This window comes from Teleopsis dalmanni, chromosome 1, assembly GCF_002237135.1.
Source record: "Teleopsis dalmanni isolate 2A chromosome 1, ASM223713v2, whole genome shotgun sequence".
Lineage (NCBI taxonomy): Eukaryota > Metazoa > Arthropoda > Insecta > Diptera > Diopsidae > Teleopsis > Teleopsis dalmanni.
In genome coordinates this window covers 82,895,702-82,967,790 of record NC_051846.1, presented here as the reverse complement: position 1 = coordinate 82,967,790, position 72,089 = coordinate 82,895,702, and the positions used below count along the sequence as shown (strand labels likewise).

Here is a 72,089-nt window from a genome sequence, read left to right as displayed (position 1 = left end):
GCTAGACTAATATCAATCATAAACTTTTGTTTTATTGGTTTTAATAATTGCAACTCAAATGCAAATCAAAAAATTAACAAATTTTGGAATTTTAATCGCGCAATTTGAACTTTCTGTCTTGGAACATAAGTCTGAATGTTTGCTTTTAACGACTATTTAAAGTTGATTTCTAAATGTACACAACAGTGCTGTATAAATTGAGATTCTCGAAACTCACAACTAAAAACTAAAAAGTATTCACAACAGCAAATCCATGCTAATCCTTTTAACATGCCACCAAAATTGGCTTTTATTAAATTTCGTTCGAAAATGCAGACAATAAAACTGTCAACGCACTGCAATGCACAATCTCATAGTCGCACTGCACTTCCTTGCTCCTCTTGCTCCTCTGCGTGCACAATCTGTCCAATATTGTTGCTGCAATTGTCATTTTCGCATTGCCAACTTAACATATTTTTTTGCTGCATGAATTTCGCATTTAAATCTCACCGCACGAAATGCATAAAATGCAAATTTAAACGAAATTCAATCATTTTCCAATTGCTGCGGAGGCAACTTAAAAGTGTCAGTGCAGCGGAAGTGTGAGTTGCCATCTCCCACCCAAAAACCTCGACTGCACCATGTGCGACGTATAAGGGGGAGGCTCAAAAAGTTGCGCTTTAACTTCACTGCTCTGCTCTGCTCTGCTCGAGGATCTGTGCTATTGTCTGAAATGTGTGTAAAATTGTGCAAATGTGCAATGAAAAAGTAATTAAATTTTATCGGCTCTGAATGTGCTTGGACACAAGTGTCAAAATTATATGTAAAAAAATATCGTTTAACATCGACAGCATTTGTCATTACAAAAACTATCACCTTCCTGCTAATCCCAGTGTGGTGAGCGGAGGCTAGTCATGTGGAGTAGTGATGGAAATGGAGTTGAGAATTTAAAACTTCTGTGTAAAAAAAGTGTCATTATTAACGCATTGCAGGGTGACAGCTGCATGGAGCAGCTCATAATGGATTTTGTAACCAGGCGAGAGTATTGATGACAAACTATTTTCTTTTTTCTTTTTCCATGTTAATGTTCATTTTCGGATACAATATACAATCAAAGACCCAAATGTGCGTTAACATGTTTGTTTATTGACACTTTGCAGAAAAATCCCTGACATTTATTAAAATTGTTTTATAAAATTTTTAAAATATTTTTTCTTCGTTTACTAATTATTAATTCTGACCAGATTGACTTTTATAGAGATTTACATATTCATTAATTCCACTCACATCAAATTTCTATATTTGATGTAAAAAATGCTTTGTCCTCTGAGACAAAGACTTCCTCTGAGAGGAAGTCTATTAAACAATACAAAAATAAATGTTGGTTGAATAAGAAAGCAAAAGTATATTAATAAGTTTAAAATTTTTCACAATTAAAATCATTTCATTAATACAACAATTTTACTTTAGTTTTAACACCTTAAGTTGTTCAATAATTACCATGAATAAAGGATCAATATTAGTTTTATTCACCTCAGACCACAGCGCATAAGTCTATTTAAATTCAAATAGAAATATTAGAATACTGCAAACATTCAAACAATATTCTTTATTTTTATTTTAACAGCATTTTTTCTCTATGGCTATTCGTTCTAGTACCCCTAGAAGATTTACATAACTACAAGAATTTTATATCTAAATAACACTTTGATCTACCTTAGTCAGACCTTTAATATCGTCGCATGGACGAATATTAAAAATTGTATTGGAAAATGAATTTCTTGAGGTAATACTACGCCACACTTAAGTAAAAATTAGGATTGTAATATAGTTTTTATAACAGTTTTCACACAGTTTTAATCTACTAAATGGATTGAAATTTTACTCGTACTTTAATGGTGTTGAAAAGGTGATAAAACCAAGACCTTTTTAAAATTTTTCTGTGCCATTTCTTAACACTTTTTATTTTAAATTTGCATGGTCATTCGGTTTATAGTAATTCGAAAATATCGAAATATAATAAATGTTTAATTATTTGTCAAAATGATTCTTTTCCTTTTCTATATAACAAACATAACTAAGCAGAATTCATGTGTACGAATGTTTGATATTTAGAATTCATCAAGTGTAGCAAGCATCAAAAGTTAATGCATCAAAATTAATCTTGGAAAATTACTCAAGTGTGGCAATGTGATTAATCAATGCATTCTTATTTATACAGAAATAATAGATCAGTATTATTTGAGATGAAATTATATACATAAGGTGCGCAAGACAACTACAAAAATTTAGTTAATTTATTAAGATCTTTGTTGTTGTCTTTTAATTTCTATTCGAAAGCTACTAAATCTTAAAACTTTCCAAATATTGTTTTCAATTTTTATTTATTTTAGGATTTAGTTTGAAGGATTCTAGGACTCTATTACAAAGAGACTATTACCATTTTGCCGGTATTGGAACTTTGAAAATTTGAGACACATAGGCGATTGTTATTGTTGTTTGCAGTTAACTACACTGTTTGGGGTAAATTGTCCGTTCTTGATCACGTGATATTGCACTTAACAATTTGTAGATTTTTTTAAAATGTTACTAAGATAACTAACAAAAACTCATCTAACGTTTTTTATATGGTAGACATATGTACGTATGAGTGTCTATCGGTAATGCTATCGGTATTTCAAATATCCAAAGAGGTTCTAGAATTTGATTATCCCTCATGCTTTAATATTAAGTTGACTTTAATATTAACTTTTATAAATTTTTTACCTTAAATTAACTTTTATATTGAAGTGAAAGACATTTTTATTCTTAAGTCAACGTGGACTAAATTGTGAACTATTTAGGTTGTGTAGTTACAGAGTTTTAGTTAATTTAGTTACCATTTTTTTATTCCAATTGGACCTCTTGTCACAGAACAAAAAATTCTTAATTAAAAATTTAACTAAGAGATTGAAGAAATGCTCCTTCTGTCTCCGTCTCATAAACGTGAGCGTACAACTCGACAAAGCATACTCTTTATATATGTTTGGTGAAAACAATCGATCTGACGTAAGTAGGAATAATTTCTTACGTTAAGCAATAGTGTTACATTATAAAATATCAATCATTTACAATAATTCAATTAAGTTAATATATGTAGCTGTAGTTTATGCGTCCATTCGAATGTCGCTTCTTTGTGGTACATCGGATGTCTTATCTCTAAACTTCAAGTAGCAGTCTTTTCTTTTCCACTTCTCTTGTCCATATTTTACGGTTAAAAGAAGTACTTGTCTGTACTTCTCCGTATTTGTCCGTATTTTACTTGAAAGTAGTAGTTCGTTATGTTTTCTTTAAGTAAAAAGGGAATGACAGATATTTGTGTCTTATTATTATTATTATTGTTAGGGGGTGTGTCACTCCGACCGTCGAGTCTATTGCATCCCCTTCTGGGTTTAGAGTAGGTCTCTAAGCCCTATTCCGTCAATAAAAAGTCATATAGGACCTTCTTTACAAACTTCTATTGCCTCTTCCGTAAGAATATACATGCCCAGGTGCCTATTCCGTAAGTGCGTTAGCGCAGGGCATTCTAACAGCACATGTGTGGCTGACTCCTCATTCTCTTCTCAGAATCCACAGTTTTCATTCGTATACCCAGTCTTGTTTTTCTTTTGATAGGTTCATACAATCCTGGTTTCTCTAATTGTTATAAATACCAATAAGTGATTTAAATTGTGTTAATCCTTTTTATTCTGGTTGTCCTTTATTTTTATTATTATTTGTGGCCTCAAAATATATGGTGAGACGTTGGGCAGCGCACTGTCCAACAAGTGGCTCCACTGAGTTGAAGGATTAGTCGAAGTAGACCACGAAACTACTTGGGTCGTTTTTCGTCCTTCGATTCTCGGATGTTGTTATTGAGTTAAAGCAGGAGTGACTTCCGTTCGCATAACTACATCTTTTGTTAATGCAAGCAGCTCATTTAGCTTGTGGTTTCCTATCAAGTCATCACCAAACCAATGGTGTCCCAAGACAGTCTTCCTCCTACTTGCCAGTGCTGGACATTTGCACAATATATGCCCCGCTGTCTCCTTTTCTTCTAGACATAGTCTGCAAGTGTCTTCCTTAGCAAGAGATATCTTTTTGAGGTGATACTTGAAGTTGCCATGTCCGGTAATTAGTGAGGTCAACCAGCTTAGAGTGCTCCGCGAATAGTTAAGCACTTTTATCGCTTCCCTGGCCCACGGTTTCGGCTACATGACTTTGATCTGTCTACAAGTGCTCAACTCTTTCCATCTATTAAGATGAACTGAGGTTATCCACTTATGGACATAGACTGCCGTCATGTTGTAACTCAATGAATTTGTGGCCTAACTTATCAGAGATTTAAAAGTTTGTTATTATGAAGCAACTCTAAAAAAATCTGTAATACTAATTAGAGGTTAGTAGTTTTAATACTAAAACGATTTAAATTTCAAATCATAATGCAATTATGGTTTTCTAATTTAGACCATCAAACGCGAAGTGCGATATTAAAGTCGATAAAATTTTTAATGGAACCAACACTTCTGCATCAACAAATTGGACACGTGTCGTTATAATAACAAGTATCAGAATCCCATTTTCGGTGGAAGTAGAAATATTTAACCCTCGGTTTTGTGGAAATACGTGGAACATCAATGATTAAATCAAAAACCTACAATTTTTTCCAAAACTTATTAAACTGCAATTCACTGAACAGTGAAATTTAAATTTTTGCATAATTTTACACAAACGGGAATGTGGCTTGACTATTGTCAAAGCAAAATTTGAGCTCCGTCAAATTTATGCGTATTTGAAAAGGAATTGTTGAATTCAGTGACAATATTTTCTTCCGACTTTAATACGAGTATAGAAAGTGGAAATAACCCTTTAAAATAACATTGGAGACCCTTTGTTTGCTTGCCAATATGTGACGTGTTGTGTGACAATTGACTTCAGTTTTTGCATGAAACTTGCAATATTGCTGGGTGCTTTGGCATTTTCTAAGGAAATGTCAAAATTCATAATAGCAAAATAATAACAACAAAAACAGTTACAAAACTTATAACAATGGAGGTCCTTAACATTGTGGAACGCCCTTCATTGACGCCTTGTTTATTACGGATGAAGGAAGAGTATTGAAAATTGAAAAAATTGAAAAAATCGAAGAAGTTTCAAGTGCTCGCATTTGCCACTTACAAAGAACAATTAACGGCGGAAGAGCGGAAGAGAGTGGGTGTACGGGACGCCCCGAAAAGATGTCAAATTATCGTCTGCAATGGCTAGGAAATGTCACTGCGATGGCTGTGCCTTTAAGGTATTTCCCCCAAATTTTTACATGTAACTTTCAAAAAAATTTTCTTCTCTCTTATATTTAATTTAGGTGTGAGTTTGGGTTAAGCTCAGGTCTTATCAAATATGCAATGTTTGGCTTATTTAAGCGGAAATGAGTATATTGCGTCGCTTTTGCACTTATTTCGGAATTTGTTGTGGTTTTGTTATTGTTGTTGTTAGATTCCTCATGTTGTTGTTTTGAGGGACTCCAAACTGTAAAAATGGCACTGAGGTTAATGAAACGTCACTGATGACATTGCAGATTGTGTGTTATACGCAAAAAGTGACAATTTGATGGATAGGGTGTTAAAATATTTTTCTAAGGGTGTAAGCCTTTTTACACAGCGAAAAAAAATGATTATGTGAAAGATTGATCCTAGATTAGATTTTTGCGATTTTCAAAATATATTGGAATTAATCCAAAAGAAGATCATAAATTAATATAATTTTTTATATATATATTTCATAAATTTTTGTAAAGAACCATAACAACTATATATATCAATGCTTTTAGTTAGTATATATATAATATTATTTGTACATTCAGAAACAATAACAAATCTGCAGTAGTTCCCTTCAAAGCTAAATTCTGCAAATTCTTTATATTGGATTTGGTACTAATAAAATTATTAATTCAAATAAAAACGACGATTTTTAAAGAGAACTAGCAATTCTTAAAATAAATTATGAAAGATAATTTTAATGAGGAATTATAATTTGAGTGATATGATTCAATTCCAAAAAAAAAAGAATATAAAGAGTGTATACATATATTATAAAAATAATATGGTACTAAATTATGAGATATCTATATTATCCGAACGATCACAATTATACAAAATGTCGGTCGTTGAGGACCTCCTAATATCAGAAGGAGAGAGTGGTTCTCGACCCAGTGATGTCCTCCTGGCTCAGATTGAGGCTGGGCAGAGAATGTGACTGGAAGTCTCGTCTGCTTCTAAGCAGAGTCGACAATCTATCTCTTAGGAATCATCGTGGCGGCATTAGACACACAGCACCCAAACCATATGTCGAGATTCTGAATGCAGCGTTGACATCGCATGCTTAGAGTGGTAGATAACGTAACCGATCAAAAATATTTCACACGAAATGAAAAACTCATATACATACAAAATATAAATAAAATCGCCATATAGGAGTGGAATGTGGATTAAATAATTATATATTAATAATATTAATTAATAATAAATAATAATAATTTAATGTTTATTGCAAAAATGTAATTTTTATATTAAAATGATGCTGTCTTATTTAGAAGTAATTATGACAGATTTTACTGAAAAGTGAAGGTTGCATGGATAATGTGCTTAATAGACAATGTATTTTTGCTCATCAAAAAATATTCAGCGTCGGAATTAGTTATCAAGACGACAAATATCTCCAATATCTCAAATTTTTTTTTTTTTAATTCACTATAGCATAATTGACGATTTTTTTTCCAATTTTTCCAATTTTAAAAACGTATAGTTTCTAAATGGGCATCTGGAGATAAACGTACTATTATAAAATCAAAATAAGGGGACAATTTTTATAATAACGTGTTATGAATGAATTTAAAACCAGTCAAATATTTGTACATATTTTGATAAAAAAGTAACAATAAAAAAATATTCAGATACATATAATGTCTTACTCCCTGTTCAAATATTTTTTGCAGTGTAGATAATGTATGAAAATTTCGTTAATAAATCAACCCTCTCATCATTTATTCGTTTCCAAAATTTACGCATAAATTTTGTCAATTTTTTTCTTATTTCTGGCCACAGTATCACAATGGACCTTACCACCTTACCTTACACTTCCATATCAACACCACATTTATGCCACTCGGCACTTCATCTCACTCAGTGTTTTCATTTCCGCCTGTCTATCAATTTGACAGTTACAATAGCTGTGGATTGAAGGAAGGATCTTAGTTTTAGCTGAAATGAGTGGAAATTCCAACCTTTACGGTAAAGCAAAGGAAATTCAATTTCGTAGTGAAGAAATGAAAATTATTTTTGTTAAATATTAAAAATATTAATATAAATATTGTTAGTTTTTAATGTAACTTCTAGATTCTACATTAGTTTCTTAAATAACTTTACACTCATTGAGAGAAAAAATGTCAATAATTTTGATATATGGTATATAATCTAATAATCTATAAAATAATCTATGTTGCAGCTATTTGAGTCAGTGCACTTGAGCACTTTTACTCTCCATTAACTGCGAGGTTTCTTCAAAACCTTTCTTTACGCCTTGACTGGATTAGTGTTTATCCTTTCATCAGACTAAGCAATAATTGACCTTAGATCTGCATACCTCCCCGAGGAGCCTGTAAACATTCTGAGATTCGATAACGCGGCGTTGGTATTAATATTATTTGAAGAATACCTATATATTTTAGTTATATTCCATTTTATTTATTATGTATAATATAGTTTACATAACTATTAAATATAAAATTTAAACGTCCGCAAAATTTTATAAAAAATTAAATTTATTATTGCGAAATAAATTTATTTAGTAATTATATAAAATGAAGGTAACACGTTAGATATATAGCAATAATAAGACTCGATCAGCTATATTCTAATTTTGATTTTATTGATCTCTTACTCCCAATGACATCAAAAAGTAAAAAGCTGCGTTGCTGCTTCTTCAAAGCACATTAATAGATAGAGTTATTAAAGTGAGGGTTGCCAGTTGGGTTGCCCCATACATTGCATACTATAGCTTTGTTTGAAATGCATATTGAGCACTTTTTATATTTACATACATATTTAGTGTATCAGAACAGGAAATTCTGCGAAGTCGAATACTAGATGGCAGTAGAAACACAAAAATACAAAAATTGTTGAGTGGCATGGATCGCTGTTTTAGATTATCAAATATCGTTTTTAGTTTGGTTTATTTATCATTTTGAAGCAGATCGAATAACGGACTTAGTCAGTAGAACTGTTTTCAGAAAGAAGAATTGAGAAAAATTAAAATTTGCTTAAAAGAATATAAATAATATAATATTATTTAGATTTGAAGCTCAAAATTGATTTATTTAAAAAAAATAAATTTGTAAACAAAAGACTATTATGTTAAACTGTTTGGTGGAACTTATTTGTTGAGGACATCATCGTTTACATATCTTTCTCTCCAACGATGTGAAACCTCGCAACAAAAATCCGTCCTACTATTTGGGCCTTCATCCTCATATCATAGACACACATCAGTAATAAATAAAAGGATTGGGCAGTAAATCCCAAAATGAAAACGGCGGATACCCGGCAGATGGACCAGCCCTGAATGCCAAGTAAATAAGTAACGGCATGTAACCAATATGAAAAATTCTTCGCAAAATTGATAAAGCAAGCTTCAGACGTTTTTTTGCTTCGCTGTTGAAAACCATTATCCACTTGCAGCTCTAATTCGAAGTCTTCACAAAAACTTACTAAAATAAATAACAATTGACCAAGTTTTTAAATCGAAATGAATTTTAGTTTCTTATTCTGATTATCAGAAATTTTAAACCGACCCATGACTATTTGATTAAATTTCTTTTAATTCAAAGTTTTTCGTAAGAGTGGAAAGTTAAAATGTACTCTTGAAACTTCTGGAGGGTTTTCATAATTTACTTCATATATTGGGTTCTTCAGAAAGTAAAATCGTTTTTTTCCAACAGAGGACTTAATTGTATTCTGTCAAAGCCCACTTCTTACTTAAACTGTATTATTACTATATATTTTGACAGCTGATATAGCAAACTCTACTTATGTAAAAATTCAATTGATTCTAGGCAGTACTTTTTGGTTGGTGCATTTTTGTATATGAAAGATTGTTATACTATCGAAGCAAGAAAAAATATTATCAGAAGTCTATGAAGTAGAAGAGATCATTTTGAAAGACCAATTGAAGATGCTGGTAAAAGTGTAGTAAAAGCCTTCTGAAGTACACTGTCATCAGTTGGACAAAGTGAGTAATTTGTTTAAGCAGAAAAGTCCAGAATTTATCAACAGGAATGATGTAGTGTTGCATCAAGATAATGCGAGGTCCTATAAAAGATTGGTAATTTCCTAAAATCTTTTAAAGCTTGTATGACATAAATTGTCTCTCTCATCTATCTCCAGATCTAAGACCTACTGACTACTATTTATTCCTGTCCCTACAAAATTTCATAGGAGGTAAGATCTCTACTAAAAATGAGGAGGGCTTCACAAACACATGAATGAGATTTTTGTCAGTACAGAATAAGCCTTCTTTTCATGCTTAAGCCTTCAACTTATAGTTACCTCATAGTTTATTAATTTACCGTATTTAAGCAGATAAGATTATGTACTAGGTATAGCAGCATACGCAGCAAAAACGTGGAGAAGAACGGTCGGAAGTGAGCTAACTGATGCACGATATACATATATTGAACCACATCTATAGAGCAGCGCCAAATAGAGTCAGATTTAGAAGAATTATTGAGATCCTATGCCTCACTGAAGAAAGTTGACCATAGTAGTAGTATAGTAGCATAAATAAGTTTAGATAGCCTTAGGAAAGAGAATACAAAATCAAAATAATAAACTTTAACCCCAAAATCTGTGATGAACTTAGTTCACAATTTGAACAGAAATATTTGACAAATTGATTTTTTATACCAGCATTCTAAAAATATTTTGGTGGTCAAATCGGGTTAGATGGCCTGATTAGCCAGTTTCTTCAAAACTAAAAATAATACATGTGTCACTGCATGAAATTTAGCTACGCTGAATTGTAGTTATTTCTTCTGTTCAAACTTGTAAGGACATACTCTGAAAGGTCTTTGGTTTCAACAGAATGGTATAAAATATTTTATTTACTTGTATATCTGCCCCTTTGGCACAGTTCTGGTTATGACACTGGTCATATGTTATATATCTAGGGCAACGATAGCCATATTAAAACAAGAATTTGATACTTATATAATCTTTAGAAATAGATTCCTAGATCTTGTGACCTGACATCGAAGGAGTGCTTTAAGTGGGAGTACTTAAAGCCTTTGGTCTATTATAACTATCTATCATCAAGTTTTTTCTTGGAATTCAGTATGAAATGCACAACTTGTGCGATTCGACCTTAAAATTGTGATTTCTCAGACATTCCCCTTTGAATTGATGAAAATTGGACCTCATAAATGTATTTTCTCAGACATTTCACTCTGCATTGTTGAAAATTGGTCCTCAAGGATGTGATTTCTCAAGCATGGCTCCGATGGTAATCATATAGCTGAAATATATTTTTTTTATCAAAAATTGACTCATTTCTTTTATTTATATATGTATGTATTTTATTTCCATTTAAAATTCTTCTTTACTGCAAATAGTTTATATAGTAACCGATTTTATTTTCTCTTCATTTCTAATGTAAAGGGCATAATAAAGTAAAGAAACCCCTGACAAATATTATTATTTCAACTATTGGCGTTTAGCCAAATTTAATCATTTATAGTTTAAGATTTTTTTGAATTATTTTTTTTTCTCTAGTCCATTTCATAAAATCCCATTTTAGCCAATTTAAGTTTAAAAACTTGTCTTATAGGAAACCGTTTTATCATAGCACTAAGTTAGAAACTTAAGCGCTTACCACAAGAGGTGAAAACAGCGTCTGTCAGGAGGTAATTGCCAAAATTTCGTACTGCGTACAGCCGCTGATTATGACAACACTTTGTTAACTTTGAAGATATTTTGTTGTTGGTTAAGTGCACTTCCGCCGGATATTACACAAATACACAGCAACCACAGAAATTTGCCAACAGAATGCAGTGCCACTCAGCTATGTCAAAACGATTCGCTTGGAATGTAAAGCCAGGAAGAGCCAGGAAGAGCGCAAATTTTTATTTGTGCACGAGTCCTGTGTGGAGGCGATGAGGTGGGATGGGATGGGATGGGATGGGATGGGATGAAAATTGTGATGTCTTGGGTAAAGAGAAGTGCAACATTTCAGGTGTTTGGAAAAATATTGTGATTGGTTTTGTCAACAATTTGAAAATGTGATTTTATGCAGCTGTTAATGACATAGCAAATGATCATTAGGAGAAAATAATTTTCCGCATTACACGATGAGGTCCTGTTAAGCGGTTATCGATTCGTTGACGCGTTTTAAATGCGTTTAGGTTTATTTTTAAATAACTTTGTGATTCTGTGTGATTTTATTATTAAAATGCGTTTTCTAAAATGTAATTAAAATCTGTGTTTATTTTCCCCCCTAAATGTTAAGCTTTTAACCCATTTATTGTTATCGTTTTGCAGACTCATTTGCCTTTTCCTACTTTAACTGACTCGCTGACATGTCCTTTGCCATTCTTCATTACGGAGGTGCTGCGACATTGTATACAGCACCACCACCTACTCCAACCAACCGAGATCACGTAGAAAAAAATAATGAAAAAACTAAGTAAAAATGATGAAAAATCGCTTTTATAACGTTTAAAATTAAAATATGAAAAAATTGTGAAAAAATCCTCACAAAAGGCAAAAGAGTGAAAGCAAATACGAGGCAAGTCTTCTATCGCTGATAAAGAAAGGGAAAAGAAAAGCATTCAAAATGAGGCAAGTACAAGTAGTATTTAATGAAAGATGACAACACTGGCGCTGAAAGGCGATGAAAAGCTGCCATTAAAAGTATGACAGCGAACTAGGCCACCATCTATAATAGGTACATAGAGGAAATCTATAGGAAGTGTTGTGTTTTTGTGGAGGTATTGGTGTAATTATAAATATGTACAGAGTACATATGCCCTGAGAACAGTCCTTAGTGCATATGTAAATCTGAACAAATATTACAAACTGATAAATAATGGAAGTATTTTTTTTTTTGGTAAAGAACTTAAGTTATACGATATATACTACAGTCAGATAAAATCATTTATTTATACAAATTTTATAATATATTTTATTCTTTTTATTTAAATCACTTAAGCTTCCATTAAATAATATATAAAAATAAAATAAATGTCGTATAAAACCTGACGTCACACAAAAGGATTGGAAAGTAAACTCATATCCCAAGTTATTATGTGAATCATATCTGATTTACACGATAACTTTTATTGTAAGTCATTAATGTAAAAATTTAAACTGGATTACAATATTATGTTAATTTTATTATTATGTTGGGGCTAGTTGAGTCAGTGCAGTTGAGCACTTTTACTCTGGATTATTGTTTATCCCTTCTTTAGAGTAAACAATAACTGATGTCAGATTTGCATACCTCCCCGAGGAGCCTGATACCATTCTGAAGCCTGTCAGTTTCTGTAAATAATTTCACGACTCTATCCTCAATGTATTTTTTGAACGGATCAATCTTAAGCTTCCTGAGGATGTTATTTGTCGTAATGTACCATGGTACCATGAAAAGTCTTCTTAGAGCCTAGCTTTGTGCAATATCTAGCTCTAGTAAGCCTGTCAGTTTCTGTAAATAATTTCAGGACTCTATCCTCAATGTATTTTTTGAACGGATCAATTTTAAGGTTCCTGAGGACGTCTTTTGTCGTAATGTACCATGGTGTCATGAAAACTCTTCTTAGAGCCTGGCTTTGTGCAATATCTAGCTGACGAACAGTAGTGTTTGAGGCCTTGCTAAACACTACAAAACCATATAGCAGTGACGGTCGAATTATTTGGTTATCAATTATTGTTTTGTTATATTTTACCAAACTTTTGTCGGGTTGTTAAGCATTTGTAGGAAGAATTTATATTAAATATTGAAGACATTGTCTTAAAAATAATAGCATTGATATTGCAAAATGTATAAACTAAACAATTATATCCTTTCAATCGCTAAAAATATAATTGCTTTACCTCACTCAGAGAGGTGAAAATGAAAGTCAGTCACACTCTGTAAAAAACCTAAATGCCGTTCTCAAAATGTAGTTAAAGATTAATATAAAATGTTTATTTTGCAAAAAGATGAAAGTGCGACTAAACTTTAAACATTTTCCCAAACTGCCGTTCTTTTATTTAGACTTTAAGATAAAAACTGAAATTGAGTGGGGTCAACCTATTTAAAAAAATCCTTATAGTTAGTAATAAAATTAAAATATTTGTTCTTTGCGGTGAATTAAGAAAAAAGCAATTATGAAAGTTTAAATAAATATTATAAAATTATGTGAAGCTGCAAATAAAATTGAGGGTGAGGATAATTAGAGCTACATATATATATTATGTATAAATTTAATTTTTACATAAAGGAATCGGTTATTAAAATAATTAAAATCGTTTGTTCATGTCACTTTCATTTAAATATTTAATTCATTAAATAATTATTTAATAAATTAAATAACGTCTCTGTATTTATGTTAATAGTTCTATACTTCAATAATAGTTTTTGTCATTTTTTTTCATATTCAGTCAAACTTCCATAACACAAACTCCTATAAATCGACTTTTCTATAACTCGAACTAAAAATAATACAACAGGGTTTTAGAGAGCAAATTAAATGCAATTCTGCTTCCATAAATCGAATTCCTATAACTTGATTTTCTTTATAACTCGAATAAAAATATTGTCACGTGCTAATAAGAATATAGGAAAGTGTATTCTATAATTCGAATTTTTGTTTTAAGTATGAATCCATTTTGGTGTTAGGGAAAGTTCCTTTTTCCAAACCAAATCTTTAATTTTTTCTTTTTTATGTTGCTTTCTGATGCAAATGTCAGTCGCTGTCATTTGTGCAAATGTATGGAACCACTAGATTAGGGAGTAATTCAAAATTTAAAGTGTACTTTCCCATTGTCCCATATTCCTATTGGAACGTGACAATATTTTTATTCGAGTTATAGAAGTTCAAGTTATGGAAGTTTAACTGTATTATCATAACAGCGCTATGAGTTTTAAATATAGAAATAAAATATAGGAATTACTAGATTTTTGCTTGAAAGCTTTCCCGTACTGCTGTGTAAAATGGTTTTTTCAAAAAGAAATCACGATTTTCTAATTTTTTGACTGGAATTTTTTATTAAATTTGTAGGAACAAACTTAATATTTTCACTATATGATTATTGCTTAATAACGTGTAATATATATGCATATATATGTAATATGTAATATATGTAATATAGGTATATGTAATATATAAGATAATAGATTTCCATTAAACTAGATATACCTGTGTGTTCTCTGCTGCAGACATTGTTACTATAATTTAATGGTTATTGTAGAATGCAGAGCTATGAGTTGTTAGTATTTTTTGTAACAAATATATGTAATCTGTAACACAGTTTTAGTTATAGGACCTACACTGAGAGATCCGCTTTTACAATTTTAAGTTTGATTTTATGGGAACCTTTGTCCTAATGACTATTGTTGTATGAAATAATAAAATAAAAATTTGGATAAAAATACGCAATTTCACCGAATAAAGCTTATTTTTTATGATTTCTTAGAATTTAATAAATTATTAAAAATTTTAAAATCAAAGAATTTCGCAGCTATCACTGTAAAGTGAAATTTGTTTTTTGGAGCCTGAAAGTATGTTTCGAAATAATTTAATTTGAAATAATTTTTTATAAAATTATTTTTACTTACATCACTGAATAAAATATCTAATAAATTAAATTTATTTGTTCATAATTAAATAATAAATAAAAATAATTAAATAATAAATGAAAGCAATGATCGTAAACTATTTATTTATTTATTTAACTATCGATCGTTTAGTTTAATGAATTTCGAGTGTTGGTAACTCAGCTATAAACAAAATCTTTTCTCAGCCGTTCTTGCTTACCTGAAGACGGACCACAAATTCACGTCAAAGAAACCAAAGCAGCGCCAGTATTGACGAGCTCACAAGAGAAGAAGCAGCAGAGGTTTGGCAGTGGAGTTTGTTTGTTGTTTGTGTTGTGATTTAATTGCTTTTCTTGCGAGTCAAATTTATGAATAATAAATTAAAAATGTTGAAATATTACTAAAGAAATAAGTTTCAATGTAAAGAGAAATTAATTTTTATATAATAAAACGGAGTTCTTTGTGATTTAATTGTGGCTTTTTAATTGGTTTTCTTTTCGTTTCTTTATTGTTTTGCCATCGTCGCTTGGTTTTTTTGAAACCAGTTTGAGGATGATCGAGATTTTCTCATGCCTCGCTCTTTGCGGTTGTGAAAATTTGAGTCTTGCATAAACGAGCGGAGCAAAACAAAAACAATAACACGTGCATTGATCACAAAAACAAAAAACAGAAAAAACACAAACAAAGACAAAAACAAAAACATTGAAGCTGAACTTGACAGTGAATTTAATGCAGAAGAAACTTCCTATATTAAAATATAAAATTATAAAAAAAAATAAAAAAATAATATTTATATTTATAAAAATAAATAAAAAAAAATATAATGAGTTCAAGAGTGCCGCCACCGCCTTGCCCAGCTCCGCTTACAACACAACTTATTGAAGACCTGCAACGTCTATCCGAAGATCAAGAAAGCGCCGACATTGTTTTTATTTGCGGACGCGAAGAAGAAAGAATTTACGCCCATAGAATTCTGTTAATGACTCGGTAAGACTAGAGATTATAATTGAAATTTTTTATATTTTGTATGTATTACAGTAAACACTGTCTTAAGCAAGCACTTGTCGCACGGTATATGGCTTAAAGGGACATTTTAGAAAAAATTTCCCTTTAGAAAAATTGTTAACCAAATAAAGGATTTCCTTGAACGGGGATGTTCATTAGGTAGTTTCTTGTTATTATATTATTAAACACATGCAATTAGAAACTGATTGCATATCTAAGAACTTAGTCTGTCTACAAAAAGTTTCCAGTTGTCTCTATTCCGTGCCATGTATCTAACCTCGTTAAACTGTTTGATGTTTCAGTGCTTATTATTTGCCTTCATGTTGTCTTTGAATGTCCTCTTCTTTTTGATCCAACGCGGTTCCATTCTAAGGCTAAAGGAGCTATGTTGCGCGTATCTTTTCTTAGGGTATGACCGAGCCCATCCATATTTTCACTTTTTGATGGCATTTGGTATACCACTTTGCTTGTAATCTTCATTTAATTCTCCTCTTCATTATATTCACTATAAAATATGTTATTTTGGTATTAAGTGTTTTTAATCCGCTAAGGAAATAATTAATAATTTATTATTAAAAAAAACAAGTTGGTTAAAGAGCGGTGACTCTGAGCTTCAAATTCGGCAGGGCGCACGAGTTCGATTCCTGGGACTTGCAGTCTCAAAAAATTGTTTACGAATAATTAAGTACAATAATTATTTCCAAGATCACTGATAATGGGTATTGGGCAATACTCGAAGCAGCTTTATCAAACTATTCTATATAATTTTTGAAAATGTTAGTTTTTTATAAGTAAATATTATATACAAAATATTTTGCCATTTCTACGTTTTCCATGCTTAATTAGTTAATTTCTACTAACAGAACGAAACTAAATATTATCTACTAATAATTCAAATGTAAACAAATAAACGCTCCTGCAACTTTTACGCAACTTTCTGACACTTAAAAGCTCTTTCACATGCAATAATCAACTTATGCCAAAGGAAACGACCAAATCTTGACTTGATTAACAAAAGCTATTTTAGCTGCAGTGGAAACATGGTGCAATGCTGATGTATTATTAACCCATTTAATAAAACGTATGTATTTAGGTGACGAATTGCTTTTATAAATTACAGAAATTATTATTATTACGAATAAAGTGCTTTACTGAGTCTCATGGTGTTATTCAGTTGCACTTTTTATATACCTATAGTCACATATTATATAAATGAAACAACATAATTCATATGTTGTCAATGAATATAATCGTTAATACATGCCTATAAATTTGTCTTCATTTCGACTTCCAATATTTTTGGCCTTATCATTTGAAGCAAAAGTTTTTACACATGAAAAATTTTGTAGATATTGGCAAAAATAATAATTAGAAAGTGTTGGGAACACGGTTGCCACTTGAAAATTTTTTTCTGTACCAAAATTGGTTTAAAAAGGTACCATTTCTGTAAAAAAGGTCCAAAATTTTTTTGGACCTTTTTGTTTTTTCGTTCTGTGTTTTTCATAGTGTTATAAATGAACAAAATATAAAATAGTGCAAAGTTGCATTTATAAAAAAAATTAATTGGAAATATCCACAATAAAGTTGGGTCGTCAAAAATGTACCATTTTTTGAAAGTGAGTACCAAACGAAAAAAAAAAAAGTACCAATTTTGGTACTAAAGTACCATAAGTGGCAACCGTGGTTGGGAATATAGTGGATGTGGTATTATTTTCCATCAAGCTGTGGAAGATTTTGTCAAGTTATCAAACATATATGAACTCATATTATATGGATAGAAAGCTGCCCCTTTTTTATTGATCCAATCTGACGTATTCTGTTTAAGCGAATCGTTCAGTTTGTCGATACAATTTGCTGATGCTAGTTTACTTCAGATTTGAGCGATGTCCTGTGATATAGCCTCAAACAAAACCGCTTCCTTTAAATTCATCCAAACAGATAGCATCATATTTCTTTAGATTAATATCGGTTTTCGAAGTGATTCATCAGTATGAGCCGGTGCATCAGTATGAGCCATTTTTATTCCAGACTAATGATACGTTTCAAAAATGGAACATCTTCTTGACGTTACAGAAAAGTGATTTGTTTTCCTAAGAAGATGTGTAACCCATATGTTAAAGTTTGAGAATAAATGAAAGCGTTTCAAAAGCTCATGAACGGTCGAATGCAGTAAACTTAATATCTCTCCGATCTCTGTTGTCCAATACCAAGAAATCTATTTTAAAGAGAAAAGAATAATTAATTAATTATTATTTTAATTAATTAAACAATAATTAATAAATAGTTATTTCGAAAGCCTACTGATGATGGGCATCTGGTGGTTTCCGCACAGAACTATATCAATCCTAGAATTTACTTGAATAAAAATCTAAAAAAACTTTTGAAAATTACATTTGACTATTATCCCTTTTTCTATGCAATTATTACTTAAAATTATACGTAATTATATTTTATGTCATCTTTCTGCGTAAGTTATAATATATATAAATTAAAGAAAAGTGTATAATATAGAAATAAGATGAACTAAAGGCAAATGTTAATAATATGAGAAGAGAGTGCTGTCCGTAGTCAAAACAGCCCATAATAATTTTATTCCTAAATAACTAGTTCCCTTTAAGAATGACTTTGAGATACTGCCAGTTTTCACTAGTCAGATAAATGTAACATTCGTGTGAATGTAGTTCACTTAACACTAGAAGTACTTTCTGATTTCTTGGAGTTTTGGGCAATGTCTAATAAAATGGATATGTTATATATTATTTCTCTCATATAGTGCCTAGAGTATACTTGCAGTCGTTGCGTGTGATGCATGATGCGATTTCAGTGCTTAGTTTTTTTGGAACTTCACAATATTATCGATATAGCCGCTGTATCCAGTGATAATTCCTAACATTTCAGCATATGGGAATGTACATTATTCATAATTAATTTTTATATTTTAATAAAAAAATATTAATATTATTATAAATTGCAGTTGTAAAAGTTTCAAAAGTGGCAAACGTGGTGAAATCAGTATGCCAGGCTGTACAGTTTCTCCTGCTCCCGCACCCGGAGCTCCTATTCCAGTGCGCTTACCTTCTCATGTCAACCCGGAAGTATTTCGACAATTCATCTTATATATTTACACAGCAAAAGTGAGTAAAAATTCTATTTACGACTTCTTTTAATTTTATTATTCACTATTGAATTTCAGATTTTATTACAAGATTCTCGGGTTTTTGAAATGATGACCTTAGCACAGGATATGGGAGTAGAGGAACTGCGAGCAGCTTGCGAGGATCATGTGATCTCTACACTTTCAGTAGATAATGCCTGCACATTTTTGACAGCTGTTATGGAAATACACGACAAAGCAGGTAAGATCAAAGCTCAGATATTGGTTAAGACAATTTGATAATCACTTATGATACCAATAGATATTAGATATTTTCCGCTCTATTTTATAAAGTAAGTTCCGTCTTATTTTTCTTTTGTTTAAGACAATAATGTAAAGCAAAGTATTTTACATTAATAATGCAAAATAATAGTTGAATAAGTAGGATCAGTTGATGCCTTTATAGTAGAGTTACAGGCATAGATAGTTATAAAAAGTTATAAAAAGACAAAACATATAAATCTTCAAAGATGTATCTTTATTGTCTTTAATCAAGGTATTACCATGCTGATACCATGCAGATCATTATCTAATTCAGATAATAATGATGATTATTTGATATGTGATAATGATTCAGTTTTTTAGGTTTGTTGCTGTACGCTAAGCGAAACAAAATAAAAATCTATTAAATATGTTTTTAAAATACCACAAAGTTAAATAACACCTCAACTTCTTTTTTTTTAAAACTGCACTCCGTGACTAGTGCTTCTATAAGGTAGAGGTTTCATTTTTTCTAATCCTGATCCAAGGCATAAATTTTGTTATAGTCGATTATAATTTCACTTTTTACTTTTCTAAGTTAACCTCTACCACGCCCATATATCGATGCTTTTGTAATTTTCTTGAACATGTCGTACTTCTCTCATAGGGTTGTACTTAAAATATATTATCACATTATATCTCTCTATTATTTGATCAATAATTTATCAGATTTAGAAAGAAACTTTGTTCAGCAGGGGTCATATTGCATTATGTATTTTTCACAGGATTGCTATATCATATGCCTAAAGCTGTTATATTTCCGTAATTAAATGGTTTATACCTCCTATATGTATGTTTGAACTGTGTGGATCAGAGATATATACATCCCAGTTTTCTAAGTTCTTGATAGAATCATATTGTTGTGTTAAACTAAAAGAGTAAAACTTTTCACATAACATAAGTTCTTTAAATTATATTCTGATACAGTAGCGTATCCAGAGTGGATATATACCTCCTAATAAAAAATTTTTTGGTATTACACTCCCTGACACATTCCTGCACATTTATCCAAATATTGTATAAGTTTTTTCTGTTTTTATACTATCAATTGTTAAGAATCCTTCGATGTCTGATATCGTCTGATAAAAGTTGTTTTATGAAGCACTGGCTCCACAGCTTGTATAAATATTATGGTCATTATTATTAAATTGGCTATTTAAACATCTAATTCACTAAATATTATCCACTCATCTAATAAATATTACAACGGTTCTAAAACCGAACTATGTCTAAATTATAGTTGAAACTCTCAAAATCCTAGTATATTGAATATTATTATCGCATGTACTTAATAATATATAGAGAACTATAACTATATAGTTTTCTTATCAGACTTAGAATGTATAACATAACAATCAAAATCAGTCTCAGTGAGTGTCCAACGTCAGTGTAATTTTTATAGAAAAAGATCCTGTATTATGCTATTGCTATATGTAACAAAAATAATAAGATTTAAATAAAATTTATTTCAAGACTTGATAACTTTGTCTATAAGCCTCGAGATATACGTTACATAAATACTCTAAATTTTGTCTGAGTCTAAAATAGATCTAAAAGGGTTATGTGAATAAAATAAAACCTTGTGAAATATTTTTTATTATTTTTTTATATAGTCCTCTATAAAAATATTGCTGACGTTTCGAAATGTGTTTTATAGTACACTGGCGCCCTAAAAGACCTATTGTGTCTTTTAGTTGGATTAGAGCATTTCTTCAAGTCCGATTTCTTTAATGAAAGCCTATCTTTCCTAAATTTGAATTCTTATGATCAATGAAATATCCTCCTAGGTGTTTTTTCCGCTTGTGCATCAGTGCCGGGCACTATCCAAGCACATGGTATGCAGTTTTTCTCTCTGCTCTACAGTATCTGCAGTCTGAGTTAGATTGAATTCCTAACTTCGATAGGTGATTGTTCAATCTACAGTGACCGGTCAATAATCCCGTAATAATTCTTAGGTTGTTTTTTGATTGCTCTATGCAATCCTTAAAAAGTTTTAGGCTGTAAGCCTCTAAAAGCATTTTAGATTGTGATAGTCTTGGTGGCCTTTCCCAATAGAGTTCTTTTTCTTTTAATAAAAAATAATTTAAATGCTATACAATATATTCAACTACTCTAAAATAGATTTCTTCACCAATGTATTTAAGTGTTTCATCACAGTTCGGAACTAGTCTTAGAAATGAAAGTCAAGACAATAAAGCTCCATTTTAAATCTGTTAATAAATAAGAAAATCGAAAAAGAAAAAGACAAATATTCGCTTACCTAATCCTCATTGAGGTGAAGACTAGACCAATCATTCCATATATGAAAAGAGGTTCATGTAATATTTTATTTATTTTAAGATAATTCAAACAAAATTAAAATTTTTTAAAGCCGACTTCTTGACTTCCAACTTCCAAAAAAATTAGTTGTTTCTAAATTCAGTCTAAAAACAATGGTTGTATTAAGGGGACTTTATTTCACATTTAAGAAGAATCATACTATTTTATAGTACCTGGCATTTCGACAATATGACCGGACATCTTTATTTTTAAAGCTAAGATTTGTAGGTATTCAAGTTCTTCTCAGTAAACCCTTTGTTATGATTAGACCTCCAATTTCTATATAAGTACTTATATTTGTTCAATACTTTAAAAGGTCCGAAACTGGACAGAAACTTGTTTTGGAAGCTATTTACTTTATTTCCACATATTTTATTTTATATATTCAATTGGCATAAGAATCCGAGATTTAGTTATGATTATTTCATATCTTTCAATTTCATATACAAGAGTTTTTCTTGAAATTTTTAGTACGTTTTAATAAAATTTTATTTATATAATTTTTACTATTAATAAAACTGTGTTTGTATATAATTAATTGACACAAAAAATTTGAAAACGAACTCAGGTTAAATGAAAAAATTATTTTCTTTAATTTGCGTTAAATTTATTTCATTGAAGTGCAATGGCAACTCTAGACCTTACTACTGTCTTTAACAATATTTTTATTTAATATTAATTTTTATAATTTATAGTTAAACGTTTTCGCGCTCAATAATAGTTGTACATTTTTTTATAAAAAAATTTAATATAAACATTTGTTATTAGGAACAATTACGCAAATACATGTTTTAAAAATATTATTATTAGTAAGTTATTTGCGACGATTTAGTATTGACACAAACCTGCCACTTAAATAGTTTGCGATAATCGCAGCTAACTTCACGCATTGCTGTCAAAATTGATTTCAGAAGTCATTTTGACATTTTGATTTCAGCGCGTCTTCCGTGAACGCCGGCGAGTTTTTGTCTGAACGCTAATTGGAAATATTTAGTATATTAATTTATGTAAAGTTAAAATCGATCACGATGTCGTTCAAGGGAAATACTAAAGTACAAAAGGTGATGGTTCAACCCATCAATTTGATTTTCCGTTACCTGCAGAACCGTTCGCGTGTGCAAGTTTGGCTCTACGAAAATGTAACGCTGCGCATTGAAGGCCACATCGTTGGATTCGATGAGTACATGAATTTGGTGCTGGATGACGCTGAGGAAGTCTATGTCAAAACACGCGTTAGAAAGAATCTCGGACGCATTATGTTAAAAGGAGATAATATCACTCTCATCCAGAATGTTAGCCCATCCAAGGATTGAGGTTAAAACGGCTGCAGTATAAATTTGGCCGCCGAGGACATTGTCTGGGGTGGCAGCATAAACTTATTTCCATTTAGAAATTATAAATTAATATTTAAATTATAAATAAAGTCTATTTAACATATTGCATAAAGTGAAAATTAAATACAATGAAAACAAAATGTTTATATTGTAAATATTTTGTTTACTTCAATAAAAAGAATGAATTACTTAAAAATTGTTTTTTTTTTTTTTGTGAAATCATTGCAGTGCTGGTTTATGTAGTAAAGCTTTACCAAAAATTTAAATCAAAAGTTCTTACAATTTTAGGCGCAAAATGTGCTGCTTCGTTCATGGAACGTTGCATTATTTATATTGGGGAGAATGCCAATGAATGTGTGAAAACCAATGCTTTCCTGAATTTGACAAAGGATGCTTTAATCAAGTTAATCTCATCAGATTACGTGAGTTTAAACACATAGTTTACTACAAAATTTTCTAATACAAATACTTTTATAGTTTTGCTTGGAAGAAGAAGACGTTTGGCGCTGCGTACTGGCTTGGGCAAAAAATCAAGCAGGCGTCACACAGCCAACACCACACTGGACTGAAGAAGAGCGTGTACGTGTTTGTAATTATTTGTCTGGTGTGATGTCACATGTACGGCTCTTACTTATCGACTCGAAAGTGTTTGCGGAAGAGGTGGAACCTACTGGTGCAGTACCAATGGAATTGTCATTAGAGCGGTATCGTTACGCTGCATTACACGCAAATCAAATGGTATCGAGTAGCACGGCTAGTAGTAGTGGTGTACATATATTATCTCCCGGTTTGAGTGAGGATGACAAACGTTTGCAACCGCGGCTAACAGTAAACATGTTTCCTGGTTCACAAATTTTACGAAATGATAAAATGCATCTACAAGGTGTACTCAATGGCTGGTACAACGAATCAATTCATTTGACTACATATAAAACTATAGCTTTTTTCTTTTAAATTTCAGGTATGGCTCACCCAAACAAACCTGGCGACTTGTTTATCGTGCTTCCACACATGGTTTTTCTTCAAGTGCTTTTCATCATTTTTGTGATGGTGTTGCACCTTGTTTCGTCATTGGAATTGTAAGCATTGTTTGCTACATGGTCCTTTGTCATAGATTTTGAACAATTGCATTTGCAGGGTTCACGTGGTGAAATAAGTGGCGGCTTTACAGATGTTGCTTGGGCTAAAACAAATCGCAAAGGCGGCTACATACACTCCGAGCGTGCGTTTCTGTTTGCTTTGAATCCATCTGGTGATGACACACCTATTAAATTCGAAATAATTAAAAAACCGTACGCTATTTGCTATCATCCAGAGTAAGAGAAGTAATTATATTTGATCAATTAGTTTATAATTTCTTTTTTTACAATATTACAGTTGTGGTCCAATATTTGGTGCTGGTGCGGATTTGTTAATTGCAAACAACTGTAATTCAAACTTGGATTCGTATTCCAACTTGCCACACTCCTATGATGGTCACAATGCTTCATATATGTTAGTATATATGGTTAATTTATAGAATTATAAAAGTAGTTGCTTTTCCAATCTTGTAGTCATCCAATGATTTTTTAATATGTGAATAGTGGCCATTATATTTGTAGCCAAAAGCCGATCTGAAAGTAACTACAAAAAATTTTGACGAGAAAGCGCATAACGGAGTAGTACACAAGCAGTCTATATGGTGTAAAATAGGATTAAGAAAAACTAGAGATGTAAAATCTAACATCAGTTCAGGTTAAGAAATCTCGCCACCTTAACGTATTTTGGACATGAAAATAGATGGGCGACATTTTAAGGAGTAAATCTATAGCTAAGGAATATTTACTGTAGGCATTGTTAATGTAGTTCAATGTATTTCATCAGTTATCGTTAAATATTGCCTTTGTCCTTTCTTCTTATTGTACACACATATTGGTCACAAATCTATATACTTTGTTATATACACTTTAAAAATTTTTACTTTTTGAGTATAGGACCAGATCATAAACAGTGCTGTGTGGTTTCTATAACATTCAAATTACGCGTAGAGCGTATTTCTAATGACCTTTTAAAACTTTTGTCTGACACTAAGTTTGATTATATCTGATCTGGTGTTAAATATTTATAGATCACTCGGTACACTGAATTTACTTAAGGAGATTAAAAAAAACCTTCTTAAGCAATATATTCTAAGGATATTTGGATTGTGGTGAAATGTTTTTTTTACTAATTGCTATAATTCTTATCTTTTTTGTATATGTCGATGCTTTATAGTCCGAATTAGATTGATCGAACTATCTTTCTGTGCGTTTGCTAAATTAAATTGACTCATACTATACAAGTGATGCACTGAAAGCTGGTTTTTGACCTGCGAAACCATCCAGTATTTTTGCTGATAACATTCTTTATTTTTAAATCTTAACACTTTCAAATTTGCATATGCATGTCACTTTGTGCTATATAGTAAAATTACGTTTTATGTGGAGGTTTGTGTGGAGATATTTCCCATCCGATCTCGATAGAATCTTCTCGTTTCTTGAAGCGTTGGACAATGCTCTATAAAGTTTATATTATATTTAAATTTATTCTAATGTAGAAGGGTATGATTCCGAAATAGAAGAAATATTTTATTTAGTTTTTAAATTACTAGATTCCATTAAGTTTTTTGTCTAATTATTGTCTATATTGAATAATAAAGTAGAAATAGCAATGGTCAAATTTAATAGCATACAGAATTTCATTGGAAAATTTTTTTTTAGTATAAATATAAAACTCATTAAAATATATCACTTTCTAGATATATTCCTATTATTTCTACTATCTATTTCAAACTATTAACAAGTACGTAACAGCAGACGTTTAAAGTATTCATCTGAGTATATGATCATCTTAATAATACTGTAGCTTTGCTTAGAAGAATTCAAGCAGTGGAGGGAAACTTGATCGTATCGGTTCTGTGATATAGTTTAAATATAGTTTAAATAAAAAATGGTTCTTACAATAAAAGTAATGTAGGTAGCTAGTTTTTCCAGATATTAAGTCACATGCAGAGAAGAGAGTAAAGGTGTTACGTTATACCAACTCTATTTGATCCCTGTTGTTTACAGAAGGTTTGTGTTTTATTATTAGTAACTGCTTCCATTGTAAACAAAGATAAATAACAAAATAGCACTGTATTACCAAAGCTAGTTTTAGAACTAATACATAATGCATATTGTCATATGTACTTCTATTATAAATTCTAGTTTTGTCAATTGCTTATAGAAAACATTTCTGTATATTTACTTTAGATCGGTTGTTTTCTGAAAGTCTGTGAGATATAGACATAAAGAATATTTGCTCATATCTCTGAAGCTAATTTATAATTTAATAATATATCTATATCATATGATTTGCTTCTTTTTATATTTTCTGTTTACCATGGTTCCAGTCTTAAAGGTGGAACCAATTCTGTTCACGATAATAGCAACACTCAATAATGGACATATAAAGTTACTCGTTTTTTTAACGATCGTCTGATTCGAAAAGAATCAGACCTCTAAATGTTTTACAGTTTACTAAATTAAATATTTTAAATATATTTGGTTATATATAATTATTTATATTATAAATACATTATATTAAACATTAATATATATAATATATTTAAACATAAACTAAATTTAAATTAAATTAAATATAAATTAATATATTATAATATATATAATATTAATATATAATATATATTAAAAATTATTTAAATTAAATTTAAAATTAAATTAAATATAAATTAAATTTAATTAAAATTATATTAAATTAAATTAAAAGTTAAATTAAATATAAATTAAACTAATTTATATATTGATATATATATTTTAGATAAAAAATATTTAATATTTCATATTGCTTATGAAAATAAAAATAGTTTTATCAATATATCAATTATATATTTAAGTTCAAATAATAGTTTTATTTATTCCTAGGACCCTCTACGGTGACTACAATTTTATGCTTGCTGACTATGAAGTCTACACTTTGGCCTCGAGCAGCAATTCCAGTAGCTCACAGACAAATATTCATGGAACCACTGGCAATGGTTGTCTTAGCAACACAGCCACAAATAGTGCAATTAGCGGTTTTGGTAATGGAGGCGGAGCGACAATGGGCATTAACAAAGCAAAGTATGAGAGATATTAACTCACTCAAGGTGCTTACGAATCATAGTCTTCCAACAATCAACAAATAAAAAAAAAATGTTAAAAAAATACATAAAATTGAAACTATTTCTATAAATTTAATTTGTAATAATTTTATTTAAAATATTTTTTAAATTATTTATTTATTATCTTAACTCAAACGTGTATTATTTATGCCAATGCTTCTATGGTTACATAAACAAATTGACTCGATTGTCTTCAATATTCGAGAAATTCAAATTAATGGACCAATAGTTTTGATGGACAATGGGGCGCATCTTGTTCAAAGAAATAAAATTGAAATTTTTGAAGTACTTCAAAATATGATTTAAAGATTGATTGCTGTAGATAAGCTTTAACGTCGTTGGGTTGGTTTTGTCTCATGCGTTGTTATTGTTCCAGAGTGAAGTTTTGTGTACTTTGCCAAACAAAACAGTCCTACACATAAATATGCTCATATCTGCTATGGGCAACATCATTTTACTATATATATATGTATATATATATTTATAACTATATGTATATAATATATGTAAATCTTCGAATCATTAATTTTTGAATTTACTTGTTTAATTCATTACATTCTCTGTGGATTAATCATGTAAACATTGCTCATAATGATTGTAACCTAAACTGATATCGACACAGATTTCTTCGACAAAAATAATCTATTAAAGTTAGTTAAAAGGATCCTTTTAGTAAAATCTTTTCAGTGCCTTTGTTTGGTAGTAAAAAAAGTCTGTTAGTGTGTGAGAACTGTATAAATAAAAAAAAAAAAATAAGAGTAGCAGGGACAATGTAAATTTAATCATATTTTATGTAAAAATCGACTTTAAAGACATATGTTAGAGTTTGTATCTTAACATTCAAATTAGATCCTCTTTAATGAAATCTAATATTGAATAGCTGAAATACAACCACGAGCTAGAGCGGCTAGCAGAAGGTGATACAATCAACAAATTTATGAAAAAGTAGCGATTAAGATGGGTTGGAGATGTGATAAGAATGCCGGATATAAGAGAACCGCCTAAAATTTATGAGAACGAAGTAGGAACCAGCGGAAGAAGAGGGCTACCAAGAATGCGATAGAAATACAGTGTGCAGCAGGACTTAAAAGAAATGAACATAAGAATTGGAAAACAAAAGCAAACAACAGAGAAGAATGGAACATTGCTATTTAATAGGCTTAGATCCTACATGGACTATATAGTCACGGATGATGATGGAATAGTTGAAAATTGAATTCTCTTATTTGGATTATGAAGTTTATTTCATTGTAGACGTAATCTTTAAACTAATTCCGGAAGTTACGTAAATTATTTATTAAACGCATATATCAAATATATTCATAGCCAATTAAATTATATATTTTTTTATATATACTTTTTCCAAAATTTTTGCATTTAGTGAGACATCTTTAGTGAGACATTTTCTTGCATGTCTATTTAACATTATGTAAACATTATTTACAGTCTTATCTCTTCTGCAATAGTAGAAGACATGTAAACACTATGTATATTCAGTATAAAAAGTATACGGAATATCTATCTAGGTATTATGGGTAATTTTAGTGGCAGCAGCGCTTTTTTTTCTGATCTAGTACCGCTTTGGTACTGTTGTTTTACCTGCGCGGTTTTAAAAATATATAAGTTCTAGAAAATGTATGCTTGAAAAAACTCAACTAATATATAAAACTCAACTAATATGTTTGACCAAGCACTGTAATTATTGGACATAGATGTGTTCGATCCTTCTTTTAAATCGAAGCTAAAATTACTGCGTTTTCAGGGAATGCTTTTTCAGCTAATTGTGTTTGTGAAAATAAATTCTGAGAAAGTAAAGTTTATACCTAAGTTTACCAATGAGAAATGTATGTGAGATTGGGTCACGTGTTGGTATAGTGGTATTGCAATAATTGCACTCGATATTTCTCATTTAACACAATACTTGCACAATACAGTTCCGCTATTACAATAGTTCCGATATAAAGTTATGGTGATTATTATTAAGCGGCTTCGATATAACACGGTACAAGACTTGAAAACATGGAGATAAAAATCACGTTAGCTATAATTTTTGTATATAGTGATGGGTTTTGATATAACATGGTACAAAATTCGATTTAATAATTTTAAAGTTTTGTATAACATTTAACATATAATATTTAACATATAACGTATAATATATTGCCTTAAATTACGTTTTATCTGATTTTTTATGAAACAGTTTTGATAGAAAATGGCACGAATTAAACGTGTTATACGAGGGATACCTGCACTTTTTGCAGTTAATGAATTTATATATGAGTGGTAGCGTTTCAGCAAAATAGCTTTTAAAATATTGACTACTTCAATTTTTCAATGAAAAATAATTTGTTCAATATTATATTGATGAAGCGTATATATATAGTATATCCTTGTCGAAGCCTACAATTAAAATTATAGTGAAGTAAAAATTTGTGTGTAAAGTAATTTAAAAGGGTACAGGTTGATTTAGATATCTGTTAGAGACCTCCAAAATTACCCGTCGGTATTAACAACTTAACTTCTGTAATATAATATCGTCAATGGTTTACATAAAACATTTGCTTTAGTTTTTAATTTTACAAATAAAACAAAAAAAAAAAAAAGACGATAGGACCCTTGAGAACAATAAAAGAAAAGGTGACTACATTTGAACTAAGTTTATAGTTTACAGACACAAATTATTATGTTTTAAATCAGGGCTGTCCAAAGTACGGTCCGCGGACCATATGCGTCCCGGGGCTAATGTTTATGCGGCCCGCGACATATTTATAATATACTACAATAACGCAAATTTTCTTTTGATGTACTGGTAGAACTATAATATTTTATTTTTATAATATACCAAATAACTGAATTTAAATTGAAAAATTAATAAAACTAAATTTAACATTACAACCGCATTTATAATGTTATATTTATATGGTAAAGTATATATAATAACTATGAATGTATGTATTTGTTTCTGAGGCCCTTCAATCTGTATAGTAATTTGTATTGGCCCGCTATCGCATTTGGTTTGGACAGTCATGTTTCAAATAATAAGACGGTTCTTTATTGGAATCAGATCAAATCTTTGCATTGATGTTGTTATATATTGCCTTAGTCTTTTTGTTTACAAGCACAAAAAGATCATACCTCAACAAAGATATAATAAAAATAAGTTTTAAAGAAGGATATAGATGTGAATTATGATGCCAGACTTTATGTATTAAAGTCTTACTCTACAATTCCCTAACTTTAGTTGTTTGGAACAACTCACTTTTTGAACTTCAAGAAGAGAGTGTTAATATAGATATATGGTAAATTGTAAGTCCATTTCTTTTTCTTTGAATTTTAATAAAAATTTAATAAGGACATGTTTAATAAAAGCACTAAAGAAAATTTTAAATTAAAAGTATATTGTAGATATTTTGAGAGACTTAAGAATAGCAACGGTATAGACTATCATAACTCTAAAATTTCTTAATGATGAATTTAAAAATTTTATATCAATAAATCTAAAAATTTGTTTTAAATTCATAAAACAGTAATTTTTTTGTTTTGCTTTAATTTTTTAAAATCTATATTAATTATAAGTACTTCTATTAAAAATCGGATTACTAATAGATAATGTAAGTAAAAACTATGTTTGTAATCGGACTATATAACGTCCTCGATAGTATAGTGGTTAGTATCCCCGCCTGTCACGCGGGAGACCGGGGTTCAATTCCCCGTCGGGGAGAGATTGTCTGTCTTAAATGTTTTTTTTAATTTTTAAATATATTTTATTCAGTGATTTGATTTTATGATTATGATTAAAGCAATAAAATATATGTTGCTAAAAAATTATTTATTTAAAATTTATATCGATGAAAAAAATATGTTTTTTAAAGGAATCTTTAAAGGAATCAAATATCTGAAAAATATGCCATGTGGTGAAAACTTAGTAATTAATATTAAACTTTCATTATTTATGGCTCCATATTGCACTGCATTTAGTGGAACGCATTTAATACCTCATATAACCGCCATTATTTTCGACGCCTGTTTCCAGACGTCTAAACATAAACTTCCCACAAGTTTTTACGGAGATATTACATTAAACTTTTTCAATATTTTTCCATAACTGCCCATTATTTTGGTAAATTGTCTTTGGAATTACTCATGTAAGTTCATACCAGACGTACCTAATAGGCTTAGATAAGTTTTGGTCACTTAATTTAAATTGATCACTTAACGACATCCACATTATGCTTTTGGCACCATGATTTGATCAATAGTTAAAAGTGCTTACTATTATTAACCTGCTGAAAAACCCTTCAAAGCCGCATGGAGACCGTTGGTTTACATACATATCCGTTGTTGTACATGAATCTATTCTGTATGCTATAACTTTGATGTAAGGACGATACCATACATCTTAGCCACCGAAAACATTTCCATACTATTATGCTACCTCTTCTGTGATTCACTATTTTCTTTGTAAAACTAATGTGAAATTCATTGCTATTCGATTGACGAATGTTTCTTTCTGTATCAGTACTAAATAAAGTTATCTTTGATAAATAATTCAAGACGATATTGTGCAATTCTTTCCCATTCTATAATCAATACCAGATCTTATGAACTAAAGAAAAACTTAAAATTGCATTTCTAAGTATATGAACTTTGAGGGTATTCGTACCGAGTAGCTATGTAGTCACTTATTGGTTCGATCAAAATTATTAATAAGTCATTAATTGTCGTGGATGATTTGAACGGTCAGCATTTAGATAAAGTAACGGATCGAGTCGGTCTTTGCTGAATGTTTTAATTGTGTCTCACGCGTTTGTATAGATGTTTTTCAAGTTGAAAGTATTTGAAACAAAATGTTCAGACCATTCCATTGATATGGGAATAAATTTGAAGAGTTTTCCTTCATCAGGGAGCTGAAGAGATCAGGGAGATCAGATTTTTTCTTTATCGCGAAGCTGACGAACAAATCTTTTCTGGTAGAAGATGTACGAAGTTTTCTTCATATCGGTTTCTATGTATATAGACAAAGCAGCTATATAAACTATAGAATCAGACACATGTAATACCACTTTTATTTTTTATTGAATATTCGTCAGAAATCGAACTTAAACATAGTTTATAAAAATCAACCTATTTAGTAAAACTGAGGTTGATCGGTTTAGAATTGAATATAACTTGCTTATAAACTGGTGAAACGAGTTTGTTGTGGAACATTTTTTTTTTTTTTTAATATATAATAATCTTATTTAGAATTTAGGTATTTGCTATAGAACAGAATATTCGTGACAAAATTATATTATTGGGTTCAGATTAGAATATAGTTTTTTTACAAATTGATAAATTAGGTTTTTTTAATTTGTGGTATGTATAATTTATTATATTACATATGTGTTATTTTATATATTATATTATATATTCTTTATTATATTAATGAGGCGTCAACGTAGTTTGAAAGGATAGGTGTAAAGGATTTGTGTAAACGATATGTAAGCATCGGAAAGCCAAACCTAACTAGTTTTATTAACATTTTATAAATTTTGGAGTTCAAATCTCCTGTTTCGTCTAGGCGCATTCATGAGATATTTTAATATTGTAATTATGACAAAAATGAAGACTTTTTCCTTTTTTAATATTTTAACTGGTTTATTAGATTAACTTGTGGCTGATGAGGTCAAATTTTCTCAAATGGGAACATTTCATTTTCTAGTAGACATCTGGAACTTTAGCAACAATGGGTTGCTAAGTTCAAAAATAGGAGTTTCAAATGGTTTATAATAATTTTTAATTTTATTAGGATCCAATGTTATATTTTTAATAATTATGCCATGAAGAAATAGGCAAATAGTTTTTTTTAAATATCGATCTCCAAGTTCCCTCCATTCTATCTCAAAAGAAGGGATCTTTCAAATATTTAATAAAATCATCTTGTCGAATAAATACACCATTTTATGAAATATTTGACAAATCTCTCTTTTTGACAGGAAAATAGAAGAATTTGAGAAGAGGAGGTCTTAGAATAGAAATATATAATTAAAAATTATTTAATAAAAATATAAGACTGAAAATGTTTATATATTATTATTATCTATTATTTGTCGATAAAATAGCTTGGGAAATTGTTGTTATTTTGAAAAGTTGTATTCGAAAGAAAAAGAAGGTTCTTAAAAATATGTATTTGTTATAACGCCATCTATCGACAAGTACATGCATACGTTATTTAGATCTTTTATTGATGTGCTGTTAAAATTGTATGTTATTTGCAATTATATAAGTGGAGTTATTACATCTGAACTGACTGTATTGCCCAGACCTGGTTACAGTACTCAGAAATGTCAAGAACGAAGTTGAGCAAATGTAAATTTGTAGTAGTGCTGCTGTAGTGTTCATAATAGGAATAGAGTGAGACATGTTAGCTATTATAGGCAGATATAACCATCTATAGTCGTATACTATATTCTATATTCATATATACTATAGCCTATAGTTATCTATTGTAGTTTAATCATACGTTGGGCATAAGATTGGGTTATTGGTACAATATGATTCAGCAACAGTTGCTGGCTGCTGTAGTATTTATAATAGAAATAGAGTGAGACATGTCAGCTACTATAGTCAGATATAGCCATCTATTGCCATATACTATATTCGTATATACTATATGTTATAGTCATCTATTGTAGTTAAATCATGCGTTGGGCATAAGATTGTGTTATCGGTACAGAAGTACTATATGATTCAGCAACAGTTGCTGACTGGTGTAGTCTTATAATAGGAATAGAGTGAGACATGTCAGCTACTATAGCTGTTATATATATTATTATATCTAATAACCAACAATAGCTATATACTATATTCGTTTATACTATAGCCTATAGTTATCTATTGTAGTTTAATCATAAGTTGAGCATATCGGTACAAAAATACTATATGTTTCTTTAGAACTGTCAAAAGCTTTATTGAAAAGTTTTACTTAACGAACCAAGTTTATGGTGACGATTGTTTATATCTTATTAGACTTCATGAGTCGTTTACGCCGTTTAAAAAGCGTTGTGGGAATATAAATGATGAGAAACATGTTGTCCGATTAATAAACATCGGATAAACTATTGTTAATTAATAGAGAATTAATTAGTTTGTTGTTGGTTTGTTGACTATAATCCGTAGATACTTCCTTACTACGTTTTTAGTTCTTTTCACGTAACACTCTTTACTAAATTATTTAATATTTGCTTACATGAAAACTACTAGTCATCAGGGTTAATGCTATAATATATTTTATGACAACGTTTTACACTTAAGAAAATCATTTTTAAATTAAGTCATTATTCATAATTTTAAAAGTAAAATCTTGGCCTTAACCTTCAATATTAATAAAGTGAGGCAATTGAAAAGATTGCATGTTTCTGTTCAAAATATGAAATAAATTTATAATTTTTCAAAACATAAAACCTTGAGGCAATGTTGGGGCCAGAAACATGAAGTCGCATTTGAATTTATGCAAAAAGGACACGCGATAACACTTTTAATGTTCAGTAAATGCAAATTTATTTGGAACATATAAACACGAGAATTATTTTCAAAATAATTAGCGGCACTCGGACGCCAAAGCGCGAAGAGGTGTTAATTTGTTTAAACAATAAATCCATCAAAAGTTGCTCTACGGACGTTGACAAGAGAACACAACACTCCACAAGCATTCACGAGGAAGGTCTTCTGTATGTCAGTGAAGTTATTAAAATACTTGATATGCAACAGAAAATGTTACTTTAATCACAGTTAACTAATTTAAATAATAATACGGTTTATATAGAGACAGGTTTTCAAACTGATATGTGACTATATCACCACTTAGGAAGTGGTTAGATTGATTTTTAACGAAACCGAACATTAGAGAAATTGACACAACAATTTTTTTAAAATTATTTTTAATTAATTGAATAAAAGAAACATTTTTTCAGTCGAAAAACGAAAGAAAGAAGCAGAAAGACGCGAGTACGAAGAGCTTGAGAAGTTGGGCGAATATAGCTCAAAAACTCTATCAAAAAATCACAAGCATAACAAATGGTTATAAACCTGGAGTTTATTTCTGCAAAGATCAAAAAGGTAATCTCGTGATAGATTTCCAAAGCATGCTTCACATTTGGAGTGATCACTTCCCGAACCACTAAATAGTGGTAGTAGTAATGTGACTAAAAGCGAAGATGACCCCGAATTTGCAATGGTTGACGATAAAATAATCGTGCACATGTATGGTCCCTTACGCATTGGTAACGAGTATCGAATTAGATGGAACAATGAGCTATATGGGCTACATGGCGACATTGACATAGTTAAGCGCATGAAAATACAGTGGCTTTTCTGGCTTGGTTATGTCGTGCGAATGGAAGAAAGTGCTTCTGAAAGAAAGGTGTCTGATTCGGTACCAGTACCGGTACATACCAGTTCACATTAAATGTATTCAAAGGCTTTTAGGATGAGGATGTGGTACAGCTATCTAAAGTTAAGGACAAAGATGAAGGCTGACATAAAGTCGGTAAGGAATTTGTCGGAGATTGACGGAATTATTATGGTTGGTTGGAGATTAGGTTGCGAGTTATAAGGTTATATGTTTAAAGCAGCAGCAATAGAAAATAAAAAGTTAGCACAAAGCAGCACCGACAGAAAGCAAAAAAGGTGCCATAAAATATCACTCAACAGAATGTAGGAATTGTGACACAAAACAGCACTAACAGAAAATAAAAAAAGTGGTACAAGGCAGCACAACAGAAAATAATAAAATGTACCACAAGACCACGGTTGCCACTTGAAAATTTTTTTCTGTACCAAAATTGGTTTAAAAAGGTACCATTTCTGTAAAAAAAGGTCCAAAATTTTTCTATTGTCTTTTTATAAGAAAATACAATTTATAGAAAATGTACAAAAAGTATAAAACAATACAATATCCACAATAAAGTTGAGTCGCCGAAAATGTACCATTTTTTGAACATGAGTACCAGAGTACCAAACGGAAAAAAAAGTACCAATTTTGGTACTAAAGTACCATAAGTGGCAACCGTGCACAAGACAGCACGCAGCAATAGCCCAACATATAAGAAAACCACCACCTTTTAGGTGTGACATTTCGCAGATAAATAGAAATTAAGATAAATAAAAATAGAAAGGGGGATAGAGTAGAAAGAGAAATTAGAGATTAAGAAATTAAAACAAATCAAAAACTGTAGAATTACCTTGCACGCCGTGCGCACAAGAGCACAGTAAACACAAAACCAATACCATGTACGCATAGCGAGTTTATTACTTTTCGAAACCCTCCTTTAACATATTAATAACAATTACAATTCTCATTTACTTTATCAATGATATATTATAAAAATTTCCTTTCTGATATGAATGATTTATAAATACTTTAATATATTTTGTATTATTTGCTTGAATTGATATTGTAGGATTTTTGTGATTTCACCAAATAAAGTACGTCCTTTGGTTCTTAGGTTTTATTGAATCTCAGTATTATATTTTTAACCTACGTTAAAACTACGCTGTGGTTTATTTAATTAATAATTAATTATATAAAATATAGGACATTTGTTAAACTCAATAAAAAAAATAAAATCAAGTAGAAGACAAATACTGTAAATGATTAAATGTTTTAAATATTTTTTGGAAAAACGGCGAAGGTTTGATTAAATTTGCTTTTAAATTTATCACAAAAAAGAAAATTAGTAACGTATTTTATGGATTTAAATTAACTGTAATCACGCTATAGTGATTAAAAATTTTTAAGTATACATTATCATTTTTTTTAAAATAATATAATTAAGTGGAATTGAAATAACTCCAATTTAATAAGGTTAAAATGTAAGAAATACTTGTGAACGAAGATCAGAAATTCATTTCAGTCTCATAAAACAATTTACATAATTTATATGATTAATAAAATATACATGAGATTTGTATTTTATTTAAAATTTATTTTTAACTTTAAAATTGTTTCTTTACTCAAATTAAATTGCAATTAAAAATTAATTTTCCTAAGTCTTTACAAGTGAAAAAAATTAATGTAAAAATCTATTTATTGGCATCAATATAAAAATGATTGAATAATTTATTTAATTTATGTTAATTCAATGCTCACAACACAATTTTTAATATTTCATAACTTGAAAAGAATAAAAGTAAAAATAGTTTTTATAGAGTCTTCAACTGGTATAACTTAATCGATTTCCATTATATTCAGATAATAATGTCAGCGTATCTCAATTTTTATTTCAAGTGCATGAATGGCACAGAGTCCGTATGGCAGAACCACATTTCAAAACATTGAATAATTACAAGTATTTACATCAGTTTAGGAATATATGCGAGTTACGAGCGATGCTGAAACCATATTCAGCACAGATATATATGAGAAGAAATACGAGAAGATTGATGAATATTTTATTATGATGCATTACGTTGATTTATTTATGAAAAGAATACTATTAAAAACACAACAGCAGCTCAACAAAACAAATCAACTCTGAACTTTACTTAAGGTAAAACAGAAAAAAATGTCCAACAAAAAGAATTTGAGGAGCAAAGTTTGTGACTTAAGTCTTTTGTTGTGTGTTTTGCTCATTGCAAGTTTCAATTAAACGTCAAGTAAAGATAATAAAATTTGCAAAGTACGTTTGTGCTTTATGCTTCAGATGCCTGCAATTAGCCTTAGGCACTTCACACTTTTCGGGTTCATAAACTGAATGACGTAGCGGCATAGCGTTAAGTACCGATGATGCAAGCCAGCTGCAGAAGCTTTGATGTATGAGTTCGCATTCAACGGTTTCCGCTGCAGTTATTTCTGCTTCTCGCTATGTGTTGGAAGTGCACAAAAGTTTTCCCAAATTGGTTCTCATAAGTGTATATAGGCACTTCCTTTTCTGGAGTTATCCGCAAGTATCTTTGTCAACTGAAGCATATGGTTTTAGTGAACTTTGTCACTCCTTATAATGCAGTGTGAAATATCAATCCGAAAATACCTTCAAAAGTGCAGTGGCAGTTGCACTTGCGGAAAGAATGGGTTTATTTCTTTGTGATGGTGGGTTAATTAAAAAACTGTCGATTTATTCATTAAAATAAGGTGCGGTGATCAATGGAGTTTAGAATATATCAAGAAAAATTGCTGTTTCATTATTTTTTGAAAACTCAATAATGACATTTCAGTTACTTTGAAGTATTTTGCTTAATGAAATATTTTATATTGCATTATTTTTTTTTGCATTGCACTTCGTTAAATTTAAAGATTCTTTTGAACAGAAAAATTCAAATTTTTAGTTTATTTTAATAATTTAAGAAACATGGAGCTTAAATTTAATTTAAATATTTAAAAGAATTTGGTAACAAATTTTTCATCTTAATAAAGTCTCAAAACTGTAGACAGAATAGAGCTGGGGAAATTTTCATAAAGAGATTCTCCAAATACAAGCTAAGACTATGTTCAGACAGCCAAATTGAAATTAAGGTGATTTCGAAAGTGTTCATACTGCCCTAAATTAAGGAAATCATATGTTTTTTGTTTACAAATCGAATGTTAAAAATTACAGGCTCCAAACACGATTTGTGTCTGGGAAATTTTGAAAGTTGATTATTATAACTATAAAGGATGGCATTCAGTAGTTTTATTAGCTATAGTGGATTTTGGGTATATGAGTTATCATTTTTCACTCTAGTTTAAATTAATAACAGTTACAGTTCTTTCTCTGTTTTCAAATTTAAAAATATTCACTACTTTCAAAATATATCCCAGTTTTATTGCAATGAACTGTCACTGATATTTAATTTAAAAATATTTCCCTTTTTCATTATCTTTTGCTTAAAATTTATCTAACGCATAGTTACATTTGAAATGTCCTTTAATTTCAGCCTACGTTTCAACAGAATTAAGGCCATTTTCCTTAATTTCGTTCTAACCTTAAAACTGAATTTTGTTTTAAAAAAAACAGCTTAATTTCGCTGAAACGAAGATGAAATTAAGATTTTTGTGAAATAAAGGTGTGTCTAAGAAGGCATTGAGTTAGGAAAAAAAATTTTCAGCGTTACCATTTTTTTTAAGTAAAATGTTTAACTGTGTTAGTAAAGGCCATGTTATACAGACAGTCATGGTCACATCAAGTGTATTGCTTTTGCTTTCAATATTAGTTAAAAAATGAAGAATGAGAAGGAAAGAGTGAAGTTTCGATTAAAAACTTGTCAAAGTGTAGTAAAGGGGCCTGTATAATATCGCCCTAACTAAAATTAATTTCATTTAAATTTAATTTTATTTTTACTAAATGATATGTTAACAAGAAAACTATTATTTAAATGTAGGAGTTATTTCAAAATTACAAAATTAATTCACAATTTATAGTTTGATGATTAATTAAATAATACTTGTTTTACAATAAAGTATAAGTAAAAGAATCACTTTTACTTTTACTTAATAACTGATCCAGGAAAATCAATTGCTGTTGATGAGATACTGATTGAATACTAAACATGATGAACATCTAATGATGTACAGTTTTTTGTTGAACAGAGAGAGTTATTCTCCAAAATTTAAAATTTCTGAACCTGATCCAGTAAAGTGAAAAAAGCAAAGTTTAAATTTATTAAAGATTAAATTTAATTCAGTTATAAACTAAAACATCATTTTACTTCACTCATTTTGTATATACTAATGTATTTCATAAACAACAACTAAAGTACCAGCTAACAGCACCAAAAAATCAAAAAAAGAAAAACAGTAGAAACAAAACAAAAAAAAAATAATAAAAAGTTCAGGTAATATAAAGAAACAGATTATTTTCCGAAAAAAACACTGCAAAAACATTTTAAATATTAAAAACTATTTTTACATCCAACGTATATTATATGGTATGTATGAATAAGTATTTTACATTTATATGTGATCTTGGGAAAGCTATTAAGAATCTTTTAATTCTAGTCGATCGAAAGCAGAAATGTGTTAATGAGCTTTGTTGAGATAAACGGGTATTTAATAAGGAGTTTTTTGTGTGCAATTTATAACTATTAATGACTTTCCATCACTCTATTGCAAAATTCCGGAGATAGGATAATAGTTAGCCAAGTTGTTAACTTGAATAACTTCTTATTACTTTAAAAATGCACTCTGACGAAAGAGAGATAATTTTAATCTGACCGCAATTATCTTTTCTTTAACGAACTCGATCTTTAATATGAATGAGTGCTTAGTCCACTTCAATATGAATAGTACACTCAGCTGAAAATATTGTTACTGTTAGGACCACGTTATGTAGTGTATCATGGGTTCATCAAAATTGGCTCTTTTCTACTATGACGAAATTGGATGTTATGCAGAGTGTCTCAGAAATTGTAATAATTTGCTTTGCATTGCCTAAATGACGAGGCACAGGTAGCTTCGGCTCTCATGACCAAATTTGAACCGACATATTGTTTTTTCTTTCACTATCAATTTTATAATTTGCATTAAAAACAACAACATTTTGACGATCCCATGACACTCTACATAATATAGCCATTAGTCAAAGTGTCAGAGCACGCCAAAATTTATCAATAGATAGCGCAAGGATATTAAGCCGCAGACAGAATATTTGACTCCTCATATTACCGGCTTTAGCAACATTTCTGGAGAAGCTTTTGAAGATTCCGGTGTTCCATATGTTCCACATTTTTCATATTTTCACTACATGCCCATTACATGACGCACACAAGTTGTAGAGCTATTTTATGTCACATGACAGCGTATTTTGCATTTAAATTTTTTACTCTACCTTTATAAGACTCACCTAACGCAAGAACTGTATCCGGTTGACCATGCAACGCCTAGAGCAGACTGAGTGCTTTCACGGCGTATTCAGAATTGTGCCAACGGTATCTTAATTTTGCAGTGTTTTATCTGTCGATTATATTGTTAAGGGAGAATTAATCGCCTAATAACCTCCCGGATGTGCGATTGACGTGTTTTAGCATAAGTATTTGGATAACTACTTTTTGCACTGAATTTTTTTTAGTGATGAGGTTCATTTACCGTTTGGTGGTTATGTGAATAAATCTTTTTATCGTATATGGGGCAATGAAAGTTCACAAGTTATTGTCGAAAGACCATCGTATCAAAAAATAATACAATGGTAGCTGTGGAAAATAAGTAAAGATTTAAATATTTGCATATTTTATTTTTGCAGTAAACAATGCCTCTACCGGTAGTTAAAAGACTTTTTTTTTATTTATATACTTCTTTATTTTTAATCTGTATGTAAATATGAATATTCCTTTGTTATTGAAGAAACTTGATGACATTTCGAGCATAACCCACATATTAACTTCGCTGAGTGTTTCGTCTTCAACTTTGCTCCTGTAGTACATTAACTTTTTAGTGCCGTATGAGTCCTCGTTAAGCTCATTCCTGTAAGTATCATTTGAGGAATCTTTATAGTGACCTGAAGGCTTGTTTGCTTACTGCCAAAAATATCACAACCAAAAGTATTTGTTTAATTAATTTCAATAAGAATTCACTTCAAAGGAATGCAAACTTAGCGGTATTGGCGTTCCGGTCAAAATCTCAATATTACATCTATAATTTTTCAGCGGCTTCACCACATAAGCATTATTGTGGCACGTTCTGCTGTGGTGCCATGCCAGAAAACATGAAAAAAGCTGTTACAAGATCACAGAATTTTCACATATTTGAACGCTTACGCGAGCGGTGCTAAAATTGGGCGCTCGGTATTCATGGAATGCATGCATAGTCGCTGAATTTCCAGAGAAATTTCGCTGCACTAACGTGTGCTTCGTTCAACCCAAATCGATTTAAGCGATCGATCGATCACATCACAAAGCGTCTGCACAGCCTTAGTAGGCTTTTTGTTATTGGTAGGCATGTCAGCCCGCTATCTGTGTTTGTAAGAAATGTACGCACCTAGCTTTAGACAACAGAATTACAACAAAAAAATTGTAAGATTTTCCCAAGCTGGAGATGCAGAAACCAAAAAAAAAAAAACAAAAAAAACTGACATAAGTACGCTTGCATGAAAGTATATTGCTGTGCAGAATATATGTGTAGCTATGCGTCTTCATGCATCGTGTGGAGGTCACGTGTGGTTTCTGACCCCCATGACCATATTTTACCTGGTATCATAGTTGTTTTGTTTTTCGGTTCTTGCTGTTGTTTTAAGGTTTTCCGTTTGCTGTGACTTTGCCGTTTCAAATGCAAAATTATTCCCGCAAATGGACAAATTCAAGGAATGCACAATGGAAACTGCGTACGGGCTATAACGTATAGGCGCGAGACAGGTGAATCTCTGCGCTGAACTGCGCATCGTGCTTCCACATCTCAAGATTGATCGTTGTTTGTTCGTTTCACCAATGGATCACGTTTGTTTTTTTCTGAATTCTGAATTCTGTTTTCCGTTTTTAGTTTTCTGTTTTCAGTTTTCTGTTGTCTGTTGTCTGTTTCTGGTCATTGGTTCTATAGTTTTTATTTATTTTTGGCTATTTTGTTTTATATTAGTGGTCATTTGATGACCAATTCGATTAGTTTCTGACTTCATAGATGAGAGTAGACAACACCTTTTTTCTGTATTTAAATTGGGTACATAAATAAGATTTGCATTATTTGCATTAATGCATACAAATTGTTTTTGGTCTTTTTTTTTTTTATTTTTTTATGAATGAAAAATATCATGACACTGTTTTTATAAGAGGAAAAACTGGAAAAACTTTTAGAGATATAATATATGTATATAGTATTCGATATTTTTATTAGTTTTCTTTTAACAAATATACTATATTATGTGAAGAAATTTAATTAGACTACATTATTATTACAGTTTTTATGATGTAATGAATTACATGGTTTATATTTACAGTTAATTTATATATATATACTAGCGGATCCGACAGACTTCGTTCTGTCAAAAAGATTTGGAATGTGGCAGTTTTTTGTTCCTACCTATTTTATAGTCGGGGCAAAAAAATCTCCTGAACGGTACAGTCACCCTGGTGAGTGGGGTTCAGTTTGGGTGACCAAAGTATCTTCTCTTCTAAGAACTTTGGCCACCCTTTTGGGATCCACTAAAAAACACCGACTGAGATGTCTGCCAGAGTTTCAATTAGGAGGCGAACTTAGGGTTCAAAACTTATTGGAAAATAATCTAAAGGGACAGTGGGAACCTAAAGGTGACAAATATGTAAAAAGTGGGTAGCTCGCTTGGATAGTGGAGATAACGGCCTGCAAAGAAAGTCATGGGGATTTAATAAACATACCTACATTAATCAACAACTTACTACAACACACAAATTCATATATTCTGGTTATGTGCTTGTCTTTTTATATGTAAAAATGAATCGAAATATGTGTTGATAAGCGCATAATTCAACAACGCCTGTACCAATTTAGAATTACCAATAATTCGATTTTTTCTCGCCGTAAAAACCATCCTTGGACTTCAACGAACATTTAAAAAAAAAGAATTGACCAAATTGGTCCAGTCGTTGTTGAGTTATGCGCTTACCAACACAATTTTCGATTCATTTTTATATATAAGATATGAATTTATATTTAATTTAATTAATTTAATATTTAATTTAGTTTATATTTAATTTTTTAAAAATTCTTACATATTTATTTCTAATATTAGGTTTGGTTTAGAAGGCGCATGCTGACCATTGTCAGCACTACCACTCGGAGGCATATATTGGCTATTGCGAGGCCCTGAAAAATTTTGCAGGGAGAGGTAAATTGCTAATCTTTGTTATCCTTATTAAACCATTTGCTTTTCCAGATGAACTTGAGGAGATTCGATAAGTTTCTTTCAAGCCAGTGGAAAAGCGAAATCGCCTTGTCTGCAGTCCTGGACAAAGAACAGGAAGTGGTTGATAGATTTCACCTTCTCTTCATTTTGGCAAATCCTGCATAATCCACCAGTACATGAACTGCAAGTTTGCTGAAGTCTAAAAGGCTTTTCGTTTTATTTTTATCCAAACTAGGTCATAAGGTTCTAACAACCTCACAGTCTTTTCGTTTAGCCCATTAATTCAGAACCTCTACTGGCCACTTCTTCTGCTAGTTCATTACCTTCAATATTGTTATGTCTATGAATCTAGTAAAGAGAGACCTTGTGATGTTTGATGCGCATGAGTAAAGCGCGACCTTTAATACAATCGTGGTTGTGACAGTTTTGGATTCAATTGCTTTCAGTGCGGACTGACTACCTACAAAAATCGTATATTTCTAATATTAGTTTACATATTGTAATTTGGAATAAGTTTGATATTAATTTTTATTTATTATTCATTCTTTTATTGATAGCTAATGAAACAAAAAGAAATGTTTCTAATGTCACAACAGTGGCTTTGTTGATAGTTCTTGTCGTATAGGGCCGACCAATGAACGTTCAATACATAAAAACCTACTAACCTTATGCTCTTCAATTTTTCGACGCATTGATGGAGGAGATAATAGCATAAAATATAAATACTTTACTGTCTATACTAGATCTATGCTTGCATAAATATAATGGATGTTATTTTTTCAGAACGTGGAATAACAACAGGTTTATTAATAACACTTTTAACCTATTAGTCTAATAACTTCCTAAATGTCAGAAAACAATATTGTTCAAGTCAACTGAAAACTGCATGATATATAATTATATCTGATGATTTTGTAATTAAGATTATAAGATTTGAATTCTTAAAGCCTTAATTACACTGTACGACACTGACTTTGTGTGTTTCTTTTTCCATGATTTAAGGTTAATTTGTGTCTGTTGAGCATAAATAGGTAAATCATTTTTATTCTAGATACCTGGGTCTCTAGCAGTAATGGGTTGAAATTTTAGAATAGGATGTTGAAGAGCTGAAAAACATATTCTTATTATGGAAGATTTGAAACTTGTGTCTTTAGCCAACTTGCTACCAATAAATAGATAAATATCCTTTTATTTATTGGTTAACTCTGCTGATTCTTGCTCAAAAGGGAAGACTTTTTAAATATACAGTAAAATAATCATGTAAAAAAAACCCATTTTAAGACATATCTAAAACTTTCCATTTTTTAAATAAAAGAAAGAACTTTGGGGAAGAATGCTTAAAATAAGAATTTGTATCTCTTTTTATGCAGTAATTTTGTTATATACAAAATATGTATCACCAAAAATAAAAACCTTTTCATTAGCCTTTAAAAACTATTTTTTTAAGTATCAACTTCCAACTTCAAAGTTCAATTTCCATTACTTTCATCACCTAGATTTGCATTTCAAAGTAAAAAGTATTTTACATATGTAGGACCAATAAATTATTTTTATACAACCGATTTATTTTGGTCATTATAGCTACCATATGTCTTAATACAGCCCAATTTGCAAGACCTGAAAGGAAGTCGAGTGTTGTAGAATGTCAGCGGTGCTCTTCAGGATGTTAGTACACGACTTATGACTGGCTTTTATAGCCGTAATATACTTCTCTTTCATCTGCAAACGCATTTTATGGAAAAAATAAATGTGACACTGTGCCTAAAGACGGAGAAAGAATGACTTTAGTGAAAACGCTAATAGATGGCATCACTATAAAATATATTCAAAAATCTTCAAAAGTGAAATATTTTAATTTTTTTGAGAGTACATATTGAAAAATCAATATGCATAAATAATAATGAAGAAGGGGCTTCTATTGCTCAAAGCCAAACGTAATAAGATACTATTGAATCAAATACTAACAAATTACTAACTTTCAGATAATTCTTATATGGTTTGGCAGTCATTGGTAAAATTAGTATTAGTAGGTGAAACTGAAGTTCAAATATAAAGCATTTAATTAAAATCGTTGTTATTATTACAACATTCAAATAAAATTCATTGGAGCGGTTAAGCTTTAATTGAATTTCTGGCTGGCATTACAACTGATTCGTTTGTACATCTAGAATGCCGAGTTTGTCTCAAAAAGTTATTGAAGCTGTCAATGTTCAGTTCTTATGGGTATCTAGACACAGTGACATCTCTAACAACATGAACTGGCTAAAACAGGCACGTTGTTCTCTGATATTAATTTCATTCATATTGGTATTTCTCTTGCAACGGTTGGCAATAAGGTTGGCAATAAAAGCCTGGGTGGGTGAAGATTTTTGTTAGATCATAAGACGTACCTGGTTCATACTTAACAAAATTCGCACCACTTTGCTGCTTTAAGTAAAATAAAACCAACACAGAGCTACGGTTTCGATACTAACAGTCCAGAATATATTATAAAATGAACTGTCTCCTAACGCTTTTTGTGGATCTTCTGGCCTTCTAGATGAGAAGAAAATGTTAACTCGTCTCTTGAATCATTGTCCATCATTAGTTATTCGAAGATTTACTTATTTGAGACATTTTATTTCAAATTTCTGATATGTTAAATGTTGTAATTAATTACTTGTTATATAATTTATTGGAGGGCAAGCTATTTTAAACAGTCATCGCTGGGAACAGTAATTATTTCTGTGGGTGTAAAAAACATGGTTAACACCATTCCTCAGTTCAGAGATGTTCCTCAGTTCAATGTATTCCGATAACAAAATATTCATGATATTTTGTCGAATTTAAAAACCATTCTATTGGCATTATATTGATTTGAAATATTTTTTATTTAATAATTCCAAGAATAAAAATGAATAAAAACTAAATATTACAAATTGTATTGATTTCTGCAAAAACATTTGCTACGTTTTTTTTGAAATTTTCTAATACAAGTTCAATGTTTGTAAAATTAAGATTTTAAAGGCATTCCATAATTTGTAATTTGGCATTGGGTCAAAAGCCAAAGTCATCAAATAAACTGTGTTTTGCTTCTGCAAACTCAATTTGCCAAAACACTTGTGTAATTTTAAGTCTAGCTTAAGTGCAGCAAATAGCAAATATTTGCTTCACATAGCCAAAACCACAAACCCAATTAAAAAACTTCCATGTAGTACTAATTAACTAAACCAACATAATTAATTCAGCCTTTTTCCCAGCCTTCTTACAATAAAGTATCATGATGACATGAAATGGAAAAAATTTAATTTTCAATAAATCACTGGAATCTGCCCCGAAAGCAGCGGTGGGTCTTAAAGCGAATCTAGCAAAATTAAACTAATAATTGCCCAAATGAGCTGGAGTTACGCAGGCCAGGAAGGAGTTGTCGGTGGCTCGCTCAGTGCTAGCAAAATCTTCCACTTCCATGTAATGTATTTTGTTAGTTTTGCTAATTTAATGCTACAGAATTTATAAACGAGACTATAATTTAGAGCTTAACAAGATCAGCGAATATTCGCTCGAGGCCCGTGTTGGCAGCTTTGAGAAGAAGTTGTTAACATGTGAGGCGATTGTGTTTCTCAATTCGTAGAAATTTATCGGTCATAAGAGTAGAAATGCTTATTTCATAATAATTTCATTTTGTCTTCTTTTGGGTTTAATTGAGTTCATTTTAATTACATTCTTAACAATTAATTTTTCTTAAAAATTATGTTCAAATAGTTTAGAAAAAATTGCAATTTTAAGTGCTGAAGATTTGCGTGTTCCATACAATAACTGAGATGAAGTAGATAGATTTATAAAAAAAGAATCAATTATGTTCTTTCTTTCTTTTTTTTTTATTGAATACATTATTTTTTATATAATACCTGAATACAAATCATTACTGTTGATTGTGATAATCACTCGCCAATAAACAAAAATATATTTTTTGTTGCTATTTCATATCCAATATTGTTAACAAATTTGTATAGATGATATTTTTATAAAAATATTAATTATTTTTATGGAATCTTTATAGTTCATTAATTTTCATATTAGTATTTTAATTGCATAGTATTAGTATTACCAATTTAAGAATATATAAGAAGTCTGGTATCATAAGCTTAATTCCTTTTTTCTAATAGCCTTTAACTATAGCCTTTAATCTATAGCCTTTAACTTTCATGGAATGATCTTACGAACATTAGCGGTTTAGATTTCGCGACACTGAAATCATATGTCAACACTTATTAAACAAATATATATGAGTTGCCATGTCTATTGAACATAAGCTAGACCTCTGCTCTTACTTACATCAAATAAGAACTTAAATTTTCCTCAACACTAAAAATAACTGTACTTCGATCTGTAAATGTTCCGTAATCGAGATAAATGTTTATTTCAGGTAATGGAAAGTGATAAGCTATCATCTCTAGTTAGTATATTCTTACTAGTTACATATCCTATTATTATTTTTTTATTATTAATAAAATTATGGACGTGAAATCGCGCAATAGCCGGTACTGCGGCCATAAAAGTCCTATTGTACCCATTTAACTATTATCTTAATTATCTTAATTCCTAAATAAATAAATAAATAATTTATAAGATGCCAGCTTTGCTTAGCAGAACAGAGCTGAGTTTTGCTGTTTAAGAGAGAAAGTTATTTTCACCAAGACTGATATGAAACTTCTTGCTAAATATAGAGTTGACTATTTATAGAGTTAGATGGACCCATTTATTTAACAGAAAAGAACACATTTTTTACTGACTGAGTGACAAACTTGGAAAAGTGAACACACTAACTTCTTTCATAGTACTAGATTCTTTTTGCGGAATATTTTCTTCTGTGATATGATCTGCTAGAGAGGCCTTTTCGACAATACAGGCTCAAAAAAGCCTAAACAGCTTATTCGATTTAATAACAAAAAGGATGGGCTGATTTGAACTTTATCACTGGTTTTATCACTGACAGGATATGCTCTATTAACTAACACCTCATAAATATGAGACTAAATGATACTGACACCTGCACATTCAGTGAAATACAGAGTGAAACTTCAGCCCGCCTTAACTGCTTGGCCCTGCTAGGAAATGACTCCAAAACCTCTGTGTTTCATTAATTTAAACGACGTCTGCGATGTGAAACTAAGTGACATTGTTAGGCTTGTCACCATCCTTAATTTGTTTGCGATAATTTAGGAGACACTCTGTAGAGATAGCACAATAGATCTTATAGATCGCAGTGTATCATTGTATCGTCTAATAATAATAAATAATATTTAGAAAAAGTAAAAAATTTATTTAAACAAAATGATTTTTAAAAATTACCTTTAAAGCATAAAAAAATTAACTCTAATACCATTGCTCCTGAGGCATCTATATACTACGTCAAGTGATTTCTAGAATTCATATTGCAATTCAGCAAGGGAGAGAGATATAAACTTTGGCATAAACAATAGTTTTTGTTTATTTTTTAAATTATTTTAAAAGAAATTATATTATATTATTATAAAAACGAAATTGAAGTTTATACTTTTTATTATAGTATTATGTTTCAAACACTTTAATGTATTATGTACTCATACAAATATTTTAATATAAGCAAATAATTAATGTATTTTCTAATTTATTAAAATAGTGTTTTCACTGTTCATCAATATATATATACTTAACCACCCAAGTGTTTAACGGCTTAATCCGGTGTTTTCGAATTATTGCTCTGCTTTCGTTCCTCAGTCGAAACGTAATCGAGCCATTAACCAATTTTAAGCTCGGCTCAAGCAATTTTTAAATTTGTTTTTTTTTTCGTTTTATTAATCGTTTGAAATTAACAAAATAAACTAACAATCTTATGTGTCGAACATGATTTTGTTAAAAACAATCTTATAATTTTTAATTACCTCTTACAAGGCGCTTGTTAATAAGTCCATGTAAAGTGGATGCTGTTAGGAGGAACATGGGCAAATGCAAACCACGCTTAGTACTCACATTTCGTTAGAGCGCTTGGGCCTTGTACGATATTATAGGCTTACGAAATTGCTCTGTGGGGTGCCAATTTTTATTGGAGCAATAAAAATTTATTTTGGAATATGTGAGAACAATGTTAGTAATAGAAAAATTTTTAGTATCCGTAGTAAAGCAGATATGCCAGTGACTATGCAAATATCTGCAGTGCCGTTAAATAGAATTTAAGTGACAATATTTTCTATATGACATACGATCTCATACATACATACGAAATTATTTTTTTTATTGGTTTATACTGTGTTTAAGTTTAGTTTAGTTACTGATATAGTCGTAACTTTATCCTTATTTGTTTAAATATTGTTTATTTATTTAAGCAGACTTAAAATTTATCATCAAAATTAGTGTCCAGCCAAATCAGTATCAGCTCCTATACATAGCATTAGTATTCACGATCTGATTTGCTCTTCATACTTTCATTTCTGAAACTGTTTTTTTATATACGAAATTTAAAAGTGTTTTATTGAAATATCTAATTTAAATAATTCATATAAAAAAATCAATTTCGTTATAAATCTATTTTGAAAGTTATTAGAAAAACAAACACTTGATTAGTTTATAATGTATGAATGACAGATTTTAGTATTTTTTTAAAAAAAGTTAATTCTTCTTAAAGATTCTTCTATGTTGTATATTTCGTTAGAATAATTCTTTTAAAATGTAGTACATTTGTGAGGTACGTCCTTAAATGTTGGAAGAGGTGTGAATATGGACGAAAAGGTTTACAGTGTGGTGGAGTCGATAAACTAAAAGGCGAGACACTGAGAAAAAACAGTATATCAAAAATCTGAGCAGCAAATGTTGTATATATTTCCTTAATTTTAATTTCTTTATTCTTATATACTTTATACTTTAAATATTTTGACTTACAAATCAGATATTCTTTGGAACTTTCTTGCCAACATGCAAAAATCCTTCTTTTATTTAATTTGACTGTAACAAAGTTCATTTGCAAGAATAATTAAAAATATATAGATCCTGAAGATGTTGCCCTTCCCTAATTCTCTGCATGTGTTCATATAAAATTATTTGACATCATTTTGAGGTTACTTTTGTAAATTTTTACTGTAATTCGGAAACGGACATGTGCAATGGGCAATAATGTATATTCTAATTCTTGATTTGAACTCATATACTTCAGAGACTCAACAGGTTTTTTGTGATCCAATGGATGTTAATTCATCGAGAGAGAGACACAGACAGAGTGATAGAGATAGACAGGGAGAAAGACATAGAGTTAGAGAGAGAGTGAGAGAGAGGAAGAGAGGGGGAGATAGAGAGATTTCTGCATTTTATTTGTCTGTTATTTATACAGCAGTAGAAACACAGTTATTATAGAATTTTTCTTTAAACTATTAAGCTGGACATATAGAAGATTTAACTTTAATTTGATGAGCGTAAACTAATTTGTTTAATCTTTTCGGTATAATATATTAGTACCGATAATTTCTTGTCTAAAACCTAAAGAATTGCTATTGTTAATGGTTTTTTTCAATCCTTCATATTGTTGGCCAAATGTTTATCTTGCCAAAAATTCGGACATCTATTATCACGTTTCCACCAGCACATACCGAATTTAGCTTAAAAAAATTTTCAGCCAGAGCTTTTTCATCCATTGGTATGATATGACCAATGAAGCTACAGAATGATTATTAGCTTAATTCTATGAATGCACATCGTTCATATAGTCCATCGTTCCGTAGTCGTTGATATTCGTTACCAACACTAACGGGTCCACAGATTTTTCGAAGAATTGTTATAAGTGATACTTAATCTTATGGCGCTAAGAAATTTGTTTGTTACAAAATGTATCATGTTTTATCTTCATTTATCACATAACCATTTGTTTTGTTTGTTAGTCTAAGTTAGAAAAAGCCACACTAAAGGTGTGAGTACTCAGTTTAATAATATCAGTAGCATCGGCATACGCAATTAGCATCACACTTCTGTAAATATTGTGTCGGTATGATTTGAATCTACTGCTCGGATTATCGTTTTCAAGGATGTCCACTGAAACTCTGTCTCAACATTATGTTGACCGCGCTCTCGTCTGTGTCTTAATCGATCATCTTGCAATTGGGTTTCCCTTTCTTTCTCTGTTTGACCAGAAACTTACCTTGAATTGAGTTGTCTAATCAACTCATGTGTACTAATTGGATACGCTGTTCATGAGTCGCTTTTTTTTTCTCTCATGCTCTAGGGGGAATTTCGCGCGTATATTTCCTCGTTTTGGCGGCATTATTTTCAATGGGAGAAATTGATCTTATTTTAAGAACACAACATGTTCAAAAAAGAAAATCTAACTCACATAAAATTTATTTACACCAAAGAATATTAAAAGTATACTTCCAAACACTGAACAATATTGAACAAACAAATCAATTAAATAAAATTCCAATTTTACTATTAAATAGTTTATTTATTGGATGATCGGTTGGACAGAACGTTCAGACATAACACGCTTACAGGCGACATTTCAATTTTATATATACGGATTATGTATATAGCAGGGTACTATAGATTGCAATTTATATCTAAGCAATAGTTTTTATGTGTAATCAAAAGTAGTGAGAAATCCTCAAAGCTGAATAACGACAAATCATCGCAATAGCCGATAATTACGGAGTAATATTTTTGTATCTTGCAGATTTTAACTGCATTAGTCATAATAAAATGATTTTATTTATTATTCAGACGAGTATTGCCACAAATATTCAATAATTTTGAGTATTGAATTACATTTCTTTGCAAATATTGCATTTCTTTGCTTTCAATTAATTTTATGAAAATTATTAAATAAATAAATTGAAAGCAGCCGTTGGTGACGGGACGAGTGACAATTATTTCGTATCTTTTTCGACGGATCGCAGCTTTTTATTTAAGGAGAAATTTCTGTTCTCTTGTTGCGATAAAATGTCACATTATTAATAATAATTTCGTAGTTTATTGCCATTGATCTTTACACGTTTTTACATTTCGTTGTCATGCGATTTTCAATAAAATTAATGTGCATTTTTATTTATAATGAAACCTGCTGTTTTCTTTTATTACCGGCTTTGGTTCGGATTCGGTCTCCGGTCTCCGGTCTTCGGATTTTTATCTGTGCGTACGCAAATAAGCGTTTTAACTCTGCAATAATTCGGTGACCCACGCACAGTGCGGTGTTAATTAAAAAGTGTCAACGATTGCGTATTTTACACAAAAACTTAAATAAGAAAATAAAGTCAAGTTTTCTTGACAATTAGCTTTTTTGTTTATAGTTTTTTGGACGGAGCCGGACTCGGGCACTATATTAAATCGGTCTTAAGTCCGCTATCTAATTTTTATTGCATCTAAAATTTTGCAGAAAGTTTTTAAAAATTCGGTGACCTTTTACGACGCCTCAAGCAATAGCTAAGTAAGTTTAAGTGTGGCGCCACATTCACATTTGCAGATTTTTATTCTAATAATTGCACTTAATTTGCAATCTGATAAAGTAAGTGCGTTTTTATTAGTTCTTATCGATAGCGCACATATTTGAACTTAAATGAAATTATTTAAATAATAGCCATTATTGGGCTTCTAAACTAACACTAAAACCAATTACAGAGAACTAAGCGAGTAGTTAAATTACAAAAGTCATAAAATTCGTTTTAAGTCATGTAATAAATTTTCAAATGGGTATCGCTTTTGTAATTATTGGGCTTCAACTTGCTTAACTGGGCTTATGGGCTTATTGAGCTTCAGCTGCATTATTTAAGATATATTTATAATTTGAGTATAGACATAGATTATTAAATGCTATTTCGCAATTATTTATTACTTCATACACAATTTAGATACCCTTATTTAAAGTTGAGTTATATGAAATATAGGTCATAATTACAAACCGAAGTATTTCATTTCATAATGTCAGCAGAATATAGTGCCGATTTTATATATTTGCACAAAAAGTAAAATTTTTTAATTTTTGTCATGATTGTAGAGTCCCTAGTTTCTTAATGTGATTACCTACTCTAAACGCTTAACACTATGGTGCTCTCAACATACATAACAGTTTAATGCTCCGATAAGGGGGAGTTTCTTGAAATTCCAAGGAATTTGGAATTTTTGAATATAGTTTCTTCCTTTTGAGAAAGTGAGGCCTATCTTATATCTTCATTGTCATTTGAGTCACCCAACACCAACTACCCTCCATATCGAATGAACGTAAATGAATACAAATATTTTACCGCCATCATTGTGGGTTATAACTATAGCCAGGCTGTTGCTACAATTTATAGACCAACCTCTATTGGTCAGCACAGTTGAAAATACACGTGGTACTGTATTTACACCTCTAGTTAAGTGCAGCAAGTGAAACTCACTCGAAACAGTATTAGGTGGTGCCAACTGCATTTTAGTCGCTTCTTACGACACGCGGCACGACAATTCTCGGAAAAACTCAAACTCCTTACCCGTTGGGGTAGTACTGAGCTTAGAATTGTGATTGAAGGACACTTCTTTAAAATATATTTCCAAAGTTAGGAAAACATTGATAAACATGACATTATCTAAATAAAATTTTGCAACAATTTTAAGAAAACTTGATTTTCCGTACATATGATTGAAAGTTCTACTTTAAACCATCATAACTTCTAAACGTATTTTGGCATAAATACATATTATATATAAAATCAAAGGTTATTTATTGAACTTAGGACTTAAGTATTTTTGGACCTTTTTTAGCAGCATATTTTTTTAGTAGGTAGACTCATCTCTAACATCTAGCATTCTGCTTTTATTAAAAATGAAGTCCGCTACTTAACGATATTTTTTTTTATTTCTTGACTCATGAAATCAGCTTACGAAGATATACAGGAAATACCCTGTATATGAATATATAACACGATTGATGAAATTCACAGCAGAGAATTGAAATTAAAATATATATTCATATTTCTAAACTAATTTGTACGATTTTGTTCCTTGGACTAAAGAAAGATTCCAGGAAATATTATGTATATGACCGGAACATTCCATATGCTAATATAGCACTGTTAAAGGGTAAACCATATTTTTGATATAGTTTAACTCATTAAAAAAATTTTATATGGATATAAAATCATAAAAGCCATCCGAATCATTTTTGCATATATTTATTTGTTTACTGACTAATGGAGGAAAATACAGAAAAAAAAATAATTGAGAACTTTTAGATGTGATTAGATTTATATAAACGCTTCGTCTCCCATGGGCGAGTTATGTTTTAAGGTTGTCAGAAAGTGGTTCTGACGCTCAGGAAGACCCAAGCATAGGTCGGCAGACTGCAGATGACAAACGAAAAATGCAAGAGCAAAATTGAAAGAATGTGGTAACAGACATAGTAGTATGGAGTGACATCATTAACCGTGCAAGACCTTGTTCCTTTCTGTAACAACTACGGTGCAAGTTAAATAATCCATCATGATTTATGATGAAACCAAAGCTCAACCCGAGTAAAGCTAATTGACTGAGGCATATAAAACCTAAAACCTTTTACATTGTATTTTAATAGAAGGTGGTTGTTTCTGGTTTGCACCACTTAATATTTCTTGATATTTCTATGTCTATCGCTTTATTTTATTTGACTAAAAAACCAATTGATCTCTTCTCTCACTATTTTAGATTAAGGTATAAAACTTATTTTATTTATATATTGTACTACTTATATTCATACTTATACAGCATATTTATTCATTTTTCTTATAAAGCATTCGTTCAGATGTTCTTTCAGGTGGAGCTTCTGTTCTTGAAGTTAAATTCACTCATACCTAATACTGCGAGCGTATTTCTCTTCTAAGAGTTGTTGTTTATTCACATCCATATAGTTGATAATAAGAAAAGTTTTCAGATATCGATCGAAATACTTAGACAGTTCTTTCTCTTTTTTCAATATTATATATTTTAAGCTAAAGTTAATTTGTTTTTAATTTTAGGTATTTGGAACATATTAAATTGAAACTTTCTTATATATAATATGTGTGAAAAGTTGTTATTAAATAAGAAACAAATCACTTATATACCTATAATATTTATTTCACCAATATGAAGGAAACCCCATTGAAAGCAATGCAACTACATCCACTTTATCTTTTTCGTTAACTGATTGTGGTCTCCAACTTCTTCAGCAAATTATTTTTTAAACATTGAAAGGTCTTCCACTTAGTAGCATTTTTAACTTTTTTTTATTATTTCAAACATAATACGTACAATAATATAAATATATGTTTCATTTAACTACTTTTAGTTGAAGTGCAGAGAACTATCAAGTAGTTTTTTTATATTTTACATTGAAATAGCAGACTCCCTAGCAAAGAAGGGTGCATGTACTCCTTTCATTGGTCCAGAGCCCTTCTGCAGAGTAACAAATAGCTTCACAAATAGCTTATTATGTGAACGGGAGAAACAACATCTACTTGAACACTGGAGAGCCCAAACAGGCATGCGACAGTCAAAAAGATTCATTGATCCTGATCACATCAAAGTTGATGCTATCCTTGGCCTTAGCGGAAACGATATTAAAATCTACACTGAACTTCTTACAGGACACTGTAGACTTAATTACCACATGAAGATTATAGGTGTGGTAGAAAGTGATTCCTGTCGACTCTGTCATGAGGAGAAGGAAACTTTAGAACATGTTCTATACACCTGCTCAGCGGTGGTAAGTCGTAGACTCGATTATCTTGGAAGCGGGATATTAGTCCCAATTCAAATAGGTAAAATTAAGCCCACAGCAATTACAAGATTTATAAATAGTCTAAAATTGTTCTAGTTGGGCCTTTAGGCGCACAATAGATCTTTTAGGTCGGGGTGCTTTAATAGCCTATTACTTAAATAAATAAAATATATTTTACAATACGTTTTACAATTGTCAAGTTGTCAAAGACTTAGTGCTATTGTAATAAAATCTAAATTATTATTAGTCTACTAATTCGGGAGTAGATCTGAAGGTTTGATGCATTTAAGTTTCTTACGGATGCAAACTGTAGATTCTTTAAAGAGAACGAAGAGTTGGCCACACATGTGCTGTTAGAATGCCCTGCGCTAACACATATACGGAATAGGCACCTGGGAATGTATATTCTTACGGAAGAGGCAATAAAACTTTTTGAAGTAGGCTTTATACTACTTTTTATTGACGCAACAGGGCTTAGAGACCTACTCTAATAGATAGATCCGACGGTCCCAGTGCCACATCCCCTAACAATAATAATCGTATATATATTTTTTTTTATACAAGTAAGTATATATGCTCTATTCAAATGAATAGTTTGTTGTAACTTCAAATGTAAAAAAAATAATAAATTATTTTATAAATATGTAATTAAATCAATATGTATAACATAGGCACGAACACTCTTTCCCAATGATGAGACATAGAAAATTTCTTCCATATTGCATGTATAACCTTTTTTTGAAGGAAAATATATGTAGCAATTAATAAGATATGTCTGTTTATAGAAAATAAAACAATAAAGTGAATTTTTAATTATAACAAAATAACTTGTTTCAATCGTTTAAATTTTATTGTTCCTAATAAGCAACATGAAGCGATCACCGCTGAAAATTATGAGCTCATTCCACAAAAATACTCCAAATAGTTGTATGATTCCCCAACACCTTGCCTGGCATACACTTTGATTTAAAGCATTTCTTGAGTTTGTTGAAATAAATTTACATTTTTAATTGATACCAACTAATACGTTTGAGTCTCTGCCACCAATTCGACAATTCCTACTCCAATTTGGCTGTTTAAACGAATTCATTTTTCTCAACAGAAACAGACGAATTTTACTACCAACAACGGCTTAGAAACGTATTATTCGAGAGATTTACGAGCTCAAAACAAACCTAATTGATTCGAAATTTGCCAAAGTGAAAAAACCATACACAATACGAATAGTATAAATTTCAATTAAGTTCGTGGGCAAAGAGCCCCGGGGGAACCGGTGTTGTGCTTTTATTGATACAGTAGGTTTGTCATTTTTATCATCATTCAATGCGAGCCTTAAAAGGCACATGTTCCACTAATTAAGTTGAGATGTGCTCGTGTTTCTTTGTACCTTTGCATGATCTTTAATAATTATGTGAGGAATTTTTGCTCTTCATTGCAGCCAACGTTTGTGGTACGACGGAACAATATCGTGGTTTAGATTTTAACCCAACTGATGAGATGTGATCTCTTGTTGATATCCCGCAGTGTGAAATATAAAGTTTTTGTTTGTTTTTGCTTTTATTTTTAAAAATTTATCATTTAGTATTTATTTTGTACGAACGAAACTTGTGTCGATCATAAATTGGTGCAGTTCAGTTCGGTTGACACGGCACCAGATGATTATCAACCGATCAACCGATCAACTGCGAGTGCCTTGGCTGCTTTGCAGTCGAGCTTCTCGTTACTCGCATTCGTTGGCAGTGTTGGCATTCGAATCGAAATCGGTAATGATAAGTTTTCGTTGCTGCCCTTCGAGATCATCGATGTTGTGTTGTTAGTTTCTGTGGGTAAAAATCTTTAAGGAGAAATTTAGTGAGGCAGCGATTTTGATTGCAGTTTTTACTTTTGAGATAAATTAAATTTGATAAAAGAAAAAATATATTAATTGTAGCAGTTAGTTCATTAGCAAAGTCAATAAAAGTTTTTATTTACTTGAGCTAAAGTTTAGAGGGAAGAAAGTGTCTCATAATCAAAAAAGTATCAGTAACAGCATACGATATATTTGAAAAAAATTTTTTTTAAATGTAATTTTATATAATCATTGAATATACTTTCCTCTTAATGTCATAGAAATAAATTCTACTTCGTTATATATATATACCTAATATGCTTCATATGTACAGATAGTGTTCTTCATTTAATTGCAATACTCTTCTTAAGTAGTAGTTGTTGTTTAACGTCATTTAAAATAGACTTTCCTGGAAAATTTTGTTGTCATGCCTAAATTGGCAAATAAAATTTAACCAATTTACTGGTCCAGCATACGTTACGCTATAAAATCGCTGATAAACCGTTCAAACAGCCATTAAAATAGTTTAGAGCTAATAAATCCAACTTTATGTCTTTTAGTTTTGTAGGAAAAATTGAACGTCCATAAGTTTATTAACTATCACATATATATGTACACGTGCGAGAAATTGCATAAAACTCTTAAAATTGTGTATATTTAGCTTTTACTAGCAGTTCTAGGTAATATAATTTTTAATGTTTTGAGGCTTAAAATTGTAATAATATTTTTGATAAGAAATTACATAAAAAACAAAAACTTTTTTCTTATATTTTGTATTCTAGAGTTATTTCAGTGAATTTAACTTCTTCAGACATATATTGTTGTCAACTGTAGCCTTCACAAAGTGTCGCCTTACGTTCATTAGATGTTTGGGACTTCTATTTTTATAATGGTTCAGCAAGTCTGGTGTTTTATAGAGGTCTTATCAGTAGTATCACAACTTAAGTGAGCTTTGGTGCACAAGGCTGTCACTTAAACCTGATCCAAATCAGCCGTAAAGTGTATACAGACATGGTATTGGTGAGAGATCATTTATTGGTTTGACCACCACTTTTAATACATGTAATATAAATCATACGAAACTTTTTATATAAAAAGAGCTTCTCTATTACATAGTATAAAATATTTTTTTTTAAAAATGCCCATAACACGAGTTAACCCTATAGTATAAATTCTAAAGCAGTCAGCGTTTATGATCGCAGTAGCTATCTCGCGTTGATGTTTCTTATAATAATAATACTATCGTTAAATTGTTTCCGAAACAAGTATCATTGTTTCACTAGCAATGTACGCCATAGAAGCATCCTGTTGAAGCTACATATGCCGAATAATTGGTAAAATGACTGTAAAAAGAAATCTTGAACTATTGTTCTACGGCTCTGGTCAAAAGAATATTTTCGGAAATTGCAAATCAGACAAGGTAGCCAGAAAGAGTACTTCAGAATCTAACCTAAGTAATCTGCTCATAATGTTAACATTATACAAATTGTTACTGAGTTCTGTGCTAAACTTTTTAATAAAATTAATTTTCCACATAAAGGAAATCTAATATCTAATCTAATGCCCCGTAGATGTCAGTCTTATGGTAGGTTCGAGGTGGTCAAGGGTTCTAGGTGCTTTTAAGCACTATACTATACTATACTAAGCACTATCTTTACTATACGGTAACACAATAGGCCAGTAAGCCTAAGTGGAATCGTCTAGGGATCGTCGGAATAAATTAACGTAGCCTATTGTTCTGCAGGAATCTCCATTGATCTTAACGTTTACAGTGTTTTTAAAAAATGAATTAGATTTAGACTTGTGTGAATTTGTACTGCACCAAATAGTAACATCAAGTGAATGTAATGAGTATGGATATACTAAATTTTTTAAACATTACAATTAAAAATTTGTCATTTCTTTTATGATATAGGAAGACTCTGTAGTAATCCATTAACAATATCGGTTCATCCGGATATAACTATTGGAGTAACTGTGGTTTATAAGTGGGAATCTTATATTAATACTTAACTATATTGAACTATGTCATGCAATATAACTATTTACAACGTTATGCACTTTTGATGATCTCAGCTGCTCGTCTCATACGAGGTCTGATACGCGGCTTACATCTACAAAATTCCCATATCGTTTACACATGGGCACCATTTTATGAAATAAATTTTGCAGTCTGATTCTGTAAAGTAATAACAATATCGTTATTCTAAAAACTAAGACCCGTTACTTCTAAGTATACAACTAGGTAGTGAATGCTTTTGCCTTAAAAATTCAGGAAAACGATGCATGATAAATAAAAAATATATTTGAAAGAAACGCTCGTACGATTATAAAAATATATATAAAAGGCGAAAAATAATTAAACAATAGACTTGAGAGAAATAAGGTTGAAAAATTTTGAGAAATATCTATTTTGAAGAACTATATTTTTCATACACAATCAGATAAATGAACTATTAAAAGATAAAAGAATGATGTTCACTAGAAGATAAGGTATGTTTATTTCAACCAGACTCTTCTTTGAAACCGTGTACCTCTGTTAATATTGTAAATATATTTCCACACCCTACCTCAATAGAGCTAGAGTTTTTAGTTGTTCTTGAATGTAGAGTGATAGCCTACCGAAGTACCTTTGAGGATCTTTTAAAATCAAAAACTCTCTCCAATTTTATGAATTATATGGCATTTAGTATGAGTTCGTTTATGGTCCACTATATGGTCACGGAAAGCGGCATTGACAGAAGAGTTTTTTCACGGTTTTTAAAAATTGCTCGAATTGATCCATATTTCAATTTAATTTTCAGTACGCGTTCATTGAGGTATTATTTCCTAATATAATAAGTTAGATAAAAAACAGTCAAAAGATAGAATTGAAGTACGAAAAATAAACAATTAAAATAAAGTTTTAATCAAGTTTTAACTACAATTGTTTAATATTGAGTATTGGTTATTACTAGCTCGTTAGATTGTTTAGTTAATATTAACCAAACAATGCTTTTAATTTTACACTTATTTAGGTAAAAAGTCATGTTAGCTGTCAAATCAGTAGATTCAAAATACAATTGATGCAATATACAATTCTTAAGATATTGAAAATTTTTTGACTATTGAACTTTTTTCAAATGTGTGGGTCTTTAATATTCTGTATTATAGTGAATATTGAAAATGGACCTACAACCTATTTCCATATGGTTGCTTTGTGTCTTGTACCAATCAATGGTCTGCACATTAGTAAAAGTCACCGACCAAAGTATAAATTATAATGTTTTTTTTTGTCAATCAATACTGTTTAAAATTTGTGTGGACTCCATACCTGATTATTAAAATATAAATTAAAAAATCAAGTGTCAGTTTTCTAATTCAATTTAATGTTTAATTTTGTAGACTATATAGGTATCTAATTATTTAAATATAATAAAAGTAAATCAAGTGTCATATATCTTATCTAAAGTGATATTTAAATTTGTGAAATAATGGGGAATAAAATCCTATGCAGATTTTGCATCAGAGCTAGGCATCTAGGTATAAGATTTATGTAAAATGGCAATGTTGCCAGCAGTAAATAAGAAATAGGAACATAAAATAATAAATTTTATAAATGCATTTTTGGAGGATGATATAACACATAAATATATTTTATCTGCTTTTAGATAATAAAATATTTGGTGCAGCAACACATAATTATGCAATAAATTATTGTGGGTATAAATTAAACGCACGTGTTTATGTTGCAAGTCTACAATTGGAAACACGCAAATCCAATTAACACCACTTCAATGGGCAAAACACTTTATTATGCTCAATGTAAAAGCAAAAAATTTAAATAAAAAAATATATATAAATAATTATATTGTGGAAAGGAACGCCCCTTTACAACAAGCGACGTAAGGGGTCATGGCGTGTAATATTTTTTTAGCAAATTTTGAAAAATATTTTATGCAAAGAGGAGGAATATCATTAGAAATACATAAAAAAATCTAAAACAAAAACAAAATAATAGAATAGATAGATAATAATGGAAAGATAATTTTGCTCATTGGAATGACAATAAAATCAAGTTTGTGGCTTAAGTCTTCTGTTTTAAATAATTTAATTTCAGTTTTTAATTAATCTTCACGCTGATTGTTTACGGTATGAGAATATTTTAAACTCCTAACAAAGTTCTGGCATAAACTTGCACGTACATAGAATATGTAAAATTGATTGCAGCATTAATTGTGCACTTGTTCTCACAATATATCTGCCAACTCCTGCTGTTCACTTCAATATTTAACATGCAATATGAGCGCGGTTAAACGCTAAAATAGAACTGTACTGAACCGAACTGATCTAGTCCGGTTTATGTGTTTGTTGGACGTTTAAATGCCTGCAGTGCCTACAGTGCCAGTAGTGCCAATAGTGCCAATAGTGCCAACAGTGCAGTCGAGTCCAGTTCGATCCAGGCAGCTGGCATACAGCAGATCATGTTATTCTAAGTTGCGCTACGGCGGGCTAGGCTATAGCTCAGTTGATAATTTAATTGAACAATTTGTACGTATAATAGGTGTGAAATTTGTTGTAAATACAAAATTAAGTGCACGATTACGAGTTCATTTGGCAACTCTGTTGGCCGATTGGCCGGTTGGCCAGTTGATTGGTTGCTTCATTTTATTGATTGCACACATAAAAAGCAGAAATGAAGAAATTTCTGCTCAACACCAAAATTAATTTAATTCCATACTTTTCGCACACAGCAAAAGTAATAAAAAAAATAAACCAAAAATCCGATGTAAATAACAATATGAAAAGTTAAAAAGCTGAGAAACCTGAGGTATACAATCCGGTATAGAATTTGAGCTACAAATCAAAAAGCTCACCTTTTGTTTAACCCCCATGATTATTTGCATATGATTAATGATGTCATCAATATGCCACACCGCATGTAAATTGAACCTGAGAACACTTTGAAGTAGAACAACGCAACATGCTGACAAATTATGCCACATGCACGATCAACGATACGCCAGACGATGACGATGACGTCGCTCCGTCGAAATGTGATCTTTGGTCGAACAGAAATGATATCCTACGCTCACTGCTTCAGTCTGCGGAATTAATGAAAAATGACAATTTTTACAAAACGCAACATTTACTCATTTTTTTTCTACAATTTATCTTACATAAGTAAAATACAAGAATTGCTGCGATAAGAAAGAACTACAATAAACGTACTCAGATACGAAGTACACACTATGAACTATGCACTATGCGAGAGCAACGCGAGCAATCCATGGTTCTTGGGTTCAGCGTCGTTTAGCAGTCAGGTTTATCTTTAAATTCCTGTTGTACGTTTTGGTGTGTTACACTTAAGAGGGTCATTTGTTTCAAAGCCGAAGTGGTAAATATGTGGTAAATGCTTTTAAACACACTCCAACCATAACAACAACAACAACAAAAACTATAAGAACTATGAAAGTAACAAGAACTATACTTCAGCATTACCCAGGATATTGTTAGGTTTAAAAGCCGCCTAAAACGATTTTTTTTATATTTTACTTTAAATTTTCCCATTTTGTTACCATTTTAGCCTTCAGTGAACATACAAACATGTATGTCGACTTAAATGTTCATTCATTTGTACGAAATACGTTGAGATAAGCTATCAGGCAAGCTGACATGTTTCACGCATTACAAGAGTAATGAGCTCACGATTAAACCCATTAAGTTGTAGACGGACGGAATACGTTAAATGCTACGTACGTAGGTATCCGTAGTTCAGAGAGAAGTGTGTGGAATTAACGCTGGCCATTGTCAATATCAGCAGCGATGACTGTTAATATGATTAACGATCGCACTTGCGTTAATTGCTTCTATTGAAATGAATATATGTCACAACATTGCGGTTCTCGCTTAACACACTGTGTCTTGATCTCTAATTAGTTCTGGATTATCGGAACACGAGGTGTAAATGGAGTATTAATGTAAATAATTGGAAATTTGTAACTCGAGTTAGAAAAATTCTTTGAAATATTAAAGTAACAATACTCCAGCAAAATATGCGAACGTAAAAAGTCAAGTACGGCTTTGGATCAGTTGGTTAAGGTGCGCTGATTCTGAGCTTCATATTTGGCAGGACCCGAGTTCGATTCCTGGTACTTGCAGTCTCAAAAAATAATTATTTACGAATAATTTAAATATAAGAATTATTTCCAAGACCACTGATGAAGGGTATTTGGCAATACTCGAAACAGCTGTATGGTCAGCCAAAAATTCAATTAATTAAAATTATTTAAAAAATAAATTTTTGTTGTTGTTTCACTTCTGTTCGAAAACCTCTTTATTGAGCACTTTTACTCTTTCTTAACTCGAGGTATTTTTAAAACCGTTCTTTACGCCTTGACTGGATTATTGTTTATCACTTCATCAGACTAAGCAATAATTGACCTCAGATCTGCACACCTCTCCGAGGAGCCTGTAACCATTCTGAGATTCGATAACGCGGTGTTGCTAAGTCTGTCAGTTTTCGCAAATAATTTCAGGGCTCTATCCTATAAGTATTTTTTGACGGGATCATTTAAATTGAATTAATTTAAATTATTTTTCTTTAAATGTTCTTGAGAATATCGTTGGGAAAAATCATATCTTCCCTTATACCAGTGATGTGCTTCAAAAGTTCTTCGAGGTTTAAATTTCATCTTCCGTCATAAAAGTAATGCTTCGAGTTTGTATATTGACTAAGAGCTATACATATATCTCATTCCTGTAATAAGTAATAATAGTAGAGCAAATACAAATGGTCCATCAATAGATTATTACAGCCAAATAAAATCATTGCAAGATAACTTTTTTAGTATTAACTTTAATACATACCTCAGGTAGGTAGATAGAGTTATTTGCCCGATACTATGCATAGACTATCAAATTCATACAAATTCCAAATTAGAGTCCTGAAAGATTGTTAATGAAGGTATGTATTACTTAAACTCTATCAGTCATAAATAAATTTGAAAAGATTCAAATTCCAACATTCATAAGAGTTCTCTAGATATGAATAAAAATCTTCAACTCCGGAAAACTTTCATTTCACATTTTATGAAATCAGAGACTTATAGAAGATATGTCCCAATATAATGTTCTGCAAAATCTTGACTGAACATAGCACACTTCTGTTGCATAGATCTTAGGACATTTATACAATTTACGGATTAAAGGATATAATCTGTCAAAATTTATTAATTATTTCTTACTAGTATGGGCGGTTGGTTTGCAGATACTTAACTTAATTTAGAGTTCGTTTTTTACAATTTATTACTTTTGTGTATTTGGAAACCTTTGAAAATCTTTGAGTCACCAATAAAAAATTATCTAACTGCTTATTAACGTAGGTGATAAGAAAAATAGACCTTAAATATTTATATTTATAAAAGTACTACATAACTTTATTACTCTTTTGCTGTTACTATGACCAAAGGTTAGAGATAAATAAATATTATAGTAAATACATTTATGTGTATTTTTGGACGATTTTTACTTTGTTTTTTCTCTGAGATGAATTATTCTTAGTTTTAAAGGAGATACTTGTATTATAAAAAACCTAATTAATTCTGATGTAATTTTAATACTAAGAATTTCATAATTTTTTTCTTATGAAGAATGATTTATAAATAATATTTTTTAGTAAATTAATAGAAATTAGTAGGTAAATTGGCAGAAGAATAGTAGTATTTATATTTCTATTTTTTTTATAATCAATTCTGCCCAATACAAAGGGCGAAGACGATGGTGTCGATGAATAGTCTTGGTGAATGATTTTGTTTTTATTTGATTTCTAAAGTTTGGTAGTAAATTATATTATAATTATATTTAAATTTATATTTAATTATAATTAAATTATTATTTTTCAAGAATAATAATTCTGTGCAAAAATTCCAAAACGTTTTGGTCAAACTATTCCTACAGAGTTATAGAAATGTTTAAACAATTACATTTTTGGGTTAATGTCAACAATGCGATACTCACTCTACGGCTACTTTCTCATCTCCAAGTCTTTATGCTTTTAATAATTCTTTGACTTGCATTCAAAGATATCCAACATCTTTAGATGTAGTTTTTCAAAGTTGTTGTACATATTTGTAAGTGCTTGGAATTATGAAGAAGGATACTCATCAACGATTCTGCTACCACTCATAGAATTAGCTTCCCACGTTATTCTATTAACATGATGTTGCTAAATCTCGTTAAACCTCAAAAAAGTTGAATTTAATATGCAATGACTTAATATAATTATTATTGTATTAAATACTAAGATTGTGATTATTATAATTATCTTCCTTAAAGTTAGTCGACAAAAGAATGACTGAAAATAATGTTGACAGCTGATAATTTTTAGTATTGCTTTTAAATGTACAATACAAAAAAAACAAATTCAGAACTTTTTGAGTTATTTAAATTTCTTGAGGTATAATATATCTTGAGGAAATGATTTTTAAGTCCTGTTTGTAAGTTTCCATGTATTTTTTGCATGGATTGCTTATCTAAAGTATTGAAAAAGCATTTAAGAAAATCTCATTTACCTTTTTTCGCACCATTTTCAATTAAATGTTTCACAGCTCTTGTCTGCTATGTAAATACGTTCCTCCTTTCAGCCAGCCCCCATCACCATTTTACTTGATTAATCAAACCTCACACGGGAGATCTACGAAAGTGATAAGAAAGAACGCAAGTGTAGTATTTTCAAGAAATACAGAACAGCGACGGCAACAAGAAAAACAAGAACACAGAGCTAATCTTTCAATTAGAGACAATTTGTCAAATCGCTTGCAGCATATTGCAAGCAACAAGTTGCATCCGAGTCAACATCATAACCAATATGTGTACTTGCATGTATCCGGCTTGAATTTAACTCATATTGATATAGTGGAGCAGAGCAGAGCAGAACAGAGTAGAGTAGAGTAGAGCAGAGCAGAGCAGCGCACATAACAGGTAAGAAATGGTTGTGAAAAGCGGGAATAATGAGAAGGGTGCAGCTCAGCTGTGACTATGTTCAATCATAGACCATTCATAGGCGTCGAATTACAAGAACGAACTAATCGAAATCATTTATCAAGTCTCCGGCGGCCGTGCTGCACTCCGGTGGTGGTAATATACCAAAGTGTGCGGCAATCAGCACCTATTGTCCGATTCGGTGACTATGAAGAAAGGACTGCACTGATGTTGGCGACGACGACGACGGCGACGACGACGATAACGATATTGGAATATGGAAGAGATGAACATCGACACTCTGCATTCTATAACAAAATAGTTTAAAGGCTAGTTAAGGCACTAAAATGATTAATAGGAAAATTAACGAATGCTGTTGATAACAATATGTCATCTTGCAAAGTGAAGAGTTTAAATTGGTGCATTCAAACTAAGCGCAACTAAAATTGATTGTAATTAATTTTAAATTGTTATCTCAAATAAAATTATTTTTGATATGATATATTGTAGGTGAAATGATACACAAATTTCTTTAAGGAAAAATGTTATCTGATTTTTTAAAAAAATTTTTTTTTTGGTATTTAGTCAGTTTTAAAAATGCTTAAAAAACATTTAAAATTTTTTTTTGGTATTTAGTCAGTTTTAAAAATGCTTAAAAAACATTTAAAATTTTTTTTTTTTAAATCATATTTATTTAGTTGGTAAGATCCATGTTATGCTGACAGTGATGAGACCATCATCAAATCTAAAATTCTTGTTATTTTCAATGTGTGTTAAACGAGGAGAGAAAATGTGATGGAGGTATGGTCACGGTAATGTGGCCTTAAAACGAAACAATATTACATTCTGATAAATGTCAAAATTTGCGCCATTTAGAGCATATATATATATTTGTTAATCACATTTCAATAAATTAGATCACTTTTTGAGCTTTTTTTGAACCAAAAAGTTTTAATTTAGTAGAAAAAATGAGAAATTTACAATTGTGATTTGATTTACTGCATAAAATGCCGTAGTGGTATTGCCAAAAAGAATATAAAAAATTCAAGACCATTAGCTATATAAATGTCTGCATAATGTAGTTAGGTTAGGTTAAAACAGCGATCATGAGGATCCACTTACGTCTATTGTTCCATTGTCTTGAAAACCACATTACACCTTTGAACTATGCTATGCTATGCTCAAAATGCTCCTTAGATTGAGGTTTTGAAGGTAGTCAAGATCCTCCAAAAAAGTAGCCCTTTTCAAGCAACCGGTGCCGCGCAAGCCCTGGATAGTAACAAAACAGATGTGAGGCGCTTTCATCATCCACTCCACAATTGCGACAGAAATGATTAAACGTGAAATTCTTCTAGCATGGTTCCTTAAGCGACTGTGACCCATCAACAAACCTACCACATGACTGATATCTAAATGGAGCAAATGACTATATTCTATTCCTTCGTCCAAGGTTGAATAAAATTTGTTTCTTTTTGAAAATTTTAGGTGATTGGTACTCGTATATAAATATTTGTAGTAATGTGGTCCATTCCGACGAAATTCGTTTGTTCTAATTAGAGTTGCTTTGTCAAATATTAAGTATATGTATACGCTTATCATATAATAGACTATGTCTAGAAATGACTAAATATAGTGGTTTTATTTATTGATTTGTTTGATAACTGATATTTAAAAATTTATTTAACTTTTAGTCAACGCTAAAAAGAATTATTAATGTGGTAAATTTTCACGTTTTGATCAGTTTATTTGTGATTTTTTTTGGTACTCATGCCCTCATTCGAACGACATCAGTTCCAGTTTAGGCGACAAATATTACCGCTCTTATAAATTTCACTCAACTGAAGACCTGAATCTTATTTATTTTCTTTTCTTCGTAAAGGGTTAAATATTTCATTCGCATTGTTGGCTTGTTAAACAAAAGCAAGAAATTTAAGAAACAACGGGCGAATTATACTAATCGCCGGCAATTTGTTATAACAAAATACGTAATGAAATTTAATTATGTTGTCTCGGATTGTGACACACACAACACGCATTTAAGCTCATTTACATATTGTAGCGTTCGGGAAAGATAATGTATCCAGATAAATGCCACAAGATGAGTTAAATGCAGGCCAGTACTAAATTATTTAAATCGGTTAAGTCGCTTAAAACGGTTCAATGGTGGCAAGGAAGAAACGCTAATGAGTTGCAGTTAAGATAAACGAAAAAAGAGTGAACCAACCAAGAAGGTTTAAAATAAATATACCCTAAATGGTTTTGTATAAATAAGAATGTTTGGATACATTGTATATATCGCATATGTATATATGTGCCAATATATTCTACAAAAAAAAAAATTCTACTAAATACACTGTTTTAGATTTATATTAGTAGATTAATATAGGTATTTCATTGCATAAACTAATTGATTTTACTTGTAATCAATAAAAATTCTACGGAGTTTTGCGTATATACTTATAGATGAGCTAATGAGTTAAGTTCTTAATACTTAATTATTATTACTAAAGTGTACTACAGTGTTTCCCAACAATAGCCACTATCATATTTTTGTTTTTAGCAGGAACCATTAGGTTTAAAAATAATAAACTATATGATTATTTTAATAAGTTTTATGTATCTCTGGTATAATGTATGATGAATATTGTTAGTTCATAGGTACATAATAAGTAAGTAAGAGTTTATTAACCATATAAACTATACACTATAAAATAGGTATAATTGGCAATAGGTAAGTAATTGCAAATTTTTTGCGCTTATTTTAAAATATGTTAGGTCTCAGTGGACCTAACATACCTTAGCTATATTTCCATACCTGTTACATTTGATTCATGGACCATTTTAAACCATCTCGCTTACCAGTCTAACATTTCTGCAGAAGAGTCGAGACCTGACATAATATACAACACGGCAGTAGATACTTGTCTTGGTCAACTCTACCGGTTGGAAACCACTGGTATAATATCACCAAATATTGAACAATTAGAGAAGACCTGTTCAATAAATTAAGGATTACTTGGTTTCTATTATATTATGTATAATACAGACTAATTGGTAGATAATTGATAGAAATGTTTCTATTTGCAAGTCAAGTATCTAGTACCGTGTTGTATATTATATCCGGTCTCGACTATTCTGCAAAAATGTTAGACTGAAATTTGGGAACAATAGAGTTACTATTGTGATACAATTTGGTGCACTCTGAGAGTATGTAATATCCATGTTGCAGCAATATAATTGATTTAAAATTATATTAAAAAGTGATTTTGTTGAAATTTTTTAATGTCTAAATTTTAGAATTACAAGGAATATTTAGGATCGTGACAGTATTGTTATCAATACTTTCTAGGTAACCATGATCTGAAGTGATCCTTAACTATGTAGTGAAACATCAGTTTACAGATAATTGTAAATAATGAGTTTCTTTTTTAAACTTTTGCTTTACTGGTACTCTGTATTTCTTTACATCTTTTGTGATATGTCTCAATTAATGTTTTAAAATCTCCTATGTATAACAAAATCCCCAACGATCGGAGAAGTAGGCAAATTAGCAGAATACTTCTCCCCAACGATCGGAGAAGTAGGCAAATCAGCAGAATAATTATATATTTCTAAAAGACGAAAAATATCGTTCACCAGGTTTTTTTTGCAGTAGTTGAAAAGAAAAAAGTCTCAAAAGTCTCACCGCGTGGGACTTATATCCACGAAAACCGCTAAATCTTTATAAATGACTGTGGAAGATTACAGCCACGTTCAGCGCATTCAACCCCGTTCCAGTAATCAATGGCAGAGAAGAGCTTAGTTTTTAGCAAGCTAAATTTATCAAAAATGATAATGGATATATTCAGTATGGGATTATATGTGAAGCGGGTGGAGTTTACGCAAACTTGTGAGGGGGTCTAGTTATGAGTCTCGAGATTATGCAAGCCTCGGTTGTAGAGATGAATGAAAGGAGGAAGAGCAAGTTTTTATTTAGGATTCTTCACCAGTTTCACAAACAATCTTTTTCTTTGGCTCATGTACTACTATCACGCCCATAGCCAGAAATTTACTTTGAGATGGGCAAAATCCGAAAATCTTTGGCGTAATTTCCTAGCTTTGTTTTGATAACAGGTTTACCATTCCATCTAAATGGAGTGTATAAAAATGTAAGTAGAGGTAGATTCATATTTGAGTGCTGGAAAATAAATTCTATCACTGTATTTAAATTATTTCATAAATTCAGTAGATGCTTCAAACTTTTGTGTAGCTTATCGGTTGATTTCGCAGAGGGTCTTTTTCTTCAAATAATCGCTACCGTATCGATGTGATTGACTACTTTATTAGTTTATAAAGTTCGTAGATTTTCTAATCTCTTTTGTTTCAAATTTAACAATGTCAATTTTCTTTATATTTCAAACTGCCTTCCTTAATAATCAAATTGGTGTCCTTTGGTGCGGGCATGCGTCCATACTTAGGAGTAACTATTTTATGACATTCTTATACATCCCGGAATTGATATGGTTAGTTTGGTCTGCTGCCTATGGTTTTATAAACAGCTGATATTTTTTTTACTAAGTGCCATCGATGACTTATTTGAACTAGAAGAAACAATAGTATTAGTAGTATTTCTTTATTAATAATTTTAAAACATACAATAATATTCTATATTTTATACATTATTTACTTAAAGCTATGACCTAATCTCGTCAGCTTAACCTACCGATTGCCTATTCTTTTCACACCTCTAATCTTGTGGGGAAT

The 72,089-nt window shown here is 30.6% G+C and overlaps 2 protein-coding genes and 1 non-coding gene across 3 annotated transcripts; all 3 read left to right on the top strand.

Annotated features, from left to right (window-relative positions):
- Positions 1 to 15,094: 15,094 nt before the first annotated feature.
- Positions 15,095 to 27,110, top strand: LOC119670399. Its single transcript, XM_038080644.1, has 9 exons — positions 15,095 to 15,825; positions 18,818 to 18,977; positions 19,037 to 19,199; positions 23,200 to 23,333; positions 23,389 to 23,810; positions 23,873 to 23,990; positions 24,049 to 24,227; positions 24,289 to 24,405; positions 26,853 to 27,110. The coding sequence occupies exons 1-9, from the start codon at positions 15,662 to 15,664 to the stop codon at positions 27,064 to 27,066; spliced, it is 1,671 nt and encodes a 556-aa protein (XP_037936572.1). The 5' UTR covers positions 15,095 to 15,661; the 3' UTR covers positions 27,067 to 27,110.
- On the top strand, positions 22,488 to 23,035 carry LOC119670401 (probable small nuclear ribonucleoprotein E). Its single transcript, XM_038080645.1, has one exon. It carries the CDS (start codon positions 22,606 to 22,608, stop codon positions 22,888 to 22,890), a length of 285 nt encoding a protein of 94 aa, XP_037936573.1. The 5' UTR covers positions 22,488 to 22,605; the 3' UTR covers positions 22,891 to 23,035.
- A 3,630-nt stretch (positions 27,111 to 30,740) lies between the features above and the next one.
- Positions 30,741 to 30,812, top strand: Trnad-guc. The gene has a single exon. It is a non-coding gene; the product is annotated as a tRNA-Asp (tRNA).
- Positions 30,813 to 72,089: the final 41,277 nt, after the last annotated feature.

What these genes read in the sequence shown, in the direction of transcription:
- LOC119670399 (XM_038080644.1), top strand. Translation starts at nt 15,662, where the DNA reads ATGAGTTCAAGAGTGCCGCCACCGCCTTGCCCAGCTCCGCTTACAACA. An exon ending in AGAATTCTGTTAATGACTCG is followed by an intron (nt 15,826 to 18,817) that starts GTAAGACTAGAG and finishes TATAAATTGCAG; the next exon opens with TTGTAAAAGTTTCAAAAGTG. An exon ending in CTTGTTTCGTCATTGGAATT is followed by an intron (nt 23,991 to 24,048) that starts GTAAGCATTGTT and finishes TTGCATTTGCAG; the next exon opens with GGTTCACGTGGTGAAATAAG.
- LOC119670401 (XM_038080645.1), top strand. Translation starts at nt 22,606, where the DNA reads ATGTCGTTCAAGGGAAATACTAAAGTACAAAAGGTGATGGTTCAACCC.